Consider the following 60,948-nt stretch of genomic DNA (forward strand, 5'->3'; position numbering starts at 1 on the left):
GTCTGGACGACCGCACAGCCAGCGTGGAGGCCTTGGCTGACGCTGCTGATCGAAATCGGGCTTTCTGGGATGAAGAAGGGGGGGTGAGTAAAAGGCCAAAGTCAAACCCCAGGTACCGAATGTCACAGTCATGAAACGAACAGACAGTTAAAGCCAACGTTTGAGGAATCGCAGCATTTTCGGCATTCTTGTGTGTTTACTGGACTTTCCCCCAGGAAGATTCTCCCATTGTTCTGGAAACACAATCCATGCCTTGGCCAAGCATGTCTGAAGGCCTGCCCCTTCTGTAAGGGAAGTCCTAAAAGCAGCAGTGACCCACGGGCAAGAGCACAGGCTGCAGACCGGGGTGCGGGGGGTGGGGAGGGGGGCGCCTGGTGGCAGGCTCACAGGGCTGTTTTGCTTCCTCCGCCTTAGGCCAGCTGGTAGAGAATTTTGGAGTTGAGGGGGTCCCATGCGAAGAAGCGGTGGACTCCAGGAGCACAGATGCCTTTCCTCTGTCCCATATGCTCTGACAGCATCAAGTGTCCAGTTACATTGCATCAGACTCTGCCTTCCAGTATCACCTGGGAACGGGAGGCCAGCACTGCGGCCCGGGCCACACTCCGGCTTACTCAGGCCCGCGGAGAAGCAGAAGCAGGAGGCCACGAGGCAGCCATGGCAGGGAAGCCTGCAGCAGCAGTCCGTAGAGCTGACAAGGGGCAGTCAGGATGGGTTTGTGCATGGTAAACACTCCCCAGGCTCCGTGTTTTGGGGACCCTTTAGAAGACTGATGTCTTCCAGGAACACAGGGAGGAGGCTCGGGCTGTTTTGGGCCATCAAAGGAACGAATGACCCCCTAGAACTGGAGCCCTGGAGGACACCTGATGACAGTTATGTCAGTCTGAACCTGGTGCTCCCTGGAGCCTGCACGATGGGGGCTTCAGGTGGCCTTGCTGCTGGGTTTGCAGAAGGGCTGAAGGCAGTGGGGGCCACCTTAGCGCATCCCACCTCACCCTCCACTAACCTCCATCTAGTGACTACTGAGACAGCAGTAACCAGAGCTATTAGTTATGAGTGCCTGGCACTGAACCAGCTCAGAACTCTCACCCTAGAGACCCACAGATACTTATGTCAAGTTGTGAACCTGGGATCTCTGCATCTGCAGGCCCCACTCAGGCAAAACTCTTGAGGCCGTGGAAGGTAAACAGGCTTCGTTTACCTTCCTCTTCTGTGTTCTCAGATCACTCCCCTCTCACTCCTGGATAACCCTGAACTCCACCTTGGCTTTGGCCTCCGAAGGCCTGCATTTGCATTCCAATCCTCCTCTCCAAGGCATGCAGTGCTATGGGCATTGTCAGACAAAATTATTTCTGCTAACGGACCAATTAGCTCATATGTTACTTCTTTCAAATAACAATACTAATGCTATTATTATTACTTAATAATGTAATTTGCGTAGGCCAAGGAGAAACGGCGTCTCCAAGAGGTCCAGGCTAGGTTTCCCAGGCACTGCAGCATGCCAGAGGGCAGATGCACTTGGCAAGGGGCCCCCGGCACTTTGCGGCAGCTGTCTGATCGAGGGCTGGTGAAGAGGACGCAGTCAGGTCTATAACCAAGCAGAGCTTCCACTACAGCCAGACTCCCAGGATTATACTGCCCGGGTTTTGAATCGAAGGTTCTTACGGCGAAAATCAGGTCAGTAGCTGGAGAACGAGACTGGCATGCCAGTCATCTCGATTTATTGCTCGGTAATAAATAGATGAGTCCTTTCCTTTGGTCCTCTTGCCTTCCTAACAAGCTACTCCCTATCCCATGAGCAATAACTAATCACAAAGAATGCAAGGATGTTTTTAGCACTCACAAAAGGCTTGGTACAAAGAGCAGAAAAGAGAGGATTGAACATGGCATAATCTTTGGGATAGCAAACCAGTGACCACAGAACTATGACAACTTCTTGGTCCCAACATGGCCGTGTGTCATTGCAAATGTACTATTTCACCCTAATTCAGGATCTGCCTTGACGTCATAGCTTTTGCTCTGATGTCACATGCATATTCAATTATACCAGTGAGAATAACAAAATCACTATATTTAATACTTAAATGGACTCCATAAAGTAAACATCAAAACAATTTACTGATGACAGAAATGGGGAGGCAGGGAAAGTAGAAGAGAAACAGTTATCCATATGCTGGTGGTTAAAACAAACCCAAGTATCCTATACAGACTCTCAGCCATTTCACACACACACACAGCCATACACTTTCTCCCTCTCCCAAGGAAGAACTTCTGCACAGTCCTTTGTGACTGCATTTTTGTGACATCTCTTCCTTTCCAAAGCCCAGTCTGATACTTATGTCGATCCAGGTCCCATGCACTAAAGCACTGACGGGAGGAATGACTCCCTTCACACACACCCTCCACGTCCCTAGAAAGACTGTGACACACTAGAAAAGGGGCCTCTGCTTAGTGTAGGAAGATGGAGCTTCTGATGTGGCCATGCTAGGCACTGACTCTGAGGGTCCTCCCTGCCTTTGAAGTGACACTCCTCCAGTGAGCTCACAGCTTTCCTGTGTGACCAAGGCACAGGGATCAGGCTCAGAACAGGGCCCAAAGAAACACTAATTCCTTTCCCATGTGCCAACTACCCAATCCAGCCACCACAGTGACGGGCAGAGGCCGCCAGAACCTATCTGTGGTTGACTGAATGAACCACAGAACTCAGGTAGGACTGTCAGCTACACTCCCTCCTCTCATCATCTTCTCTTCCAGGTTTCAACACGATCAAAGATTACACCTTCACGTTGGCTAGATGTGCTGAAAGACTTCTACAGATACTGAACAGCCTTGATAAGAAATTAAAATTCACTTTCACTTTGATTCATATCAGAGTGCTTTCAGCCACATACATGCTATTTTCAAAAGATCCAGCAGGTCTCAGTAACACCAAAGAAATGCCAGCTGCTGACCTACTTCTAAGCTGTCCTTGGCTTGTTCAAGGCTGACTGCAGCGTAGAAGGAAGAGGTTGAATGTCTGTCAGACTAACTTCTGCCTGACTCCCAGCTTCGCAGGACAACTGACCTCTGGGAGCCTGTTTCTAGGATTGAGATTATATATGCAAAGCCCCTGGTACAGTGCCTAGCACACAACAGAGTGCAGATAAATGGCGGCTGTATTAATCACTAAGCCTGTTTGAACTGTTATGACCAGTAAGAGAGTTCCACGTGAGAAAGAGAAAATTCCTATTCCCTTTAACAGCAGTTTGGGGATGGGGGGAGAAACTATCTGAACACAATCCTGTAAAAGGAGAATAAAATTAATCCCCATTGATGATGAAAAGGTTTTCAATGTTCAGGCAAGTTTTTTGAGCCAAATATAAAAGACTTTGCATCTGGATACTTCACCTCTTTCTATAGTGCTTGAATTCATTCATGTATTCAGCAAATATTTATTGACTTCATATGATGCCAAGGAACACGTTTTAGGAAGTCATCTCTTGAAAACATATCGCATGTTTGTAATTCCACAGATATGAAGACTAATTCTAGTTCACAATGAATCCACACATGCACGCACACCTTCAGGAAAACTCACTCTTGTAAGACAGTGACGGTCTTTCAAACTTACTCTTGGAACACATGACAAAGGTCTTCCTGATTAGTGGATTTAATTTTAAATTCAGCAACATATATTAGATACCAGGCACCTAAACAGGTGCAAAGGACTGTGCCAGGTACCATATAGAACATGGATGAGTGGAATACTGGCCTTGCTTTCAAAGGCTTATAGACACCACACTCACACAACATGCAAGTATGTGCTAATTGCATTTAAACATTCCCAGTTTTTTAACTCTTTTACACCTTGCTTTAGATTATGTGTCTTTCGTTAATACATGACATGATATGAGAAAAAAGCCTGAAGCGTTAAATCTAAGGATGCTGACTCTTCAATGAACCAATGTAAAAAGTCTGGTTAAGTCTCTTTTCAATATAAATACTAAAAATACATATCCTGCAACTAAGTCATTTTGTTAGTGAACTGGCACAATGATATTAAAGTCATATAAAGAAACAATCTAGCCAGGCCAGTGTGGCTCCATGGCTGAGCATCATCCCATGCACTGGTCACTGGTTCGATTCCCTGATCAGGGCACAAGCCTGGGTTTCGGGCTCAATCCCCAGTAGGGGTGTGCAGGAGGCAGCTGATGGACGTTTTGTTTCTCTCTTTCTTTCCCTCTCACTAAAAAAAATAATTTTAAACACCATAAAAAAAGAGAAACAATCTCGTTACCTACTTAACTCCATCTATACACAAATATAACTTGACTCATTTGCTAATGAAGCCACCTTGTCATGTGGATATAATGTTATATTTACGGGGCACTGAAGAAGAACATATCTATCTCTAACACTTAAAATGACTTATAGCCCTGGCCAGTTTTGCTCAGCGGTTAAAGCATCGGCCTGAGGTCCAGAGACCTGGGTTCGGTTCCCGCTAAGGGCATGTACCTCGGTTGCAGTTTGTCCCCGGCCCTGGTTGGGTCATGCAGGTGGCAGCCACTCGATGCATCCCTTTCAGGTCAATTTTTCTCTCTCTTTCCCTCCCACTCTATCTGAACAAAAAATGGAAAAACGTCCTTGGGTGAGGATAAAAAAAATGACTTATAAAATACAGATCTTTACAAATATAACTCATCATTTATATTTTTATTTTCAGAAAAAAGACTTATAAATAGTTCACTTGATATATTTCTCATTAGTTAAATCACAACTCACTTTATAGTTAATTAATTAACTTACATTCAAAGACAGTACTTTCCTGTATGATTTCATTTTCTTAAAAGCAAAACAAAACACTTTATTTCAGTAGAAAAAAATTTACATGTGAAAGTCAAAAACAATAATTTCAGTAAAAATGGAAATCAACTGCCATATCTTTTCTTGAGTTCTTCAACAGAATCACCCTTCAATCCTGATTTTTCTATGTGATTGAATAATATACGTGCAACTGAAAAAGAAAAAAAGTGGTCATTTTAATCTCCATTTTAAAAAAATTTAGTGAAACAAAGGAATAATCTGATCTGTCGAATAAAACTTTTACCATTTGAAAGTAACAATTATTAAGATTATTTACAAATTCTAATTCAGATATTTAAAAAGCCAACTGGAGAATAGAAAATTATACAGCAATCCAAAGTTTCTTACCAAAATATTTTGTTTTAGCACTAAAAAGTTTCCCCTATATCCTCAATGGCATTAATCTTACAGAGTAAACTTAACTCATTCTAAGCTTCCCAAAATGTTTACTCTATTTAACAAGTGTATATTTACTTAATAATATAATTAACTGTTTTCCAAACTTAAATCATTTTATTTTAGAAGAAAATTTTATATCACTACTCTAAATTGAAAATTAGCAATAACATCAAATCATGTTTGATGGGTTAATTAAACATTTTAATAATATATAACAAAATAAATACTTAACTATTAAGTTAGAAGATCTTCCAATGAACCATGTAAGTAAGATCTTTAACTTCCACACCACTGAGTGAATGGTCTACAATCAACACTCTGAAAAATACTTCTATAGTTCATCTATTTCTCAATATTAAGACTATCTAATAGGCCCTTGCCAATTTGGATCAGCAGTTAGAGTGTAGGCCTGTGGACCAATGAGTCACAGGTTCGATTCCAGTCAAGGGAATGTACCTTAGTTGTGGTTCACCCCTGGCCCTGGTCAGGTCATGCGGGAGGCAATCAGTCGATATGTCTCTTTTACATCGATGTTTCTCTCTCTCTCCCCCCCCCTCCTTCTCACTCTCACTCTCTCTCCCTCCTCCTCTCCCTCCCTCCCTTCCACTCTATCTGAAGATAAATAGAAAAATATCCTCGGGTGAGGATTAAAAAAAAAAACTAGCTAATAGTTGTTAATGATAATGGCAATAATGAAAGATAACAACAGCTAATATTTATTGAAAGTTTACTTACATGCCAGGAACCACTATAAGTGCTTCCCATGTTTAACTTAGTGGACAGTGGTACCCCAACCAAGTTGGAGGACCAGTCTGAAGAGCCAATTCACATTCTTTGAGTACACTTGACTGTATCACATTATAGTGGCAAGAAATTCATTCATTCAACATGCTTCCACTAAGAGGTTATTATGTACTAAGCACTGTTCTATGCCTGAGGCCTAGAAAACAGAGTAGGGACAAAGTTCCTGCTCTCATGGAGCTTTAATTCCATTAGAGAGAGAAATAATAAACACATACATGAAATACCATCAGCTGGTCATGTACTATGAAGAAAAATACAACAGGGTAAGAACGCAGGGCGTGACTAGGGAGGGGAGGCAGGCAGTTATTTTAACTAGGGCTGGTAAGGAAAGGTATCTGAGGCGATGAAACTTAAATGAGTGGAAACTTAAATGAGTGAGGAAGCAGGCAAGGTGAAGATACGTGGGAAAATATGCGAGCAAACAGCCAAATGCAAAGCCTCTGAGGCTAAATTAAGCCAGGCAGTTTGGTATATTAAAAAGTACAAAGCAATGTGGTGGGGCAGAGAGACTGAAAAAAGTGGTAGAAGATGAGGTCAGAATAGTAGTAAGTAAGAATAATACTTCTCGGGGAATTTCAGGGATTATTTCTGATTAACTGAAGATAAAGCAGAAACTTCTTTTGGTTTAAACTCTATTTTAAAATCTCTCTAAATTACATATTCACTTCCCTAAATAAAATATAAAGAGTATTTTTCTTACTGACTGAGACTCATTCGATGTCACTGCTAGATACATAAAGAAGAAATAAAAGGACCCCAAAGTATGTTTAGCCTAGGAGGCCTGAAAATGGTACGAGTTTTCGCTATCTTTAATATTAAAACTAAAACTAAAAAAAACAAAACAAAAAACTGGCACTCTGGTATTCTAATGATTTTTTTTTTCTCTTTTTCCTAAAACTACAGTATAACCCAAAACTCTAGGTAACTGAAGTTTTTGCAGAGTTTGATCTTACTTAAATTAGAGTCTCCCAACCTAACACTTTTTGCCAAAGATTGAAATAAATAAGGAATCTAATTCTTCAGCCTCATCACCTGCCACTCTTTACCCCCTAACTCGACAATGCAGCCACACTGCATTTCTTCTGATTTTCTGAACTAACTGGCTTTTGCTTGCCTCAGTCTCAGAACAATCATTCCCTCAGTCTAAAACTCTTCCTTAGCCACTTCACCTAACTGAATCTTGCCCTTCTTTGAGAATTCAGCTTAAATCAAACAAACTCAAGGAAATTAGCTCTCACAGAATAGGTCAGACTTCGGTGCACCCACACCCAGTTTCCCGGCACCCTGAGGCAGAGAACCTTTACATGTTACACAATGGCAGGAGCTCAACCGTTCTGTTTTTACTGCATTTTCAAGCAGAACAGCCCAGAGTCTAGAGCAGGACTGCTTCAGTTTAAATCCTGGGTCTATGTGACCTTGATTGTGTTCCTTACCACTCTATGCCTCAGTTTCCTCTTTTGTAAAAGCAGAATGATAATCATACCAACACCTCATAATGTTATTGTCAGGATTAAAATTTTTAATTTAATTTAATCACAATTAATTTAAATCTAATTGTATGTATCCTGGACATAGTAAACATTCAACAAATGTTTGCTATCATTTGTTTGAAAAATAAGAAAACAGCCCGGCTGGTGTGGCTCAGTGGTTGAGCATCAACCCACACACCAAGAGGTCACCAGTTTGATTTCTGGTCAGGACACATGCCCAGTCCCCAGTGTCGATGTTCTCTCTCATCAATGTTTCTCTCTCTCCCTTTCCCTTTCTCTCTCTCTCTAAAAATCAATAAAGAAAAAATATTTTTTAATAAATAAAATAAAATTTAAAACATATGTAAGAATAAAGACATATGAAAAAGCTTTCTTCACAGAACTCACTTTTTTTCTCAGGTTCTGACATAAACATCACTGCCATGTCAAACCTTTTCAGTTCAGAAAGTCTTTGTAAAATTTCCAAGATGAGTGATGGCTTTTCTTTCCTGAAATAAACCAAATAAAAAACAAATGATCCATTAAAAGTAGCTCAATTTAATTCTTTATTAACACAGTATTTCTAGTTATATATAAATAAAGTCTTCATGTATCTTTTTCCCTGAATACTATCTTTAAGTGCCCAAATGAAGAAATTTATCAAGTCAATTAAAGAACTTATAATACTCTTAAATGTGAGCCTTAACAGAGACATTATTAATCTGCTACAACACTTGTCACTTCCATACCCTACTTTTCTCTTTAAAAAAGTTAAAGTTAATAATTTCCCTTATTACTGTTTGCACTTACTTACCATCTCTTTACAATTTCTGCAACAGTAAAATTTACAAGAGAGTTAATTTTGCTATATAGAAAACAGTAATAGTATCAAAATGAATGAATTTCCCAAACCACTATAAATAGCATAGCACTACAATATAAAAATATAACAAAAAATTCAACTTACTCAATGTAAAAGTCATGCAGAATTTTAATGATTTGGTTGAATACATCTGGATCCAGATTTTTCTGAAACAACTTAGGATACAAGGATGGTTCAATTTTCTTAGGAAAAAAAATGTAGTTAGAAAATTAAATTATGACGGCATTCACATAAAAATTACTTATATAATAATTGCTTAGGTGAATATAGTACAAAATAACTACTATGCATTAGTACATAATGAATAATAATGGGGGGGGGATGTCACACCAAAATGTAATTGATAGAAGAAAGGTCAGAGCAGTGGTTCTCAACCTGTGGGTTGTGACCCCTTTGGGGGTTGAATGACCCTTTCAGAGGGGTCACCTAAGACATAACAGTAGCAAAATTACAGTTATGAAGTAGCAATGAAAATAATTTTATGGTTGGGGGGTCACCACAACATGAGGAACTGTATTAAAGGGTCCTAGCACTAGGAAGGTTGAGAACCACTGGGTTAGAGGAACTGTAAGATAATCACTCTGTACAAGTCAGAGAAAAACCCCATGAACAGAGAACTGTATGCCACCCCCAAGAGACAGAGAAAACTTGAGAGGTCTCAATGAGCAGTAAAAGTAGTTAAAGAAATAAAATTACATGATAATATATTTAGAAGTAACTGTATTTTGGATAATTATAAGGAATTATTACTATAATTACACTGGAGAAAAACTATGTTAATTCATTATTTGGTAGATTTCATACAATTTGATTCTTTTTCTTGGAGCAAATGAAATCTCATTTTCAGGAGAATGACTACCTAAATATTGCAAGCATTATTTGACACAAAGAAGATATTTAATATATTTTAGCTTCTTTCCTCATCTTGAAGGATGAAGAATTAAGTTGAGGTTATGACATATAAAATCAGACTGAATAATTTTTAGAGAAGAGAATTCAAAACAGAACCTATCTCCAAAGGTTCCCTGGTTGCAAATATTTAAAATGGCCTGGCCTGCCCTGGCCGGTTTGGCTCAGCGGTTAGAGCATCGGCCTGCGGTCCAGAGAGACCCGGGTTCGGTTCCCGCTAAGGGCATGTACCTCCGTTGCAGTTTGTCCCTGGCCCTGGTTGGTCGTGCGGGTGGCAGCAACTCAATGTGTACCTTTCACGTCGATGTTTCTCTCTCTCTCTCTTCCTCTCCCTCCCACTCTATCTGTACAAAAAATGGAAAAGTGTCCTCGGGTGAGGATAAAAAATAAAAAAATAAAAAAATAAAATGGCCTGGCCAGGTTGACACATATGTCAGGCAAGAGATAATAAGAGTGTTTTCTACAATCATTTTATACAAAAAGAAAACATAACACTATTATTATGTAGTGACAAAGACATTCTTTGACCTTTTATTTACAATAGAACTATTAGCTTCCTCTTTCTTACCGTCAAATACTGATATAACATATCTGGAGAACTTTTCAGTTGTCTAAAATCAGATTCAAGCTGGAATGAGTTTGCAGGAACTGGAGGAAGAACAGTTGTGATAAACTGAGCAGGTATTTTGTCCACCTCTATAGAAATCTTCTCACTGAAAGACTGACACTCATCCTGTTTCAAATTAACTTGAGGTCTGAAATATTTCAGAAACATCAGTTAAACAACTGAAAAGAATCAAAAATTAGTCAAAGCTTATATAAAAAAATATCAATAGAGATTTTTTAAATTCCTGGTTTTACTAATATTATATTATCTATTTACATTCTAAAAATTCTGGTTCTTTCAGCTGATAATATATGTGTGTTTTTCACAAGACATTATGCCTCTACAAATTTTCACATGCTACATAATGATTATTCTCATCTACTGGGCTATTAGCCTGGCCACATGTTGAGCCAACCATTTCTATATATTGCATTACATCACATATACTTAAAACTCAGCCTTTCAGAAACCTGAACTATCAGTTTCAAGAAAGATATTCTGAGAAGGAAGAAATGCTTCCTCCTTAAAAAACAAACTACCTCTTTAGTGTTTTCTCACAATCCATACTATTACTTCAAATAGAATTACTACTAAAATTCAAAGTAAAAAAAAAAACTTCTAATAGGATTGTTGAGTGCAATGCAAGAATATATGAATCAAGTTTCAAGACCCCAAAACAAACCTGGTCTATATCTTTTACATTCTCATCATTAAGGAAACACATGACTATTGTTTTTTAATTCCAAACAAAATTTAAACAGCCCACAAATAATCTTAAATATGAATGACTGGAATAATGTTAATGTCAATTCTACATTTTTTAGAAGTTTGCTTTCAAAAAAATTTTTTTTTTGCTGAATTAAGAAATGAAACAATATACTGAAGTTCTAGGGGGAAAGTAAACAAAATCAATTTATTAAAGTCAATTTCTTATCACCTCTAAATTCCCCACTATGGTAAAGGAACAGTGATCATTCCTTACATAAAACATCTCTGGAGAGGAAGAACAAATGAAAAAGAAAAACTAGAACGTGAAGTTAAGCAGTTCAAAAAATTACAGTGATGAGCACAAACCAAAACTCTCATTGGTAATACCAATTTTCTAGTAGAATTATTAAATCCTGGGTCTGGTTTTACCACTCTAGAAATTATCAAATAAGAATATTTGTACTGCCCTGGCTCAGCAGTTAGAGTGTTGGCCAGCGGACTGAAGGGTTGTGGATTCAATTCCAGTCAAGGACACATACCGGGGTTACAGGTTAGATCCTGGCCCCAGTCAGGGTTGTGCGGGAGACAACCAATTGATGTGTCTCTCTTATATCAATATTTCTCCTTCTCTCTCTCCCTATTTAAAAAACAGTGGGAAAATATCCTCAGGTGAGAATTAACAACAACAGCAAAAGAATATTTGTACTTACTGTAGAGCTAAAGTCTCACTGATTTCTTCTATTTTCAATACTTTTGCTTTTGGAATATCACATGTGGGCAAAAGGTCGCTTTGGCTAGAATTCTTCTTACTTGCAGTGCCTGTGGTTGCTATTACATTTGGTAGATTAATAGGATTACTCTCTGGAGCAGCAGTGGTAGAGCTATCTGGCACATCAATAGTCTGTATCAAATTACCAGTTTCTTCAATAATAACCTTCTTGAGTGGTTTCTAAAACAATTAAAATCAATTCCTTAAATCAACACATAAGGCCTTTCTATTTTAGGGTTACAAATTAAAAGGTTGCAATGTTCTTACAGCCAATATTCTAGTTATAAGTAAATTCAATCTGATGGCTAGACACACTCAGGAGTCATACTCTGTCTGAGAACACAAATAAAAAGATGCATAGCACCTACCATAAATAGGTCTAAATGGGAGAAAGAAGATGTATATATAAATAATTACAAGGCAATGGGGTACACACCATAAAAAGGTGAAAGCACAAACCTATAAGAGAACACAGAGAAAGACAGAGAAACACTGGCATTGGTGGAGACTTCACAGAAAAAGTACACAAGAATGGCAATGTGGCAGATTAACTATGGTATGGTCAATGAAAAGGTGGTAAGTCCCTGAAAGGTTCGTTAAAAACAGCTTATAAAAGGACCTGTGTGCCATGTCAAGGACTTGATCCTAGAGGCAATAAAGCCAAGAAAAGGTATGACCAAACCAACAGCAGTCCTGTGGGTTCACTGAAGGCAAGAACAAGGCTCTGCAATAACCAGCATTCTGTACGAAACAGACCAACATTAAAACCTGAATACATTTTCTATGTAAGTAGAAACTGGATAAAACCAGCCCAGGATTAAAGGTTTGCCAAATGATATTTACAAACTCGGTAAGTACTTGGTCATAATAATTTAATAAAATAAATTGCATTCACTATTTCAATCATTACAAGTGTCCAACACTTTCAATTTCTTCTAAAGTTTACATGTAGTACTCTTATTTTAATGAAAAACTTTCTTTAGTATGCTGTAAGTGTTCAATCCAATTATATAATTAAGTGTTAAATCAAAAAGTTATAACTACAAAAACATTTGACATACACACTATATTCAATGTTAAAACCAGACATTCTATTAGCATAGCTAAGACTTAATGACAACCATTGTTACTGGATAAATGAACATAAATAAGAAAGCTATTAGCAAGTTTGTTAAAAGAATCCCATTAGCAGTTCTGTTTTAAAGGATAATCATGTTTAGCTAAGGTCTTTGCTTTGCTAAGAACTATCATTAGCAATAGTTTTCTATCAAGATATTGACCAAGAATGGACATGTCAGTGTTAAAAAAATAAACATAATCTGACAGGCAACAATTATTGAATTATATTAACCCAGTACCATTTAAAACCAAATCCTTTCACGGACAATAGATGTGTAAGGATGACCCTAATGAACACATTTCCAAACAGATGATCTCTGTTAACTGCAGACCAGGAGGTCCTGAGAGCTGCTGAAGGCTACTGATGATGTTTGGGAGAGATGGGGGGGGGTGACAGTACGCTGGTAACAGACGTAGAACTTCAAAGATACCAATATAGATAGATTTATGAAAAGATATGAAAGGTTCATCACTTTTTAAAAATTAAGAGAGAAATAAAAATAAACAGAAAGTGAGAGAAAAGGTTAAAGACCAAAAAGAAAGGTGAAGTCTTGATATAAAAAAACAGATAAATGAAAATAAAACAATATTTTAGCAGAGACTAAGAGATCAGGAAAAACTTTGATTTACTTCCACCTATCAGGGAACACCCCCAGCCTAGCTTAACTGCTCTACATCACTGGTCTCCTACACTCCCTCTAGAGATTTGTCTAAAGTATTCCCAGACTGCCAGCCCTTGATGCACAGGCTATCCTGGCCTAGCCTCTCGCTTGAACAAAGTAACTAACCCTACAACTCTCTACTTCCTAGACTTCCTTCCTTTCCTAACCAATTTCCTCAGTGACCAGGCAGACTCACAAATAAGTGACTGAAAAGGAAATTAACATTTGTTTCACCTGACACTGCCTTAGTATTAATGGACATTATTCCTTTAATCTGTAAATTCATCTCAACTTGAGAAAAAGCAAGGATCACACAGGGATTGAGTAACGTGCTTAAGATTTCAAGTTTATAAAGTGGGGCTCAAATCAACTCTAAAACACATTATGCCAAACTGCACCTTCTATTTTTTTAAATAAGTTCCCACATTTTTATTATGGAGGCCTATTATAAAAATAAACAGCCTTTCCCCCGCTTTCCTACGAGGATAATGATTTTGTTTGTGCTGGACCATTTATAGAATGGTTTACCCCAGGTCTCTCATTTCATACTGGTGTTTTATTTTGAGATTGTGCCACAAGAGACTTAAATTCAGGTTCCGTTTTCACAACTATCAACATAAATTGATTTTTAAAGTGAGGGAGAAGAGAACCCAACAGATTAATAAAAGCTGCTGAGGCTATCTTGGCCATGGGACATTACATACACAACTACTTGATTTTTCATGGCAATGTCTTTATAATTATGGACAGCAAAGTCTGACAAAGGCTTTTTTAAAACCTGTGAATTAGTTTTTGTGAAGAAGTCTTACAAAGATGTAGAAGTTTAAATCACATTTAATTAAACATTTAATCACCTTTATTGAAAAGAATAGCAAATGAATGAAAATGAATATAATGTATGAAAGCAACTTGCTTTATGCCTGGCACATGAAACAAGTATTCTCTCAGAAAATTCAAGAATAAAGTCACAATAAGAACACTGGAAAAGTATTAAATTAAGGATTCCTCTATCTGCTACTAATCTGAAATATGAACTTGACAAAATAATTAAACATTCTTTGCTTCACTTTCTTCATAAAAAACATTAAAATATCTGCTCTGATTTCTTATAAAATTGTTATTTCTCTCAAAGCAACATCCATGCATAACAGCTAATTCTAGGGGGCAGAGAGGGTCATGATCAGTTAGGGGAGTGCAGGGAAATTTGGAGGGGCTGATGCCTTTTAATTTTTTTTATCTGGTTGGTAGTTTCAGGAGTGTTCACTTTATAATTGTTCTTTAAATCTTATCTTGTGTACTTTTCTGTATTTTAAAAACTATGTCAATGTTAGAAACTACCTCAAAGTCAGTCACATTATATATTTGCCTTAAATTAATTCAATTTTAAAAGTTTAGCACAAAACAAACTGCTGAATTCATGCCAGCTACTCTTTTTGTTCCAGTATTGCAGGGAAAAAAACCTGGCTTTGTTAGAATTAATGAAGACCAGTATGGTAATACTGAAAACAACATGCAGTACATTGTAAAATATAACCTTGCCTATACAGAATTTTACCTGAGTGCTGACTTTAGATCTAACCTCATACTAGATATAAGACTATTACAATACAATTCTAATCTCAAGAAGAATAGTAATAGAAAATTCTTAATTATTACAAAATGTAAAACTGCTCCAAATTCCTTAAATATCAGAAAATATGCAGAAATATTTAAATTTATAGTGTTAAACTAAAGGCACTTAATGTTAAACAGCTCAATTTTCCCCAATGTTATTACATCAATAATCCTAAAAAGTATTTTTTAAATATTCTAAAAGTGGCCCTAGGAAGAGATTTCAACATTTCTTTTAAGAGATTATTAACTCAACTGTTTCCAACTCTTATTCATACCACATTGATATTTAAATAGCAAGAAAAAAATGAAAAACAAGTGCTATACTTACAGCTGATCCAAGATGAGGTGGATTATTAATGGGTTTTATCACATTGTGCCTTTGAGTAGAATCATTAAAGACGTGATCCCAGTGTCCTTTCTCAATTAATTCCTTGAAAATAGATTTGTAATTATGACTATAAATATATTCTCAAGTTAATTATGCAACAAATGTGTTTATGTTGCAGAAAATAAAAGCATATTTTGGTGAAAAGAATACATTACCTTTTTAATTTTGGAAAGTTCAGTTACTGCTTGCTTATTTCCAGGTTCCAGAAGTAAAACAGTTTCAAAATCTAAAATAATTTTTTAAGAAATATAATAAATTAGTGAAAATAAAGGTCAAGACATGATATATTTAGTTAGTTCAATAATCCCATATTTATTTTAGGAAGTTTTACTCAGGATGCTAGGAAACAAGTGAACAATAACAAGGACCAACATTTACTGAGTGCTATTCTTTGCATGAATTCTCATGTACCCCTCACTACACCTCCACTTACAGATGGTATGAGTGAGGCCTAGAGGTCATCTAACTTACCAAAGCTCACACTGCTAACAAATGACAAGGTAACTCACTAAATGTTAAGATACAATCTAAGATAATTCCATATACTGGAATATTACTCAGCCTTAAAAAGGAATTGAATTGTGATACATGCTACAACATGTATGAACCCTGAAGACATTATGTTAAGTGAAATAAGCCAGGCACAAAAGGAAAAAATACTGTATGATTCTACTTATATGAAGTACCTAGAATAGTCATATTCAGTACCTAGAAAGTACCTAGAATAGTACCTAGAAAGTGGAATGGTGGTTACCAGGGGCTGGAGAAAAAGGAGGATGGAGAGTTACTGTTCAATGAGTACAGTTTTCAGAATGAACTGATGAAAAAGTTCTGAAGATGGATAATGGTGATGGTTGCACAACAAGGTTATGTATTCAATGCCACTGAACTTAAAAATGGTTAGAACAGTAAATTCTATGTTATATGTATTTTACCATAATGAAAAATGCCAGGTTTAGAGAGAAACTGACAGATTTAAATGCAAGTATCAGGAAAGAAGACTGAAAATCAATTATCTAGGTATCGATGTAAGAATTAGAAAAACAGTAAATTAAACCTAAAGACAGTTGAAGGAATGAAATAAAGAACAGAAATAAATGAAATAGAAAACATACATAATAGAAACAAGTTGGTTCTTCAAAAAGATTAATAAACACTTAAAAGACAGATCATGGAAAAGTAATAAATAAAATAACTAGCAGCAAGAAAAAGTGGGACAGGGGCATCACTACAAACCTCACATTATCCCTTACCCACTAGCTGCTGATTCCCTTCCTTTTCATTCTTGCCTTTTTCTTCTCACCTATAATTCAGATCGTTCACTAATTTTGATAGGCAACTAGCCAGAGTGCACTGTATGCTATCAAAAGATAATCAGGTCTATGGAAGCTGCATTCTTCCAAATCTACAAAACTATTCATGATTTAAATTGTGAAAGAAAATGTACTTCTTTCTCTTAAGTTCTGCATCCTTGAACTGTGGGAAGACTACACAAATTTCTGCTATTATAACTTGGGAGTCTCATCAGGATGAATGAGTGCTGGTTGTTATAAGAATAATCATACCTTGTTTGGCCTCATTTAACTTTCCCAAAAATGTTCTTGCAGTTCCTCTTCTGGCAAAAGCTTTAGAATACGAGCCATCTAATAAAATAGCTTGTGTGCAGTCTTTTTCAGCCTCTTCATATCTATTAAACATAACACAATTAACAACTGAAAAAAATGCAGCCTATAGGAAAACTTCATACAAGCTGAGTTTCTAATATAAAAAGTATGCATATAATTTCAATTACCAACCCCAAAATCTGTGTTTGAGAGAAAAGATGATTGTAAAATTTTATATTCTCACCAAATCTTGGAATCATCTGGTAAGGAGGGAGAAGGTACCAGATTAAAGGAAAGTCAGAGAAGGATGGAATTAGGATGATAAAATATGAATAGAGCAGACAAAAGAATAGTACTGCTGGCAGTCTGCCTCCCCGCAAAGCCTCAATATGTGCACACTACAATAACAATTATAACTGGAATTAATTTTCTAATAAAACTTCATTAATATTTACCCATAGTGCACATCACCTAACGAAAAACAACCCACACAAAACATTACATATGTGGAGTATATCATCTGACACTTCATAAATTCTACTCAGCCATGCAACCAAACAAATCAGTCTGGCTGGGTACTGCTCTATGATAACAAGGAGCTAAGAGCTAAAACACAAAAACTTGAGACCCAAAATGACATTAATAAATTACTCTGAATTTATCTGGCATGATAACGGTATTGTGGTTACATATGAATGATCCTCTAGGATGAAATGTCATAATGTCTCTGCAACAATTTACAATTCAGGAGGAAAAAAAGCTGAAACAAATATGACCAAAGAAAAAAAAAAGGTATGGCTTTTTGAAACTAGATGATTTGGTACATGGAGCTTGTTATACTACTTTCATGAAAGTTTAAAAAGTTTCATAATAAAAATGTATTTTAAAAGAATCTCCTGTGATTACATTCTCCCCAAAGCCTAAGCAAATATCGTCCTACACTCAAAACAAGACCTAATATGAACAAAATCAGATTTTCTAATGAACTTAAACATCTCTGAACTCTTTAATTCTTTTCCAACAAAATGTGTGTGTGTGTGTGTGTGTCTATGCCCCTACCAATATGCTTTCTACCTGACTAATTGTATCATTCTCCAGTGCATGACACTTGCCTAGCTCCCACACTTTACAGGATAAAGTCAAGCTCCTGTGCAGAACACAAAGTCAGGGGCCTGCCTTACTCTCCAGCCTTATCCTTGCCATTATCCCTATCATTACAGCCATCATATAAACCACTAGCCCTTTCCAGAAGTTACCATGAAATTTCCCACTTTTGAGACTTTAAACTCCACTGGGACCTGCTTTTTCACCTCACTAACTCAGAATAACCCTTTAGATGTCAGTTCAGTTCAAATTCCTATTTGCAAAGTTGCCCTTCTTTATATTCCTCATGTAGTCTGTAATGTCTGACAACAGTCACCAGGTGGTGGAGAAAATGTCTGTATTAAGTATGAATCTAAAAGGTATAATAGAAAAAAATACAAATAAAAGTCATATGTAATTTAAAATATATCATTAACTTTCTATAATATACTAATGTGATTATCAACTAAAACAATCAAATTTAATAAATTAGAGCTCTTATAAATGTAGACATAATTTTTCATCTATTAGAAGGGTTTATTCTTGGCATCAGTCAAACCTTAGAATCCAGGTCTTAACAATTTTTTAATTATGTGCAATTCTTGAATAACAAAAATCAAAATTTTCATAAGCAGCCCTGCCAGTGTGGCCAGTGGTTGAGCACTGACCCATGCACCAAGCGGTCACCAGTTCGATTCCCGGTCAGGACACATGCCCAGGTTGTGGGCCCAATCCCCAGTAGGGGGCATGCAGGAGGCGGCCAATGGATGTTATCTCTCATCGATGTTTCTATCTCTCTGTCTCTATCCCTTCCTCTCTCTAAAAAATCAATAAAAAAAATTTTTAAACAAAAATTTTCATAATCTCGCAAGACATGCAATGATCTTGACTCTGACTAATCAAAACAATATCTCTCTATGTCTATTAGTTTCAATGAGGTTAAACATACAACCAAAATTTATTTCTACAATGGGGTTCCTAACTTGAGGCCCTTGAGAAATCTGAGAACTTGTGTGGGAAAAATATTACACCCTTATTTTCGCTAACTTTTAAATAAAATTTCACTTCTTTTTCAATTATAACTGTAGATAACAAATCACAGTAATAAAAGGAGTACCTGTGACTTCGTCACCAATAAAAATTACAGATATTTTCATACCACATTATATTTGTTACAGATATCTCAAAATATTGTTTGAGATATCACCATTTCAGAATTACAGTAGCAACTTAACCTGCTACTTGTTTACATGTGACTGCAGCATCCCTGTTTATAGATATTTCTATGACATAGCTAGCCAACAACCAAGCAATTCTATCCTTAGTAATCACTCAAATGCCAAAGACTGAAGTCATAAGTTATCACATATTAATATAATCATCATGTTGCTTTCTAAGTATTCCTTATCCACACACATTAATCAGTATGTGGAAGATGGTCAAAGTTCACCCCAAATTTCAGAGTCCTTATTCAAACCTTCACATTAATCTCTTTTTTAAAATTTTAACTTGCCTGTATTTAAAATGTAGTTTCTCACCCTGGCTAGTGTTGTTCAATGGTTAGAGCATTGGCCCACACACCAAAGGGTCTCAGGTTTGATTCCAAGTCAAGGGCATATATCTGGGTTGCAGGTTCCATCCCCAGCCCTGGTTGGGGCACGTGTGGGAGACAATCAATCAATGTGTCTCTCTCTCACATCAATGTTTCTCTCTCTCCTGCAACCCATCCCTCCCTCCCTCCCTCTCTCTAAAAATGAATGGAAAAAATATTCTTGGGTGAAGAGTAACCAAAAAAAAAGGTAATTTCTCATTAATTATGTAGTATGTTTAGAAAGTATATATATCACCATATCACAAATTTTAATATTTTTAAAACTATATTTCAATATAATGAGCTTCCTTTATAATCCTAAATGTGTAATTATACATTTAATAATTTTAAGAAAGGTTCACAATGCAGTCAAAGGGGTCCATGGCACCAGAAAGTTTTAAATCCCTATTTATAATATTTATAGCATTTTTTTAAAAATCCTGCAGCAGTGTCTAAAGTATTATTACAAAATATACAAAGAAATGTAAGCCATAGTTTCTGCCATCAGATATTATCCTGCTGACTGCCCAACCTGGAGTGCCCGTGTGTATCCAGAAACAGATGGTGAATATCACCGGACCAAGTTTTAGTTGCATATATAATCAATTAGCAGTTTCAATGACAGCAATGCCCTTTTGTTATATATGTGTATGTACATATATATGCATATAAATATATATACAAAAAATACTTCCAGATAAGACTTTGCCCAAAGAATTCTAAGGTTAAAAATTATTTTCAAATCACTAATTCAGAGTAACATACATAAAGCAATTTAAAAAGTGTTAATCTGTGTAATGCCAGACTATTAAAGTGAAAAAACATTTATAAGAACTAAATTTACCTTATATATACTAGGACACTAGCACACACACACACACACCTCATTTTAACTTTAATGCTTAAGAGTAAATAAATTTTAATTTATTTAGCCAACATGCCAATTTAAGGTAAATTTCATTTTCATTCTGAAAAGCATTAAATGTAGCCAATACTTGCTTCTGAATCTTCAGATAGGCCATTGCTCTGTTAGCTGGAAGAAGGGCATTAGCGCCATCTGCTGCTATCCCTCGAGTATAGCATTCAATTGCTCTTTCATATTTGCCCTCTTTGAAAAATGCATTCCCCTATAATTTTGGGAAGAAGTATGGAGAAGAATGAAAATATATGCAAAACAATTAGTTGAATTCAAATCTTAAGAAATACTTCAAGGATACTACTACTCATCAATTTATTATATAAATAAAGTATATTTTAATTGTTATAAATCTAGTTCATGATACATGTTTTAGAATCTGTTAGTTTGCGTTGTTTTATAGAATGGTGTTCTCTTCAGCACTAACAACAACAAGAAAAATGTATACTACTCTATTAGTCTGCAGCAGTAACCATTATTCTAATAAAGTATTACACAAAGCTTAAATTTAAAAACATTTTAATAAATATGGGCCCAAATATTATACTCTTTAGTTATATTAGAAGCTGTACAAAAGAATTTCATAACTCAAATAACTTCTGTGAAAGAACAGAGTACCAGATCTGTACAACTCACTCTTCAGTAACATTCATATACCTAAATATAGGATAAATTAAGCTGTAATGATATGTGTATACTAGATTTCATTGTAACATTTATTTATAATCGAAGTCAGGTATATCACAATCAATAATCATTCTATAAGTATTTATTAGGAGTATGTGGGTCCATGGATAGCTATAAATATATTAAATTAAATCTCAAATCATGATTTCCCCTGGAATTTTTGTTCAGAAACAGCCTTATGTCAACTAAAGAAAAAAATTATAAATAAGAATGAATTACAATTTATATTTGTTACAATTATAACTACCTGTAAATGTTAAAAAGCTCAAAAGTAATTTGTTCCCTAAAATTGATTTTTTAAAATTATGCATTATCATCAATTACTCAAATTTTGAATTAGTAGGTTCCAGACGTTTTATTATATTTAATTTTCAGATCCTACTGAAAAAACATTTTAATATAATATTAGAAAAGACAAAAACTTAACTGATATATAAGAAATAAAGAGTAAACTCAGCAAAAGACATATATATGGTGGAATTCCTCTGGATTACCCGATCTTTCTCTGAAATGGCCTGCTGCTTATTCTGTTGCTCTTCAATTTGTTTTTTCTCTCCTTCGGTTGACTTAATCATTGTGTCAGCTTCCTTTGGGTATGAGCTTTCACTGGATGTTAAAGCCTAGGAGACATAACAGCTAAAACAAGTAATGCAACATGATACCTAATTTGACTCTAAAATACTAAATTATTCAAATATATTAACATTTCTGCTACATTTCACAAAATATTTTTACTAATTCAAAGTCTTCCTACTTATTAAAATAAAAAGCAAAAGATTATAATAAATTTAATGTGTATCTTATTCTTTTTAAAATAAGTAGTTATCCAGGCAAAGGTAGGTGTTCTTTATTTATTCAACAACTATTTATTGAATTTCTACACAGGCCAGGCAGGTACTGTTCTGGAAACTATTTTCAAAAATAAAATAGGTAATTAAGACCACATCACCAAATTTCTCAAGTTTAATTTTCCTAGTCATCATTTGATTTAGGACAAAATAAAAAAACAGACAATACAGTTCACAATTATAAACAAGTTGATATATTTACCAACAGATTTTTATGTGCAATAAATAATGGTCATATTTAAAAGCAGATTTTCCCCAATCATTGTCACTTTTTTCTCAAAGTTCAACAGATGGCAAAATAATTATAACTGATTCAACAGCAAAGTAAAAGCAATATGTAACTCTTCAGTATCATTTGACAGCAAATTTCGCATTTAAGTAATAACTACTTTCTTACTGTTAAAAAATTAGTATATAAATATGCTAAGATATAAACTACAAAGATGCAACAACTTAAAAATTACAAAATCAAAGAAATATGCTAAAGTTTAGTACAGAAATTAAAGCACAAGCCAAAGTAAAACAAACAAAAATCAGTGGGATAATAAAAAATAATTCTGTCACTTGGGAAAAAGTAAAGCAACAGTAGTTCTAAAGATCTCAGACAAGTTTGTAAGATAATGATTAATTAAGGATCTTTAAATACCATTATATTACCTCTTGTTTGCAAATTTGGTAAAAGTCGACAGTACAAACAAAATTAGAAAAATGTCTATATTAAATAATCTAGCACAAAGTCTGTGCTAAAACTCTTAACTTCATCAAATAAAGGTAATTAGTAATGCATTTAATTTAATTTGTTTACCTGATTAATTTTCCTGAGTTCATTTGTTGCTTCAAAGTTATTTGGTTCCAGTTCTAATACTTTTTCGTAATCTGAGTAAAACAGAAGATAGAGAATATTTGAAAATATATATTTAAAAACAGTAATCATTTGCTGTAACATGTGACAAATAGGCAACTGTCCTACAGCAAAAATTAAGACAAATTAAGAAATATTAACATTAGACTACGGGGCTCTCTCCATTCTCCCCCAAGACAGACAAAATCCTGATAGATCATCACCTTCTTCCACCAGCCCCAGGGAGGATTCTTGCTATCATAAGTCATATATCATAAAACAAAAAAGCAGAAGAATCTTTTAGATATCAGCTTTATTCAGACTATAATTTATATTACTCAAACCAATTTTATAGAATAAAATGCTTACAAATTACAAATAAATAAAAATGTGTTAAGAGCTTTACATGTATTACCTCTAGCCTCACAATAGTCAGTAAGATGTTTTCATCCTTATTCAACAGATAGGAAACTGAAAATCAGAGAAGATACATAACCTTCCCCTAGTCACACAGCTAATACACGGTGGAATGAGAATTTGAAACAAAGTCTAATTGGTGGCAAATAATGCATTCTTTCCCAAAATATCAATATAACTTTTAAATTATAAAAATGAACTTTGTTCAAATATAGAAAGCTCTCTGAAGGTAGCAACTCTGATTATCCAATAGTCTTTGTATAACATTTATTAAATTAAACTATTAAAGAGTTTTGGTGTTTTTTGTTTTTTTTTGGTACGTGCCCCTAGCGGGAACAGAACCAGGGACTCTCTGGTGCGCAGGCGGACGCTCCAACCGCTGAGCCAAACTGGCCAGGGCTTAAAGAGATTTTTAGATAATGATAACCTGGAAAATATTAATACCTTTTTTGGCATCGTCTAATTTTTGCAAAGCAAATCGAGCAGCACCTCGTCTTGCATAAGCTTTTGTATAACTTCTATTCAAGGCAATTGCTAAACTACAATCAGACTCGGCAACAGCAAACCTGAAATTTAAAAAAAATCAAAGTGATGTTAATAAAAATCATTTGTTAAACTAAAACTTCAAAATTTGTTTCAGAAATCCCCAAAACGGGGATTGATTTCCCAACTGAAGGATGTTTCCCACCTCCTTCTACACTTAGTTAAGCCTATTAAAATCATTAATTTTTTATGGTAGAATGTTAAGTAGCAGTACCTTTAAAGCAAAAAACAAAAATGCCCACTATCACTGTTTTTCCTCAGTACTGTACTATAGGTCCTGGTCAAAATAGTTCCATAAGAAAGAAAGACAGCTAAAAAGACTGGAAAGGAAGGAACAAAACTGACATTCTCAGGTAATATGATGGTATACCTAGAAAACTCAAAACAATCTAGAGACATTAGAAGATTGAAGTGGAAATGTTTCACATTCATCAATAAGGCACAAAAACATAACTATAATTCTCTCCAAACTAATCTATAAATACAAAGCAACTATAATAAAAATCACAACAGAATTTTTCAAGGAATTTGACAAAATGATCTAAAATTTATATTGATTAGCAAAAGTCCAAGAATACCCAAGACATTCCTGAAGAATAAGGAAGGATAACACGCCCTATACCAAGTACCAAAACTTATAATAATAATGCTACAGTAATTAAAGATAGTGTGGAATGGGTATAATAATAGGCAACAGATCAATGTAAGGAAGAGAGAAATGAGAAAGAAACCCATGCAAGCTTGACATATGACATGGTGGCATTGAAGATTAATGGGGAAAGCATGGATATTCAATAAATAGGGCTGGAACAATTGGGCTATTCATATGAAAAGATATGAAATTAGAATTCTACCTTTAATTTAGCATATATAAAGATTTAAATGTGAAAAATAAACATAAAAACTTTTAGAATATTGGAAACTATTATGAACTCAGGGAAGGAAACTATTTAACAACTCATATTTTTAAAAGTGCTAACATTTTGCCCTGGCCGGTTTGGCTCCGCGGTTAGAGTGTCGGCCTGCGGTACAGAGAGACCCGGGTTCGGTTCCCGCTAAGGGCACATACCTCGGTTGCAGTTTGTCCCTCGCCCTGGTTGGCCGTGCGGGTGGCAAACACTCGATGTGTCCCTTCACATCGATGTTTCTCTCTCTCTCTCTTCCTCTCTCTCCCTCCCGCTCTGTCTGAACAAAAAATGCAAAAATGTCCTCGGGTGAGGATAAAAAATAAAATAAAATAAAATAAATAAATAAATAAATAAATAAATAAATAAATAAATAAATAAAAGTGCTAACATTTTTTAAACATACATTAAAATTATGAATTTCTATTTATCAAGACTCCATAAAGGAAAAACAATAAGCCACAAATTGGGAGATAATTACTGTAAACAAACACTAGAGGATTAGTATCCAGAATAAAGAACTCTTAAAAATCAATAGCAAAACACCCTAACAGAAAAATAGCCAAAAGACAAAACGAGCATTTCACAGAAAATACAGGTGGTGAATAATCATATAATGAGATGCTCAGCCTCATTAGAAACTGGGGAAACACAAATTAAGACCACAATGAATTGCCTTTTTAATACCCCTTGATTGAAAAAAATTAAGAAGCCCTATTATACCGGTATTGGTAAAAATACAGAACAGGACTTGGGGTGATAAACACACAATGCAATAAACAGATTATGTATTATAAGACTGTACACCTGAAACCTATATAATTTTATTAACCAATGTCACATCAATAAATCCAATTTTTTTTAAAAAAGAGAGATACCAAACAGGCATTCTTATACACTGCTAATGGGAAATGTGACCTTGTACAACTACCTTTGTAACTGATCGTCACCATTTAAAGTTAAACAAGAAAACATGTACAAAAGTGTTGATGATATCACTATTTTTAAATAAGGAAGAAAAAGGAGAGTAAGAGGTAGAGAGTGGGGAGAAGGAAAGGAAGGAGAGGAAGAAAAAAGTAAACCAACAATCTAGCAACAGGAGAATGGATACAAAATGGTATAGTCATAAAAAGAAACTGTATCTAACAGTGAAAATGAGAGATCTACAGCTATATGCAAAACATGACCAATCTGAGAAATTTAAGATTATATTCAGTGTAATATACTTTTATAGTTCAAAAATAAGCAAAGTTACACAATATATTATGTAAAGATACATATACAATAAACTTTAATTAAAAAAATGATAAATATACAACTCAAGATAGTGGTTAACTGAGAGGGAAAAGGTCAGGAAATGGAAAGGTGTATCAAGTTAGCCTCAAAATAATAACATCTGGTTCTTAAATCTGATGGATGTTTCTCTCCCTCTCTTTCTGTTTTAAAATCAGTAAAAACATATACTCAAGTGAGGATTAAAAATAAATAAATAAATGCTATTTAAAATAGTAAAAACTCAGATACCAACACAATACATATCTCCAAATGATAATTAAAACAGTAAAAATGTCTTTCTTGATGGTATTTGTCTTTTTAAAAATTCTTCTGATACGTCAGTCCCCTATATATAAGACCATAACACATTTATGTTCTTCAACACTAAGAATGTATTTAGAGTCAATATGACTTAAAGATAAATGTTGGAACACATTTTAAGTATACCATAATGAAGTTCTCGTGGTTAAATAGTAGATACATAATTTTTCAAAATAATGGAGGAAAATTAATTTCTAAAAATTTTTACACAGCTCACTTCCTTTTTCTTTTTTGAATTAGATAAAGAACATCACTATTTGGTTTTTGGAGAAGGAACATATCAGTAAAGTGAGCTGATGGGGCATGGTTTGAGTGTGTGAATGTTTTAAAATGGCTTAAATAAAATAACTTAATAAGGAGTGAGCTACTGTATAAGAATTTACAGTTGAAAAGAAATGTAGTAATTTTTCAATCTTTCCCATACATTTTAACATGAAACATTTTTTTTTAACAGCAGTCTCCACATACACATAAAATATGCACACAATATGGAAATTCCTTACTTTTTCATTCTAAAGTATGCTGATGCTCTGTTTGTTGGCAACACGGGATTATACGGATCGGCATCCATGCCTTTGGTGTAGCATTCAATTGCTTCATCATATTTTCCTTGTTTGAAGAACTTATTGCCCTGAAAACAAGCATACACCTCAGATATATACTGGCACAGAATGACAGAGCCAATTTTTTTCAGTACTATCTATCTTTTTATAACTCATTAAGACTAACTGGAAAGAAATGAGAATGAAGCAAAATGGTCTTTCTATAAGTGCTAAAATTCATTATATAGTCATAATTTGGTCACAATCCAAGAGTCCTGGCAGAAAAATGAGTAAAATATTTAGCATTATATACTTTTGATTGACAATAATAACCCACAGAAATGTAACCAAAAAAAAAAAGTTATCAAGATGAAGTTTAATCTGAAGAGTGCCACCTTTATGAAAAGCAGTATATCCAGCTTTATAATAATGAAGTACTCCTCATGGAGATGAACATTACAAAAAGCAACCACAGCTGACCTGTGATATGGAGTAGAATATAATATTCATGTCAAATCACACACTGATTTTAAGTTACTTCAGTCTACTACTAAAACCCTGGAACAACTCTGTACGGTCTAAGCACTTTTACATGTAAGAATTCATTTAATATTCACGACAATCCACTGAGGTTTATTAATAATATTAATCTTATTTTACAGCTGAGAAAACTTGGTACAGGCAATTTAAAGAACTTGTCACAGGATTTGAACCCAGGCAATCTGGTTTCAGAACAAACACTCCTAACCACTCAACTATACTGCTTCCCAATAGGGGTAATAGCCAACAACAACTTAAACTGTGAACACCCCTTAAATATGTTGAAAAAAATCTTGGGATCCACATGAGTTTCTATATATCCTTACTAACCTGAAGGAACCTAACACTAACATAAAGAATACCTTTTCTTTTAGAGTAAGGGCCTTTTGTGAATCTACATGAATTCCATCTTCTTCTGACTCTGATTCTTGAGACACAGAATCATGGGTACTCTCTTCCTTGTCAAGTTCATCAAGGATACTTTCCTGAAATCATAATCACATGAACATTTAAAAAAAAAAAAAAAAAAAGACATATCAAAAAAAGTACACTCAACAGAATTTAAGTTGTTATGATCTAAGGAGCTAAAACCTATAAAAGCAAACCAAATAATCTCATTGTTAAGATTACATCCAGAGAAAAAAGGTACCCTTGTTTAGAAAGCCAAGATCCAAACCACTTAAAGAATCTGACTCAACTCATAAGGTAAGCTAAGTCAAGAGTCTACAAACCACTCCTAAATCACAAATCATTAGCAGTGAGGTAATATGGTTTGATGTAAGTGAATTTTGCAAATAACCCCAAACTAACCTAATAGCAACCAATAGCAAAGAAAGGGTTTTTTCTAAAAACCTTTTTCTTTATTTTTAAAACAACAGTAACTGCTTGCAAAGCACCATTGACTCTTGAATCTCACAACCACCTATGAAGTAGGTATGGTAATCCTTGATTTTCAGTTGAAGGAACTGAAACACAGAAGTTAATTAACTCACTTCAGGTCTCTCAGTTATTAAGTGGCTGAGTCCGGATTTGAAACTAGGCAGTCTTACCACTCCAGAGAGCTCTCAATGACTATTTTATACTGTCTTGCAGCATAAGAAAAGAAAAAGGTTATATAAGAAGGGGTAAACTTACAAAAAAAAAAAAGAAAGAAAGAAAGCAGAGAGTAAATCATATATTCAGAAAGTATCATTTTCAACAGCAATAAATTCAAGACTCAAAATCATACTTCTATCATGATAATTCTGAAACAGTTGGCAAACTACTTAAATAGGTGCCAGATGTCTCGAGTCAATTAGCTTTCTGATCTCATTAAGAAAAACAACTAATTTGGAAAACCATTTGGCAGTAACTCCTAAAGCTAAATGTATATATATAAATTATGATCCAGTAAATTCCACTGCAGGTGTTTATATCTATCAAAAGACATGTACAAAAATGTTCATAGCAGGTTTATTCATAATAGCCCCAAACTGGAAACCCAAATGTATACAAAAATTGTGATATATTCACACAGTGAAATAAAAAGGAAAAAACTACTGCTCCTGACAATGCTGGCAAAAGAAGCCAAACACAAAAGAGTGCATATATATGATACACTTACATGAAATTCCAAAACTGGCAAAAACTGATCTATAATATTAGAGATCACAACAGTGGCCACCTTTGGAGGTAATCAACTGAAAAGGGAGGCTGGTGGGATGTTGGAAATATTCTGTATCTTGATCTAGATGATGGTTTCTCAGGTGAATACATGAGTAAAAATTCAGGCAGTTGTACACTTAAGATTTTTGGACTTTATATATGTTATATCTCAATAAAAACATTAAACAGAAAAAGTGCAAAGAAAATAATAAACATAAAAATCAGAATAGTGGCTATGTCTGGAGTTAGAGAGAGAAAAGAAGATGGAACAGGGAAGGAGAAGCACATTAGCAGCTTCACAGGATTGGAAACATTTTCTTTAAATTAGATGGTGGGTTCACATAGTACACTGGATTTTTTTTTTGCTGAGTTAGGCTATTCTCACTCAGACTGATAACTAAGAGCACTTGTTCTTGGTCAGTGTAATGTAGGTGCCTATATTATTGCTCCAGTTTGTACATTCACCAAAAGAACTGGTTTTAGACATGTAGCAGGGGCAGAAAATCAATGTGCAATAATTTTCTAAGCCACCATCAGCTGATTCTTCACTATTAGAAGTCTGACTGCTCTCTCTTCTGCCTTTCAACTTCTTTTCCAGCATCAGGCTTGTTTCTTTACCAGGTGGGTCAAAAACAGGTATACAGTTGTGAGTATACAAAATAGTTTACTCTTGTATTATTATTAATTATATGAACAACTATAAACCTACTTTTGCCCCACCCTGTATTCCAAATCAACCTAACCAAATGAACAATTAGGATGGGCCAGACTCTAGACTAAGGCTGGCCAACAGGTTCCCTTTCACATGTTGCCTGACGACAGTGGCAGCCTGGAGCACTGAGTAGAGGGTTCTGAGGCAGAATACTGCTTCCCCAGTTACACTGTATGTCATGGTGGGAGATGGGAAGCACACACTACACTTTGCTATCCCTGTCTCTCACCTTCCTGGGATCAAGACAAACCTGTTTTTATTGTCATACAGCCCCAGCCTTAAGACTAGACATGAGAGCATTCTCTTTTAGCCAGTATTCAATAGATCCTTCAGTCTATAAAATAGGTATTGGCAGAGTCATTCTTTTCTAGGAGTGTTACTACCATAGAATTTAGGCTGTTTAGGGATTAGAGATGATGGGGAGGAGGAAAGTGGATGCAAGTATAAATGGGTAACAGAAGGGAGATCTTTGTGGTGATGCAATATTTCTGTATCTTCATTGCAATGGTGGTTACTCAAATCTACATGTGATAAAATGGCACAGAACTATACATACATTGTACCAATGTCAATTTACTGGGTGAAAAGTACACTGTACCTCTATGTGCTATTTTCATTCCACATAATATGTTTATAAGAAACAGGTTGTAAGAACTCAACTTTATTTTTCATTTAATCCATGACTCTCAGCTAATGTCAAGAAAATGTTACTCAAATATTAAGAAGCAGATATAACTAGATTAACTTACCACATCAAGTTTTGCCCATGCCTCATAATCATAAGACTTTATCCTGTTTTTTGTGTTTTCATCTTTGTTTTTTTTAGAAGACTCTTTAGTTTTACTTTTTGTTTTTTTCCTAAAATTCCTATTTCGAATTGGAGGTAAATTCTAGGGAGGGGTGGGAAAAAAGAAACAAGTTTTGAGCACCCTTCTATTAATTTTTTGTATTACTAGTGATGTTTAAAAGTCTCACTAAATTATATTTCATGCAAGAAGTATGCTTAAATTTAATTTTCAAATGTTTAAAAATACCAATTTACCACCTTTACTTATAACTTATGCTTGAAAAGTTTAATTCATCTTTTGACAAATGTTAAACATTGTTCAGTCACAAGAAGAGTATCACCCAAGAATTTTAACTACACACTTAATTTGCAATCCTAAATTCAAACTTCAAAAACTACCTGATCTTCAGCCTTAGAACGATGAATTAGCAGTAGTACAACGGCAAACTGAACTGCCTGCACATCATTACATATAGTATGAAAAATGCAGTCTTTAAAAGACATTTGATTGCACCTAGGTACTATCTACATTTTTATGGCAATAGTGTATGTTAATGTCATTAGAAACATAATGATATATGATATACTGATACATATACACATGTACATATTTTATGATGCTATTCATTTACTTTAAGAACTATCATGTTACATGGTCTTTCTTTCAGTAACTATTCACTAAGCCTTAAAATGCCTTACTATAGTTGATATAATTATTACAACGACTTTTAAAAGCAGAATTTTCCAAAATGTTGGCAGGAAGCAAAGCATTTCAATTTCCATATTTTCACAAACCACTTAAAAAAGGTGCTTTATTTTAAAATAAATAGTTCCATTGGATTCTGAAGTAGGAATTTAATTAAGAAATGTACCTCTTCAGGGACACCATTTTGTCTTCTCAGTTCCATATCCTTTTGTTTAATATCTTCTTCCCAGTTTTCTAAATCCCTCATAAAGTCTTGTAATTCTTCTGCATTTTGTTTCACTTGTAGTTGTAATTCAATTGCTTTATTAGTTGAAGTCATTATGGCCTGCAGAGTTTTGACCAACCAACGTCTAGTAAAAATTAAGTTAAGTTATTTACTTGGTTTGTTTTTGAAACCTAACTAATCAATTACTTTTTACCCTGTCATAAACGGCCAAGATACATGGATAGAAGCGAGCCTAAAGAGATACTGAAGAAAGGAAATATCAGTATATTATTTTTAAAATGGGCTAATCATTGTTTGCTGAATAACAAATAACAAATAAAAAAAAAACAAGCCCTGGCCAGTTTGGTTCAGTGGTTAGAGCATCAGATCATGGACCAAAGAGTCGTGGGTTCAATTCCTGGTCAAGGGCATGTACCTGGGTTGCAGGTTCAATCCCCAGCCCAAGTCGGGGGTCATGCAGGAGGCAACCAATCTATGTGTCTCTCTCACACTGATGTCTCTGTCTGTCTGTCTGTATGTATGTATGTCTTTCTCTCCCTTCCTCCCTCCCTCCTACAGTCCCTCCCTTCCACTCTATATAAAAATCAACTGAAAAATATTCTCGGGTGAGGACTAACAAAAAAATAAAATAAAAAACAAGTTTAGGCATTCCCACAATGCAGTATGAATGAAAGGCAATGGGGAAGGAATCACTGAAGTTAGCAAGTAGACTATGGTAGCAGACTGGCTGCTCATTCCTGGAATTAATAAATTTATCCTAATTAACTCTTTTCCTCCTTTTTCTTTCAACATTTATTTTATTTCTGTTATGTGATAGGTCCTGTATCAAGATTTAGGGATGCAAAACCAAGTAAGAAAAAGTCCCTTGTCTAGTGGAGAACAAAACAATCTAATACTGAGTAACATATGATGTTAGGCAGGCTTTCTCAACCTTGGGACAACTGACATTGTGGGTCAAATCATTCTTTATTGGAAGAGGGCTGTCCTGTGCATTGTAGGATGGTTGGCACCATCCCTGACCTCTACAGACTAGGTGCCATATTACCACCTCCCCTCCAGACTGTGACAACCAAAAATATCTCCTGAGATTGTCAAATGTCCCCTGGGAGACATAATAACCCCTGGTTGAGAAGCATTCTACTAGAGATACATACAAATGCTATGAAACTGACCACAAAGGACAGGCATAAATCAGACAGCAGGGTGGTAGCTTCAAGAAAAGTCCCCAGAGGTGCTGCAACTTCAGCAGAGTTTCCAAAGCGGCCAGCCAAGTGATTTATATGAAGGAGTGAGCAGGCAGAGTGAGGGACTATGAAGGACTCTTCGATGGAAGAGAAGGCTAACAAGGTGGAAATGAAACAGATCTTGAAATTGTTAAATAAAAGGGACATGATGACTGATCAGACTGAGAAACTGTAGACCACAGAAGGCTCAGTCAGTGTCTTCAATTTCTTGTTTGGGAGCCTGGTAAGATTAGTGGTGATACTTTGAGTCAGGAATCACAATTTTAAAAGAATAAGAGATTTCAGGATTGGAGAACAAACAAAAAAGACAGATATTTCAGTTTGGGATATGTTTCATTCGAGTGCTGATGGGACATCAGGAGAACATATCTAGTAGTTGGTTACAGAAGGCTAGTTATAAATTTGGGTGTCACAGACATTAAGGTGGAAACTGTGACTATTGCGGGGCGGTGGCTGGAGAACACTAATATTTAAACAGAGGAAGAGATGTCGATAGGGAAATACTAGGCAGTAGCATCTAGGGAGCTGGGAGGAAAACTTGGAGAGCATCATCACAGAAGAATATTTTCAAGAGTTCAAGAACGTGAGGTAGGCCAAATGCCACAGAGGTTGTATGGGGGGAAAATTTTATAGATTAAAATATAATCTTTATATTTAGTCATACAAAGATTATTGAAAGTTTTAATTGGATTTTTAAAAGAATGGAAATAAAATAAACTCAGTAAATGAGATTACTGTAAGGGGATTAACATAATTTTGTCTTTGATAATGTAAGACTGCTCATGTGCCACATAACCACGTTTGAGTCAACAACAGACCACAAATACAACCATGGTCCCATAAGACTATAATAGGACTGAAAAATTTCTATCACCTAGTGACATCACAGCCATTGTAACACATGCACTATTCACATATTTGTGGTGATGCTGGTGTAAACAAACCTACTGCTCTGCCAGTCACAAAAGTAGAGCACATATAATTATACAGTACATAATACTTGATAATAAGACTATGTTACTGGTGTATATATTTACTATACTATACTTTTATCGTTATTGTAGAGTGTACTTTTTCAACGTATTTTTTAGAAGTCTGCCCTGGTTGGTTTGGCTCAGTGGTTAGAGCATCAGCTGGTGGACCAGAGGGTTGCAGGTTCAAGTCCCGTCAAGGGCACGTACCTGGGATGCAGGTTCCATCCCCAGCCCCAGTCAGGGTCATGTGGGAGGCAACCAATGTGTCTCTCTCTCACTGACGTTTCTTGTCTCTCTGTCTCTGTCTCTGTCTCTCTCTCTCTCTCTCTCTCTCCTCCTTCTCTTCCACTCTACCTAAAAATCAATGGAAAAATATCCTCAGGTAAGGACTAACAACAACAAAAAAAAACATTTTGCTGTAAAACAGCAAGCTATGTTACACCAGCAGCCTCATATATCGTGTTTACCAAGTCTCTTCATTCCATCATTTTCTCCTGTGCTTGATTTAATCTAAGTTGTTTTGTACAGTAACCTGCTGTTCAGGCTCAAAGCCTAGGACCAACAAGCTATAGTATATAGCATAGGTGTGTAGTAGACTGCACCGTTTGTGTAAGCGCAAGGTATGATGTCCACACACCTACAAATTGCCGAACCACGCATTTCTCATAACTTTTCCCAGAACCTATCTTCATCGTCAAGCGGTGAATAACTGCTGGAGGGGTCTGGGAAGAAATCCCGTAAAAAAGATAAAAGAAAGAGGATAAGTGATAGTGCAAGGTCATCCAAGGGTGACATGGGATTCAAAGCTTAAAGGACGGGAAAGAGGGAGCAGGATGGGAGAGAGAAGTGATCAGAAAGGGATCCCTTTCGGGGGAGGAAGAGATGGTTGCAAATGCACGTAAGCCTTCTGACCCCCAGCCTAGACTCAGAAACTAGACCAAGTCTAAGCTCCTTTTGGGCAGTGCCCATGTTTGATCACACAGGCCTCTCTCACTGAAAAAACAAAACTAGTACAATGCTTTGCTGGGGACTCAAACATGTGAATAAAAGTGCTGCAAGCCACTGGGATGTTGTAGGGAGTCAAAACCGGTTGCATTTCACCCACCACCTCTGCTACTCCTGCAGGCCCAACTGCTCCCACGGAACCTGCGATGGGATGAGCGAGGTCCAGTCAGGCCACCAGAAACTTCCAGCGCTTGGTGGCGGGGGAGGGGGGAGTGTCACTCACACCCAGTGTCCTGGGCACCGCACACCCACGCCGAAGGGGGGCGGGCCCCGCCGCGGACTGCGGAGGCTGGATCTGCGGGCCTGACCGCAACTCGCCCAAGCCCCGGGCGGCCAGGCTGGAGGGTCCGGCGGCAACGCAGAACGTCCAGGCTCGGGCAGCGCGGGCCGAGCCCCCACAGGAGCGCGGCCCCCCCGCCACGCCGTTCCCCACGACAGCACCAAGCCAACCCAGCGCCCACGGCCGCTCCCCCTTCACCCGCCCGGCGACCCCCAAAGCCTCCTCGGCGATAACGGCAAGGCCGGCTCACCTCACCAGGCCGTTACGGCCGCACCTCCTCCGCGTCCAGCCGCAGCCGCTCGCACCGGACCCCGCCTTCCCGGGCTGTCCCACAAGTCCCCGCGCGCCCTCGCCCCGCCCCCGGAGCGTGCGCAGAAGGTCAGCTGCAAAGCGCTTTCTCCCGGTAGAAACAAACTAGAGGATTGGCAGGTGTGCTCGAGTGAGGTCGGACGCTTTCAGGGCTCCCAATGTGAATCAGCGTCAGAGGAGGTAATCCGAAACCTGCAGGGTCATCCGCACTTGTTCCCCAAATAGTAACTCCTTGACTTTCTCTGGACTGCCCTCAAATAATGTAATCTCTAATATTTGCTTTGCTGGTGTCACGATCTTTGTAAGGATGCTATGAGAGAGTTACTGTTTCTCTACCGTGAGCAGACTATAGAATTTAACTAGGGCGATTTTGCAGCCCCGCCCCCCCCTTTAAGTGCTTATATTTAGTAAACTGGTTTGGGTGCAGTCTAAGTCTCCTGCACCTTTGCAAGTAAACTCTTTCCTTTTCTGTGTCTAAGGCCTGTCTTTCATTGTGCTCTGGCTTACAAAGCAGAAAGAATATGCAGCGTATAACATTTCTTGTTCTGCCTCCTATATGAGTGAGCTTTCTTTTATTTTCATGACAACTCGTGAATGTTAAAATTTACAAATTTTAACAAAATTGTAAAACAAAAATAAATTTTAAATTCCACGAAAAGAAACAGAAACGAGCAAAGCTTTCCGTTTGAAACAGCTCTGTGATCTCAAACATTAACCCAAAAGACCAGTGGCTCTCAAGCTTGCCTGGACTTTGAAATTACCTAGGGAGTATGAAAAAATTTTTAATTTCTAGGTTCCATACCCAGAGATTCTGATTTAATTAGTGCAGCCTGGGCATCATGATTTTGTAAAGCACAGGATACAGGTAGGCAGTTGAGACGGGGAACCACTAATCCAGGTAATGGTGCATGAAAAACCACCCTGGAGCCCTCCCTTAAAAGGTCATATAATTAGCACATCTTTCCCACTATGTAATTATTTTGTATCTTTGTATTTGTATTTTTTTAAATGTACAGAGAGAGAGAGAGAGAGAGAGAGAGAGATGGGAGAGAGAGAAATAGAAACATCTATGTGAGATACATCCATTAGCGGCCTCCTGCACGCCCCCTAATGGGAATAGAGTCTGCTACCTGGGCATGTGCCCTAAATCCAAGTGGGACCTCTCAGTCCATGGGGCGACACTCAATCCACTCACTATGACTTTAAAACATCTTTGTATTTTAAAGTCATAGTAGTCAAATCATTAAGTGTTATTAAAATATTTACTAATGAAATGATTCTTTGGTTTTGTGTTAAAGGGGATAGATAACTAACTTTAAGCCCTGGCCGGTTTGGCTTAGTGGTTAGAGAGTCAGCCCAAGGATTAGAGAGGCCCAGGTTTGGTTCCTGCTAAGGGCATGTACCTCAGTTGCAGTTTGTCCCCAGCCCCAGTTGGGGCATGTGGGTGGCAGCCAGTCAATGTGTCTCTCTCATATCGATGGATGTGTCTCTCTGTCTTTCTTCCTCCCTCTCTCCCTCCTGCTGTATCTAAAGATAAAAGCAAAAATATCCTCGGGTGAGGATTAAAAAAATGAATAAAACTGACTTTAAGAATTTTTTGTTTTAAAATTAATCTAATAAAAAATTTTAAAGCAGATGTTGATTTATAGATGTTCTTAACAAAAGCAACTGTATTTTTTAATTAATGTGGCAGAGTCAATAGAGATGGGAAAGGAGAGAGCCAGCTGGCTGCTCTAGTAAAAGCTCATAGGCCCTTGGGTGAATTATTTTTCTCTTTCAACTCACAATACTCAGACAGTTGCTTAATGAGTACAGAATCAAAGTGAGAGGAGTTAGTCAAATGGTCTTGACGGCCATCATCACCTAATTCTGAGGCTCCCATTGTCCTACAAAACACTTATGCCTGTAGTGGCAGCCTTCTCTCTCCAAGGGAGTTTGAGAGTTTTTAACTCTTGGCAGTCATGTGCTCGTGTAAAAACTAAAAATTCAATAAATAAAGAATTAAAGGTGGAGAGCAAATATTGAAGGGCAACCAGTAACCTCTATCCCAGGCCTTAATAATTATCCTTTGAACGAAGAATGAATGAATGAATCAATAGTACTAGAAATCCAGGTTCACTATAACCTGAGGGAAACGGTTGAATTTTGTAGTCCTGATTCTGCTACTTTTTGAGAATGTAATCTGTAAAATGAGGTATAATTACAATGGTAAAGATAAATATACCTACTGGAGTGAGAAAAATGTATGTAAAAGGCCTATCTGACACAGCTTGGGACATGGTAAGAGCTTTAATAAATGTTATTTCCTGCCCCTCTTTCTGATAATACTGCCTCAGGTTAGGCTCTGGCTAATTAGTTTCCCCTGACAGCAGGCTTTGTTAAGAAGGACAGAGTGCTCTGGAGTATTTCAGAATGGTTTCTTTTCTCCTGCCTGTGTCGGAAACCCCAGCACTGGTTTCTGCTCCAGAATCTCTTCTCCAGTAAGCTCTGTGTTCACCTGTCTTTCCAGACTTGAGGGCAGTGCTTTGTCTGTGTCCTCCCTTCTCTTACACATCCAAGAAGAGTTGTTGGTCTTTCGGTCTGTTCAGATTTTTACTTGTTAGGTTGGAGTGGTGACTTCCAAGCTCCTATATGAGGAAGCAGAAGCTGAAGTACACGCCTTCTGTTCTTCACATTACAAGTCCACCAGGAAGAATTCTCTCCCCATCTTGGCTAGAGCGACTTGGTGAGTCCTCAGGGACTTTACCAAGTTACCATATTCTCCAAGCCATCTTGAAGAAACACTAAAACCAGAAGCATCCCTCCCAACCCCTGCTCCTGGGAAAAGGCAGGGAGACAGAGACTTGAGGAAGGTCAGTTACAGAGAAGAGACACATTTCAAATTTTCTTAAATGACTTTAATTGAAGACTCAAACCCTGTAAACTGTGGTTCAAGCCTGGCTCTGTGGAACAGTGTCTGGCTCTCAGTGAGTTTAGGGGAGAAATGCAAAACTGAGTTTGAAACACAGTCTCCCTCATCTTCCCTTCTAGAGTTTATGCACATTATGGCTGCTGGTTAAGCCTTAAAATAATTGTTCATGACACCAAGCTATAGGCTCCTTTCTTTTTCTGATGCAAAATCCTCCTATGGGGGAACTCTTTCACAAATTATTTGGGATCAAAATACAGCTCTGTAACTGCACTAAATAGCTATAAGCAGGAACATTCTTTCTGCAGTTACTGAGCTGGCTGTAACAGGCCTGGAGAAGTGCATTCCCCCAGCCTACTCACTGTGTCAACCCATTACCCTCTCCATCTAGCGTTGGAATTCTCCCAGAGGCTGTTCTGAGAGGATATAACCCTAGAAAAGACCAAATACCCATGCTTGATTTCCATGGCCTGATTTCTTCGAGGCCCCGACAGAGGGCTGAATTGCAATGTGCAGAGCTGTGTGCAATAACAGCCATTACAGTAATCTTTAATTTCTATCAGCTGTTCTTCCTAAGAACAATTGATAACACTTTCACAGTAATAATTCATCAGGTTTACCCTCTCATCAACCCCAAAATGAGGAAAGGTGCCAAGCCCCTCCCCCTTTACATTGAAAGGAAACTTGAGGCCTGGAGATGTCGAGGACTTGTTCACAGTTGCAGCTCCCGTTAGGGCAAAGAGCTGTGGAGGGCCCCACCTTCTGTGTCTGAATAATGTTTCCAAAATTCTGGAGGACAAAGATTTGACTGTTTCCCTGCATTTTTCTACTTTGTGTCTTTTCTCTCTTTCCTATATGGACAAGTCTAGATTTGGGAATCCTCCCCCATTTTCTTCAGCCCAGAGCAGATAGCATCTCAGTCTTGCAAAAGCTCTCACTGCCCTTATGCCCCTTTCTGGCTCCAAGCTCTACCGGGTAGAAGACACCACGTAGGCTGTGGCTATGTACTTCTTGCCATTTCCATAGGTGGATTTGTCCCAGCTGTAGGTTTGGATGGCCAAGGGATGTCCACCCAGGCTTAACTGGCACCTGTGGAGAAAGATCATCAAATCATGGTTCCCTGCTTCAGTCTGCCTCTGTCCCCAGACAGGAAGGAAGAAGCCCAATCCATGCAGAAGGACTCCACTGTGTCTTAAAAGGCCCTAGGAGCTGCCACAGCTTACGTCAGCCACGGCCTCAGCTCCCCACGTGCATGGAGCCCTTTCAAAATCTATGCCTTATTTTCTGACTTCTTAAAGAACACTGCTTTTCCTCTTTCCCAGAGCAGAATTCTAAAATCTCAGATTAATTAAATGTCCGCTTAGGGTTTCAGAAGTAGCAGGACTCAGAGTCCTCAATGTTAGAGCACATAAGGCCCAGTGGTTTCAACGGGACTCTCTGGGGCTCTAGGGTTCCCCCAATCAGCCTCAGAGTGGGTGGGGGGTGCAATTAGAGAGGCTTGGAGCACCAGGGCAACTCCATGTCTCACTGTTTCATACGGTAAGGTCCCGTGTTAGATTACACTTGGGGCAAAGATGGGCAGCGGTTCTGCTGCTAAGATGAAGTTGGCAGCAACCAATCTGACAGCTTTGTTTCCCAAGTGAGAAAACAGGCCCAGAGCTGTGATTTGTTCATGCCCTCTGAGCCACCATGGGGCACAATCAGGTTTCCTGAGGTCCTGGCTGAGGAGAGCCTGCGGCCCCCGCCCGCCCCCCAGGCCTGGCTGGCCCAGTACTTACGTTTTGCCTGGCCTGGCAATGAAGCACAGGGAGTAGAGCGCAAACTCAAACTCGGGGCTGCTGCCGATGAAAGCTGAGCCCACTTCCTTATAGTAGCCGTCCCAGTTGAACTGCATGGCTAACACGTCGGGGTAAGACTCCCACTGTGGACAGAGAGCAGGTGTGCTGAGTGCCATAGAGTGGAAGCTGACCGAGGGGTGGCAAATGGCAGCAGGCAGCCAGGATTTGTTAAGGGTCCATTAGGTGTCTGTGTGAGCTTTCCGGGGAGGCTGGATTCTTTAAATCAACAGAGTAAACAGTCTCTCCTGCTACAGTGTGTAAGCCCCACTCAGACCTGTGTCCGGAGCTGCAGGGAAGACAGTCAGCATCCATGTGACCAATGCCTGGGAGCAGGAACTATCTGCTCCCTATGGTCTTCACATGTGGAAGAAAAGGACTGTTTATTGCTCTCAAATTATTTTCTGGCACCAGGCAGCAAAGATTTCACTTTTATAAGATATAAGGAGTTTAACTCAGACTAGCCAGACTGAAACTTCCAGCTGATGCCACATTCTAAGAAAATTCAGGTAGGAAGTAATTGCATGTCTGGTTCTGCCCTCTGAGAATCTTCCCTGCCCCCAGCCCTATCCAGAGATGGTGCCCTCTGCTTCCTGCCCCTGCTGTTGAAGCCTTCACTGTTTGGGACGGGAGCTCAGTGTGCTGGCTGGCTAAATCTGCTGCCCAGCAGATGGGGAAGTCATAGTCACAATCCCCATTAGCTGCTGATGAGGGTCAGGGTAAGAGACAAGTCTGACTGTTCAGAATGCAGAATGAAGGCAGGAAGTCTGGGTACTGACAAGGCTTTCCAGCCAGGGGGTCAGCACTCGGTACTCACAGGACCGTCATAGATGTAACTGTAATAGTCAACCAGGCCCTCCTTCTCTTGCATGTAGAAGCGGATCCAGTTATGGAAGCCAGTGACCTTGCCTTTTTTCACTTCACCTATAATAAATGGTCCAAAGTAGGTGATCTGGGCCTCCCCTTTAACCCCTTCTCCCCCCCATGCCAAGGTTGTCTCCCTCTCCAAGTTTCTGACTCCTAGATTGTCTACCTGCTCAGCCCCTTGCCTGGACTTCTCAGAGTCCCTTGCACCCCTAACTTTCACTTCAGGAAGGCCCCTTTCCGCTCAAGCCCTTGGGAAAATCCCTCCTCCTGGCTGACTCTAGTGACCAATCTGAGATACTTCTCTCAGCCCTTTCTCCAAGAGCAAGCAGACTTGCTGGGAGCTTTGTGGCTTAGTGCAGTGGGGAGAAAGACCAAGACCCTCTTGGGAAGCAGCTGACCAAGACCTGGAAGCAGAGGACCATTCAGAGGTATATGGCCCCAAACACATCTCCCTTCCTACGTGGAGCCCTGGCATCTGGTCCTCTTTCTCCCTTAGATACTCCAGAGAAACAGTTTCTCAACAGTGGCTCCTCAGACCCCACCCTCCTGGACTGGTAGTAGACATGTCCCTCCCTGCTAGCTGGCATGGCTGCTCATTCATCAGTGCCCAATGCTGCCCTACTCCTGAGGGAAGCTGTTTCTCCATCTTTCTTTCTAAGCAGAGTGATCCCACCTGAGAAGACGTGTTCAAAGCCACTTGAGTCCCCCTCATCATTGCTTCTTGAATAGAGCCCAAACCACATGTTCTTCAAGTCATTGATGAACTCTTGTTCTGAGCTGTAGCGGTCTGTGGGGGAGCAACATAGAAGATTTAAGACAGGGGAAGGCAGGACCAGATCCTGGGAAGGAAGGAAGGACCACCTACTCCATCATGTCAAGAGACACATGGGTTCAACCAACAAATGTACTCAACCGTGACCTATGGGGCACCTGCTTTGTGCCAGGCCCAGATCCAAAGGTGAAGGATTCAGCAGGGAATCCCAAGGACTAGATCCCTGTCTTTACAGTTTGCATTCCAGTAGAGGAGACAAATAATAAACAAATAAGAATAAGTAAACTGTATGATTTCAGATAAGTGCTATGAAGAAAACAAAGATTACCATGATGACTGAAGGTGGGGATGGAGGTAGGGGCTCTTCTAGAAAGGAAGGTCAGCAAGGCTTGTCTGAAAAGGCAGCGCTAATCAGAGATCAGAAGGATAAGGAGCCAGCCTTGCGAAGTTCTGGGCCAAAGATTCTTCCAGGAAGAGAGCAGCAGGTGTAAAGGCTCCAGTGGAGTTTGATGTTGAAAGAGCTGAAAGAAAGTCAATGTGGCTGCAGCAGCATGAGCAGGCAGTGGCCAGACCATGTAAGCCATGGCAAGAGGGTCAGATTCTCAGTCAAACGGTAATGATAACAAAAAATATTTTAGATTTACTGAGTATGTTCTGTGTGCCTGGCACTGTTTGAAGTGCTTTCAATCCTCACTTTGAATCTTCACATCAAATTGGCACTCATTGTCTCCAATTTAGAGGTGAGGAAACTGAGACAAACAAAGGTTATGTAACCCATGCAAGATCACACAATTAATAAGAGAGAGAGAGAGAGCATTTGAGCCCCCACAATCTAGCTCCAGAGGCCAATCTCTTAATGACGCCATAGCTTCCTGGTGGTGGGAAAGCCACTAAGAGTTTTAAGCAGATATTGTGCTGAGAGCTTTGTTTTTTAAAAAATCCCTCCTGTTGTGTGTGTAAAAAGGCCCGAGGGGCCTAAGAGCAGCAGAGACCAGGTTTGAGGCTAACACTTTGTCCAGGTTACGTGGTAGTGGCTTAGACTTTGGTGACAGCCATGGAGGTGAGAAGCGGGAAGGTCAGGGATAGATTTTGAAGGCGGAAGTGATAGACATTACTGGTGGAAGAAATGGGAATGGAGAGCACTGAGGTAAAGAGAAAAATCAAATGTAATTCCTGGGCTTCTCATCTGAGCAACTGAATGAATTACGGTGTCATTTATGAGATGGGGAAATAGGATGAGACAGGAACCATGAGTTCTCTTTACCTAAGTTCCAAAGAGATGCCATTAGATAGGCAGGTGAGGATGTCAAAAAGGCAGTTGGGACCCCCCCCCCAAAAAAAAGGTCAGAGCTTGGGATTTAAATAAAAAAGCCATCGCTCTGGCTGGTTTAGCTCAGTAGTTAGAGCATCGACCCTCTGACCAAAGAGTCTCGAGTTTGATTCCAGTCGAGGGCACATACCTCAGTTGCGGTTCGGTCCCAAGCCTTGGTTGGAATCATGTGGGAGGCAACCAATTGATATGTCTCTCTTACACTATGTTCCTCTCTCTCTCTCTCTCTCTCTCTCTCTCTCTCGCTCTCCTTTCCTCCCACTCTATCTGAAAATAAATGGAAAAACATCCTCAGGTGAGGACTTAAAAAATTTTTAAATTAATTAATTAATTAAGAAGCCATCAAATATTGACTGTTTACTGTCCAGAATTGGGTGTGGAGGATACAAAAGTGATACCAGACCTATTACCTTCTTTCAAGGACTTAAAACACAATGGAAAACAAGTCTAAATATACCCAGAATAACAGAGAATGGTTTTGCAATCTGAATGTCAGGCTTTGCACTGGGCACTTTACAAACCTAAATCCCCCAAGACCCCATTTCACAGGTTAGGCTCAGACAGGTAGGATAACTTACCCGAGGCCGGACCACTAGTAAGTGGCAGAGTTGAATTCTTATCCAGTCTCCCTGGACCAAGGCTATTTTGGGCCACACCCCAACCCCTTGACCTCTGAAGAGATGATGAAGGCCAGCTGTATAAGCTGCGGCAAGTGCAGCCGTATAACTGCAGTGGGACGGGAGCTAGAACTTTAAGGGCAGGTGGGATTTGGACAGGAAGAGGCATGAAGACCAGATGAGTAATGGGACCGCCTGGCCTCGGTTTCAGAACCCTGGGTTTCAGCCTGGCTCTGCCTACAACTTCCGTTGTGGCCTCAGACAAGTCACCTAGCCTGTCTGGGCCTCCATTTCTCATTTGAAAACTCCACCTCCAAGTTTCTCTCACGTGTTTACTACAAAGAGAACACCAGGGGGCGGTGAAGGATTGTGTCCTCTTCCTAAGGATGGTGTCACTGACTTCACCTAAAAACCAGCCTGTTACTAACTCAACTTGGAAGCCCTTGGATGGAATGTGGTAGCCCTGAGCAGAGGCCCTCCCACAGCTCTGGAGGGAAGACCTGGAGGAGGCACCCAAGGCGAGGCCCAGCCGCCTGGAACTCAGGAAGGGAATCTGGAGGACACGAACAAACACAGTGCATGCCAAGAAGTTCCGCAGCCCCAACCATTTTTGGTCTGATTCAGATGTCTTTGTCTGGAGCCACTCCAACCAGATAATTTCCCGGTAGAACCTTCCCCGCTGAATGTTGTTGATTTTCTGTTTCTGTTTCCCCAACAAAAAAGTGTAGTGGGCTGACCTCCTTCCTGGACTTAGAGCAGGAGGAAGGAGCAGAATCAGGGACTCCCCGAGTCTAGAAAGTGGTGCTGAGCTGGGATGGCTGAGGAGGCTGACAAGTGCCCTGCATGGAGCCGGTGGCTCATGGCCTTGCAGAGAACCGTGAGACTAAAGCAGTGAGTGCGGTGTAAACAAGGCAGCTGAGACTAAATCAAACGATGAGGTGACTTCCAGTCCAACGGAGGATTCTTCAGCCCCCACGTGGGTCCATGATCTCTCTGGGTTCCTCTCTGGCCCTCTCCCAAATGTACACCAGCCTCCATGTAGTCCCCACTGTGGAGGCCCCAGAGATTCCTGCCTTTCCTGCAGACAGACACGAGCCCTCAGCACTGCCTCATGGGTCTGATGAAGGTTCACTCACTCTGGTGATGGAGGAAGCTGTAGAGTTCCTTCATGACAGCCGTCTTCATGACCTCTCTGAGGAAGGTGTCCTGCTCAGCCAGCTGCTGGGCACTGAAGTGCTCCCCGTGGCCTGTCGCCCGCTGGTAGTTGTTGAGGAGGTTGATGAAGGCTGCATAGGTTGGCTTGGAGAACAGCTTCTCATTGACGTATGTGAAGAGGCTGGGGAGGTGGAAGAAGTCTTAGTAAGAGGCCTGAAGGTGGAGCAGAAACCCCTCCAGGAACTGCCAGATGGGCCAGAGCAGGCCTGTGAGGGTTGGGTTCAGGAGCAGAGTGGGGACTTCAGATACTCTTGAAGACCATGCATGAGGTCACTCTTTTCTTAAACTTCAGCTCTTGGCCCTGGCTGGTTTGGCTCAGCGGTTAGAGCGTCGGCCTGCGGTCCAGAGAGACCCAGGTTTGGTTCCTGCTAAGGGCATGTACCTTGGTTGCAGTTTGTCCCTGGCCCTGGTTGGGTCGTGCGGGTGGCAACCACTCGATGTGTCCCTTTCACGTTGATGTTTCTCTCTCTCTCTCTCCCTCCCACTCTATCTGAACAAAAAATAGAAAAAAATTGTCCTCGGGTGAGGATAAAAAAAACAAACTTCAGCTCTTGGAAGGTTAGTTGTGTTCTCAGCCTGGCCAATCCCAGAAACCCTCCCTACTGAATGCCCAGAGTCCCTCAAGATGGCTTTGTTTGCCACTGGAGATCTACTTTTTCTCTCCCTTTGGTACTGCCTGCCTGGAGGAGAAAAGAACTGAGGCATCAGAAGAAGCAAAGTTGAGGGAGACTTTGCAGGAGAACCATGAAGGGAACTCACGGCTCTGGGCAGTGCTCCACTTGGTCTCCGGTCTCTGAGGGCGCGATGGAATTTTGGCTGTTGAGAATGATGTCTTGCTTCTGGGCTTTGTTGGTATCCGCCCTGTAGATCTTCTCAGAGATGGCCTGCAGCTCCTCCTTGGTTATGGCATCACTGCTGCGGGAGAAGCTCTCTGGGAGGAATCGGGGGAGGGGTATCTCAGAGCCGGTAGGAGGCCAGAGGGAGGCAACTGTGTGTGAGCATCTCCTTCTGGGCACCTTCCAGAAGCTGGCAGCAAGGGAGGGGGGCTGCAATCAGGCCACCAGTGGCCAGAGGACAGGGGCCTCAGGCCTGAAGGATTCTTAAAATCAGCACATGGCCTTGCCCACGGAATGTCCAGAGAATGTCCATCCTGCCCCTTTCCCGTAGGAAGGTTCTCAGACGTTGACATGCATCAGAATCACCTGGAGGGATTGTTTAAACAGGTGGGTAGGCCCCACCCTACCCCCCAAAGTTTCTGATTCAGGAGGCCCAGGGTGAAGTATTTCTAATAAATTCCCAGATGATGCTGATGCTGCCGGCCTGGGGACCCCATAAGAGAATTACTGCTCTGGAGAGTCCCTCTGTCCCTGGGGCTGGGCTAAAGGGAGCAGGAGACTGACCGTGGGCACACTGGCTCTGGAAATCCTTGCAGCAGTTCCCGAACTCTGGGCAGCGGGCATTGCAGTGGCACGGGTGGTGCTTGTCGAAGGACTCGTGGCAGCGGCCGCGGCAGGAGTTGGGTGCTGAGTACAGGTCTGAGAGAAAGGGGGAGGGATGTTCCAGGCCGACCACTAGAGGTCGCTCAGTCACGCCTAGTTCCCCACAGAGCGTTGCTCTCCTGACTCTTCCGTCAAAGATCTCCAGGGTAGGAAAACAAACAAGCTTCATCGGTGCACACCCTCACAGTCAGGAAGTCCTTTCTGATGCCCAGCTCTACTCTCTGGCCTGTTGTTTTTATAATCTTCCCACTCTAAAAATAAAATCTCTTCCACTTCCCTCTCCGGCCTCTCCGCAGGCCTCAGGCTCTCTTTCCTGCCGACCCCTCCAGGCTGCGGAGGGCCTCAGGTTTCTTCCTGCCCAGACCCCTCGAGTCCAGCGAGCCCCTCTTACCACCTCCAGGTGCTGGATGTGGGGTCTGTCTGGCTTAGGCCTCGGCCTGTTGCCCCTCCCCTGCCCCATCTCATGTCCCTTCTCCTTTATCCTGAAGGTCCCCTGTGCGGAGGCCGACTCACTGCTTGCCGGGGCCTCCTCCATCTCTTCCTCCAGCTCCAGGAATGGCTCTGGATCGTTGGCATCCTCTTCAGCTGAAGGGCAGAGAAGTAAAGTCACCAACCCTCCCGGAGGGATCCCTCCTCCTTATCAGTGGTTCTCAGTTCCCACAGCCTCAGGGACAAACATGTGCAGTGGAAGAAAATACAAAACAGGGGCCAGGGTATGATAAACACATACCAAGCGAAGAAGGAGGAAAACGGAAAATGGAAGGCAGAAGGGGACCAGTCACTGAAAACTGTTTTTAGAAAAGTGAAAAGAACCTCCTTACCACTCTACCCTTCTGGTACTCTGCGTGGAAAGGAGAGGGGGATCCAGGAGGTGGTCCCTTCTGGATTGAAAACTGATTTGGTTATGACCTTTCTTTAGTGGAAGGTGATAGATGGTTAGGCCTGACATTCTCTAAATGACAAGGCCCTTGCTTAGGGACACACCAGACCTATCCTAACTGCCGGAGGGTAAACTCCTCCCAGGGCCTCCAGGAATAACTGTTTCCTGAGAAACCAGCTTCCCTTCTTTCTTTGCAACACTTGACAATGGCCATAAAGGCCGTGTTTGGGGGTAGGGTGTGTTCAGAAAAGCACATTCCTAGGACTGCTGTACTCCCTCGGCCTGTGAGCTGAGTGACCACAGCCTCTTCTCTGGGCAGCGAGGGTGAGCCGGGGGGAGGGGAGGGGAATGCTCCTGGGGCCCTGGCTCCACTCTCATCCACAGTGGAATAATTTTCCCCCAAAACACAACACTATTACGAAGTGATTCCAAATCTATTTGTGAGTTCGCTGGATGATACTGTTATTAACATTAGAACCACAGGGCAGGTTATTCATTCAGTCAACAAAAATCTTCTGCTGTGTGCCAGGCTGTGTTCTGAGTGCTGATAATTCACAGGGTTCTTAATTCCATTACATTTTATGCTAATAGACTTTATGAGCAGATCCAGCATCTCTCTCTTTTTTTTTTTTTTATCCTCACCTGAGGACATTTTTCCATTTTTTGTTCAGATAGAGTGGGAGGGAGAGAGAGGAAGAGAGAGAGAAAGAGAAAATCGACGTGAAAGGGACACATCAAGTGGCTGCCACCCGCACAACCCAACCAGGGCCAGGGACAAACTGCAACCGAGGTACGTGCCCCTAGTGGGAACCGAACCCAGGTCTCTGGACCGCAAGCCGATGCTCTAACCACTAAGCTGAACTGGCCAGGGCCAGATCTAGCATCTTAATAATCATTTATAACATTCTGAGTTGCAAATCAGGGAGTTAGACATCAAATGGCTCCTACGCTGAGTATTGTCTGCATCTAGAGATGCCAGCCTGGTGGTCTAAGGTGAGCAGGCCTTCCTGTGTCTGCTGAGTGGGGCACAGAGACAGCAGGAAAGGGGTGGGCTCTGATTCTGACAGTGAACTCTGGGCCGGGTTTCTCCTCCCTGCGCCCGATCAGCAGAACTGCTAGTGTCTGTGGTGTTTCTGTGTAAAGAGAATAAAGGTCCTTTCTGGGCGAAAGCATCTCTGTGGGCACAAGGCTGGATCAGCAAACATAAGCTTTGAGAAAATTAGGAGAAGGCACTCCTTTCTTTCGGCAGGCACAGATCTGCCCCAAGGCACATGGCTCAGCAAGAAGGACATGGATCTCGTCTTGGTCCAGTTTGCCTGCCCACCAGACGCCCTGTACAGTACACTCAGTCTGCACAATCACACACAGCGGTCGTGCTGGCCGTGACCTACCACGGCTTCAGGGACCATGTTTTCCAAATTGGGAGTCAGGACACACAGTTTGACAGTGAACTTGGCAAGGCTTTGTGTCACAAAGCAGAAGAGCGTTTATCTGGAAGTCTGAAACATTGGCAGCATGCAAACAAGGTGGTCATTCAAATGATTTTTAAAACGATTCATTTAAAACCGTGCCATCGAAGTAGCAGAAGAACAGCTGGCGTTTGCGGGCAGAGCACGTTCCACTCAATCACGGGACTGGGAACGCTAGGTTGGAGATGTTGCAGCCACTCAGTCTGCTCTCTGCAGGAAGAGTGTGTGAACTGTGACAGTCACCCTGATGCATGCAGACTTCCTGGTGACAAGCAAGCTGGAAAAGTTTGCTGCCATTTTTTATACTTTTGCCATTTAAAATGTCGAGTAACAATTGGAATTGGAATACATAATAAAATAACATTTCTATCATTTTGCTTTTTGGGGGAGTTTCTTAAACTTTCAAGATATTATTAATCCTGATAGTTCAAACAGGTAAACCAGGAAAATGACAACTATTTTATTTTAAGTTGGGGTTTTCCATTGGGTACATCTTAGAATACCTGGGACAGGTGGTGGCCAAATCGGTGACCCCTGCTGTGTCCCTAAGTGTCCTCACCCCAGACCCCCTGAGCAGACATCAGTCCTGAGCCCAGCTCTAGACGGCTGGCCCTCTAAGCCAGCGGCCCCTCGGGCAGGCTTGGCATGGACGTGGCTCGGCCTGCTGTGCCTTCCAGACCCTTCAGCCCACAAGGAGCCCACCAGCACACTGGTACTCATAGTCTTCACAGCAGTCCCAGGGCCAGAGACACAGGTGGTCACACTGGCTGTCGGCATCACGGTTAAATTTCTCATTACAGCGAGATGCACATGACCCCATTTCTCCTTTGGGTGGCATAGATCACAAATTCAGTTCTGTGAGGATCCTATTCTCATCAAGGTACTCCTTGCTGGAGGGTTCACAGACAAGGGCAGGCACCCCACCTGCAGGGACCATCCTTGCTGTCTGCAAAGGAGAAGTACATCTGCAGCCTCCCATGCACGACATAAACCTTCTCCCACTGCCCAGCACCCACCAAATACTGCAGGGCACATAATGCAGACTAGGAGCACAAACTCGCATGCCTTCTGGGGCTAGACCTGTAACATAAACGAGTGAAGAAGCAGGAAGGCAGTAGGAGGAGGTGGGGACTCTGACAAAGGGGGGCGATGTTCCGCCTGAACCTGGCAGCCACTGGCAGCTCAAGCCACCTGCTACCGTGCTGGGATACAGGCTCAGGGTTGCCACCACCTCTAGTTCTTCAAGTGGCCTTCATTTTTATGTGAAATTTTCCAAGTTTTACAAAATTCAGGCAGACCAAAGAAAGAGGTCTATGGGTTGGGCGTGGCCCCAGGCCACTATTCACCTGTCCTGTAGATGAAGGTGACCCCATCTGCCCTCTCTGACCCATCCCCTCCCTCTCATCCTGTCCCTTTTATGTTTTCTGCTGCTTTGGTCTTGCCTCCCCTTCCTCTGCTCTTCTCTGGATCCTGTTCCGCCCATGTCACATCTTCCTGTTTCTGGAATCTTTGGAGAACATTCAGATTAGTTTATCTCGAGATGAGGAATGAGGCTGGTGTGGGTGAGAATGGGCCTTTGGAATAAGATTTGTTATGTAACCACAGACCACATCCCTTACTCCAGCCAAATGGCTTGCAGAAACAGGCTTTTGGTCACAGGGGCAGAAGACAAGAAATTTTAAAAGAAATGGGACAAATCCACTACCACTCCTAAAAAACAAGCCCCACCACAGCAAAGACAGGGGAGGGCAAGCTGGGGTGAAGCTGGCTGTGGGGTCCTTCTTTCCACTCTGGCTTCAAGGGTGATAACAGAGCCTTTCTTTCCATTTGAGGTTCCTGAGGTTTGGATTTAGCAAACTCTGGGGTTAGGGTCAGGCTGTGGGTTACGCGAATGTCAAGATCAGAGTCAGAGTTGCTATCGGTGCCAGAATTTGTGTGAATGAGGAAACTGAAACCTAATTTGGGCCAGGGTTGGGGTTAGTTAGGTTTAGGTTAAGAGCTACAGTTAGGATTTGGGCTTCAGTTAAATTTATTGATAAAGTAACAATTTTGTTTTCATGTTTGGGTAAAGATGGGGATACCATGCAGGTATAACAAATCAATTTAGCTGAGTTTGGGGCAGAGGTGAATATTAAGGACATGGATTTGGATTCTGGGATTAGGGTTTATACCGTGCTGATGAGGGTGACATAGCAGGGAGGTCAGGAACCTGGACTCTGTGCCCTGGCTGGTGTGCTCAGTTGGTTGGGCATCATCCCATGCACCAAAAGGTTGCTGGTTTGATTCCTAGTCAAGGCACACGCCCAGGTTGTGGGTTTGATCCCTGGTGGGAGTATACAGGAGGCAGCAGATCGATGTTCTGCTCTCACATTGATGTTTCTCTTTCTCTCTTCCTCTCCCTTCCTCTCTTTCTAAAAACCAATAAAAATATTAAAAAGAAAAAAATAACCCACACTCTGGTGCCAAACTGCTTGGGGCTGAAATTTTGGTTCTGCTGCTTTGTAGCTATGTGATCTTGGGCAGGTTAGTTGACCCTCTGTGCTTCAGTTTCCTTATCTGTAACAGTGTGATAATAATGGAGCCTATCTCATAGAATATTTGTCAGTTTCCTTATCTGTAACAGTGTGATAATAATGGAGCCTATCTCATAGAATATTTGTAAGAATTAAATGAGTTAATATTTGTAAAGCACTTAGTACAAGGCCTGACAGTAGCAATATTGTATGCCCATCTTCAAGGCGACAAGAATTCAGACTGCCTGGAGCAGTCTTCTGCCCCCACGGACATACTTACCCAGGTGCCTCCCTCCCTGGGTTCAGGTAGGACCCCCTTGGGTGGGAGAGTCAGCACATTCATGTTGCTGACAGCTTCCTAGCCGGCATCACCACTACTGGTCTGTTTTCTTTACATCAAAGAGGTGTCAGGCCAAGGTTAACCCAGGTCCTGAGGCAACATCATCTTGTGTACAGGCCTCCAATGTGGCCAGGAAGAGAATTGTCCCTAAAATAGACCCAGCCCAAGGCCCCTGTTCCTTCAGGCCTAGGGGAACTCCTCTTGAATCTTAAATGATGCTCCCTTAGAACCTGAATGCGAGGACCTTAAGGAGAAATTTTCAGCCCAGGAGGAAGGCTCTGTCAGCTGACTGCCCAGTCAGCCTGGCAGTACACCCAGAATCCAAAGGCAGAGCATTCAGACAAAACAGGGCAATGTTTTTAATGGGCCAGATCAGCAGAGTCCAAGGAAAGAATTCACTTCATTCCAGCAGCTGGCACCAGTTGAGACAGGCCGCGGGTGAATAGGCGGCTCTGTGGTGCTCAGAACCCCCGAGGCCCAAGACCGGTGGACTTCTTCGTCTCTGCTCATGAACTTTGTCCCCAGAAAGAAGCCTGGCCCAGGGACCCTTCACACTTCCCTGTAAACTTGGGGGGCTTCAAGACGACCTTGGGATTTGTGGGTGAGGGGGAGGGCTAGGAGGCTCTTTTCTTCGTAGGGACTTCACTGCTGTTCTGGGGACACTCCGATGACTAGTCGCCCGGACCGCTCACACCGGCGCGCCACCCCGTGCCTACTCATTACTCAAATGCCAGCCAGGCACCTGAATCACTGCTCCAGCCACCATCTGCCCTCAGCCCTCGGCCCCATCTCTGACTCTGCCTGTCTTCATTTTGGCCTTTCTTCTCTTAGACTCAGATTCTCCCTCCATTTCCTGTGAGGAATGAGCTTAGCCACGAGCCCCCTCCCCCAGTGAAATACTAAATTTCTCTGCACCCTCCAAAACATCGGTACGCTAGAATGCTCCCTCCCTACCCGCACTGCCCACCCAAGAGCTTGGTGTCCCCATATGCCAGTGTTGAGCCCTGATGGTTGGGTCAACCTACATCTGCGCCTCTCCAGGGACCCAGATGCTGTTTCCATGGAGACCTAGTTAACCAAGAAATTTCATTTCCAGGACCAGCTTCCTGCCTCTGCCAATGTTTCCTCCATATGATTCATATCCTTGCATCAGAGTTCTGAGATGTTGAAGTAGGAAAGACAAGAGCAGAGCCTCTTCCCTCCCACCTTTGGAAAGAAGGAGGCATCACCCACTCGACTCTAACTTCCCCATCAGTCCCACGAGCAGAGCAGATCACCACCCCCAGGGGCCACGTCTGGAGTTACTGTCCTCTCCTGAGACGGATGTACCACCCAGCGGCTATCCTTTCACACTAAGCTGGAAGGTTTCATGTCCTCACTTTCTACCACTGGCCCAGTCAGCACTGATGCCCAGCTGCTCTACAGTGAGCCCCGGAGTGCAGGGACATGATCTCATCCAGGGCTGGGAGGCCTGGGAACAGCTTCCCCTCCAAAGGCTTTCCACTTAGTAATCCCATCAGGGGTCTCCTCATCCACAACCTACTTGGAAATTATTCCAAGAATAAGATGCTCCCAAGAATACATAGAATCAAAATCAAAGCCCCAGTTCATTGAGATCTTACCCCATGTAGAGTGCTTTCAATACATTCCCTTATTTAGTCCTCACAACAGTCCTATACAGGAATCACCTAGTTGGGTGAGATGGTAGAAAGCTCCGATTCTTTCTCCTCCGGGCAGACCAAGATTCTCCCCACACACCTCAGCACAGCCCCCTCCCTTGGCACTCATTTTTACTCACTCATTAACCACAGTTAAAACACCAGCATAAGCGTTTTGCATAGCTACTAAACAGGAAAGTGTTCCTGTGCCTCTGTGGGTCTCATCCCATCCCCACTGCTAGTTGCTGCGGGCCAGGACCCTTCTCCGTGTGCGAATTCCTCTGATACAGGGACACGACCAATTCCTCTGACCACCTGTATAGCCCAGATAGCACATGGCCTACCTCCCGGTCAGGGGCTCTTCCTTCCAGTTTGCCCCGAGCCTGCCCATCTCCTAAGGCTTTGCCCAGAGGAAGATCCTACCCCAGACCCCCAGGCAGTGGTGAGAGTAACCAAGGGCAGCCAGGCCACTCAAACCCAGCAGGCCCCAGCCCCAGCTTTTAACCGTAAAATGACCACACAAAAAAACAAAACCCTGGAGAGATAAAAAGTCAGGTTGTACTAAATAATGTTTGGGGCTGGTCTTCCAAACTGACAAGAAGTGGCTTCAATGACATTGGCCCATCAGCCCTGCAATCCTCTTCACAAAGTCCTCTCCACTCCAGAGGCAACTCCCACACCACAGACAAGGAGCGGTCTGAGGTGCTCCATGAAGTTAGGACAGGGCTGATCTTCCCTTGTCCCACTACTCTCACCTTCCACCAAGGTCCCCAAATCTCTGCTTCTTTATGCAGGACCCCTTTACCTCCGCCAGATAGCAACTTACCAGCCCAGGCCAGGCCGCAGAGCATGGCCAGTATCAGGGGGACACAGGCCTTCATGGTGCCCAGTTGGAGGCCAAAATAAGATTGGCTGTTGGACTTCGACTAGAGTCAAGATGAATGTCACAGCTCTCAAATGAGCCTTATTTCCCAGGCTGATCCTTTTAAAGACATCAGAACTTGTAGATCTGGTACCTCCAGATCCTTCCAAAAAGAAAAAATGGGGAGGGAGGGATCCCAGATGGATAGGAGGTGGATAGGGGGTGGGGTTCTCCAGCTGTTTGAAGCCAGAGGGAAGGTGACTAAGCAGGCAGGTAATGCCAGATGTTAGAACAGGTAATGCTACCCATTTGTAGCTGGAAAATAGGTCATACAAGCAGGCACAGCAAGATGGGCCTATGTTAGGGGATGTCTAAACTGGGGGCACCGATGGGCTCATCTGTGGGTGATGCCTCCCTACAATCCACCTACATGCGAGCCACAGGCCTAACTTTCTACGAGCAGGGGCTACAGGCTGCTTCATCTTCGAGTTACTAGTACTTAGCAGGAGGATCACAGGAAGACGATCATTACAAGTCTGACTAACAGTAAGTGCACAAGCAAGTGTTGGGGTTAGTGGAAAGAGAGGTATGAGAGGCATGGGCTGGAAACAAGGGCTGTTCTTACCACCACCAAGCCGCATGTAGCCAGATCACCTTAGAAATATTATGCAAATGGGGCTCTCAGGCTTCCTGAGTCAGCATCTCAGCTCTCACACGTTCAGGTTCCCAGGGGCTCCAGGTTTATGAGGCCAGGGAAGGGCAAGAGGCCTCTTACAGCAGCCAAAGGACACACCCTTCCTCTTTTGGGACCCCAGGGCCTCACTCCCTTTATCCCCTATTCACAGCCCTGCCCCCAAAGACCCTCCGCAGAGAGAGCGGAGACCTCTCGGGGCCCCTTTCCTCCCAAGTCCAAGATCAGAGGGGGAGAAACTTGGGGTGCCAGGCTTTCCCCTCCTGCTAAAGGTTCAATCTGCTAAGTAAATGCCCTTTCCAGAAAGAGCACTGCATGGGGGTGCTCAGCCCCCTCAAAAAAGGAAACTCTCCCATAAACAGGCAAAACTTATGAACAATTGAGACCACGCTACAGTTTTTTGTTTGGTTTGGTTTTTGCGGTGGGAATGGCATGTCCTCCTCAGCCAGTGAAGTTTATCAGTAAAACTTCTTCCCTCCCGTCTTTGAGAGAATGGGGTCGGATTTGCCAGTCCCTTCCACATGCTCAGACTTTGTTTTGAAACTTCCTGTCCAGGCCCCAGGTCGAGCAGTTGCCGGTGGGTCAAGGAGACTCCCCAACCCCTTGCTGCGTGGAGAGGACATCAAACACGTCGCAGGCTCAGGAGCGGAGAGGACAGCCTGGGCACGCCACCTTGAAGAGGACCCTGGCTCTGCTCCCAGGAAAGAAGCCAGTGGAAGAAAGTAGGAGCAGAAATGGCTGCTTTGTTTGCCTACATCTCATCTGTGCACCCCGAAAGGGCTGCTGAGCACTGCCAGCCGGGCTCCTCATCTTCCTAGATTACAGCACGTGAACATAGTTCTGATGCCAGTTGGTTTAGGGAATAAAGGCGAGTGTCACTGGTTGGGCCAGGAAGCAATGACACCTCAGGGATTGGATGCTCTGTCCCTTCCAAGGGCCCAGCTGGGCAGATGGACCAGAGCTATCAGAGCGATATCCAACCGAACTGACTGTGGGATGGAGCTTCGAGGGTGGGCACATTGCCCTCTATTAGGTGAACTTTAGGTCAGGAGCAAGGCTGAAAGCTGGGCAGTCCTAGACTGACCCCATGAGGTCAGATGGGTCATCAGAGGACCATGTGTTTCAGACTGAGCCCTCCAACAGGAACTAAAACATCGACTTCACCACCACCACCACTGACGGAGCACTTGCCATGTGTCCCACACAAAGAACTTCCTGTGGATCTCACCTTTGTTTTTCACTGCACCCTTACCAGGTACCCTTGCAACCTCATTTTACAGATGAGGAAACTGAGGCACAGAAAGGTTGGGAGATGTGCCCAGGAGCACACAGTTATTAAGTTATACAGACAAGTCTCTGACCAGAATCCACCCTCCTGAGCACCAGTGACGCCCAAACACCACACCTTCAAAACGCAGCAGCAATTATTTTATTATGTCCCCATTACTATGCAAAGTGGTCTGAAATCAGATTCACTGGAATCTGAGGGCACCTGGTTTCACTTCTTATGTGATGGTGCAATGCCCTACATGATCCTAAGGGTTGTTCTGCGCCCGCTTGAATACTGTGGTGTAGGGGAGCCCACACTCTCAGGGCTGCTCATCCCGCCTTCCCAAATCTTATTCCCAAACCCCAGGACTTTGCAACCCAAGACATGCTGACATGGATGAAAGTAGGTTGAAGGGTAGGGAAAAAATCCACTCAGCCAATATGTGAGCAGATATCCATACGTTTGTGCAAAGATGCCTCATAGATAACTTAGATGCAGTATATATTGGACAGGGCAAAAGTAGGTTTACAATTGTGAGTATGCAAAACACAGTTTTTTCTTCCGGTATTATTTATTAACCTGCATGTCTTTTTCCATACAAACAACCGCACTCCCACTGTTGCCCACACCTGTACATATGGAGAGGCAGCCACATTAAATTGTATCGCAGAGTGTCTCTTCTCGGCCAGTCTGGCCTGGACAGAAAACTCGGCCGCTCACCCAAGCTTTCCCTGTTAGGTCCTCACATCCACTTTCCACCTTGATTGAAGGCTCTTCCACGGAGCCACCGTGGGAGGCAGCCAGCAAGGTAAGAGTCCAGGAGGGGGGTCTCGGACACCTGGGCTGGGGTGGGGGTGGGGAGAGTGCCTGGAGGTGGTGTACTCACGATGAGAATCCTGAGAGAGATTCCTCCTCCACATCGGAAGGTGAGGAGGGGGCAGGGTGGGGGGTGGCAGGGTGGGCAAGAGGGTGAAGCTGCCTGAGCAAGGCTCTAGGAGGAAGGCAGCTGTCAGCGACGCGGGCTGTGGGAATGCCACCAGTGCATGTTTACTGGGTGTGCACTGTATGCCTGGTCTATGCTGTTACTGGACTGCTGGGGTTCAGGCTGGGCTGGAAAAATATTCTTGGAACTGGTTGGCTTCTGGTGGGACAGAGGATAGTGAAGCCCCAGCATTTGGCTGCTGTTTGAAGTAGACCCCACTCATCTCTGGGTACCAGAGTGCTCAGGGGTCTGTCAGGACCAATAGGCTGTGGGAGAGTTGACACGGGGTCAGATGCCCAGGCCAGCCTATCTCACCCCCCTCGTCCACTGTGAAGCCAAGACCGGCTCACTTCAGCACAGGACCGCAGCTGGTGCAGCTCTGGTCACCTCCCAAGGGGACCCTGGCACCTGACGATTCTGGGTTTCCAGCCTCCATCCCACTGTGGCATGTGAGTGCCCCAGGATAGAGTCCCAGGACGGTCACTCACATCTGATCACTCATGAACCACATCAGTCTGTCATGTCTCACTCAGTGAGTCTTAGAAAGGTTCTCTGTATGATTTCCTCCCATGCCGGTTTGATACTGTGTACCACATGTGGGTTTCCAGGCATTTCTTTTTAAGTCTGTGGGCAGCCCTGCCATTCAGCATCACACTCATGGCCTGCCCTGGGCACATGAGTCAGGCATGCTTCCCGGGACACTCATCCCAGTTCCCAGGCTGTGCTTCTGGTTCTGCAGGCCGAGCCCCATGCCAATCTTCTGCCTGGGATGCCTCCCCCGGCCAGCCAGCTATCTGTCTGCTACTCACCCCTCCGCCCCAGGATCAATCCACGCTTCCACAAAGCCGGGCTTCCTCCCTCCAGCCTATGGATTCAGTTCTTGACATCTGTCCCGTGTGTGCCTTTGACACATCATGGCCACCTCTGATAGATGGTGCAGCCAACATGCTGTCAGTTACCTATGCACTGCCATCTAACTTTTCATCCATACAGGTGTTTCTTCAGCTCACCTCTGAAATTCCTTGAGACTGATACCCTGCCTCATGGATCTCTTCTAATGCTCTGTATTTTCATCCAACATGTGTTAGATAACTGTCAATGTGTGCCCGGGACCAGGGATGAATGAATGAATGAATGAATGAATGAATGAATGAATGAACGAACGAACGAACGAACAAACGATGAATGAACGAACTGGGCCTTCCAGCCCCTCTTGTTATAAAGGAAAGTTAATGAGCAAGACAGAGAGACCAGGTGGATCCTTCTATGAGAGCTGGAGGCTCAAGAGTTTGTTCGAGGGAGAAGGGGAGCCTCAAGGGCAGTGGGTGTTGCGGGGTCTAAGGATTCACGTGTAGTTATGTTTTCATAGCAAACACATCATTTTTAGCTATATGTTTATTTGGGACTAATGGAACCTTTGGGGGACCTAACTCGCACCCTCCTCTTGGAAGCCCCACTGCACAGGGCGCCATTGCAGGGATCGGAGAGAACCGGGCTTCCCGCAGGTTCTGAATCCACAGGGTAACAGAGAACTCAACCTGATCTTGCTTTTCAGGCTCCCAGAGTAGCCGCCTGCCTCCATGTCTCACCAGCCACGCTAATGTTTGTTTCACACTGCCTACCAGTGATTAGAAAATAAAATTTCTATCTCGTGTCCCCAAACCCCAGTAGCGTTGGAGAGCATTCGGAGGCACAAAGAGAAGAGGATGAGACAGGCAGCCAGGGACAAGGAGGCTCGGAGACACAGGAAGGGTGTGAGCAAGGCAAGACCAAGACAGAGAGGCTGTCGGAGGCCAATCCAGAGCCAGGCGCTGGCATGAGCCACTAGCCCCAGGTGTGTTGGCACAGCCAGTGGCTCCATCCTCACGAAGATGACGACAGAACTGGCAGGAGCCGCTCCTGACCTGTGGTCTGAGGATCTCCAGCCAGTCTAAATTACCATAATTACTGCGCTCAGGTAGTTGGCATGTGAGCAGTTTCTCCCCTCCTCGCTCACTCCTTCATCCACGGGGCCATGCTAAGCCAAGCAGACTCAAAGGTGAGGCGCGCAGACTCAAAGGTGAGGCACGCAGCCTCTGGAGGGAGGGCGACGAGGGACAGAGTACATGAGCATGTGACCGGAGCAGCAATGCCCAGTGCTGAGGCCACCGGCTCCAAGGCCAGACTGCCTGGGTTTGGATCCGAGCTCTGCCACTCACCAGCTATTCGTCTCACCGCTAGGCACTTTTCCTGGCCTCTATGCCTCAGTTCCCCCGGTAACTTAAAATAGAGCAAGTAAGAGTACTTTACAGGGCTCTTGTGAGGATTGAGTTAATACTTGCAAAGCTCTTAAAACAGGTCTTGGCACAAAACAAGACCAGATAAGTGTATATTAAACAAAAACTAGGGCCTCAGAAAACCAAATTTAGATAGGATGATTAGGGAAGTACTCCCTGAAAAAATGACATTTAAAACAGAGACACAGCCTTGGCCAGTTTGGCTCAGCAGGTAGAGCGTCAGCCTACAGTCCAGAGAGACCCGGGTTCAGTTCCCGCTAAGGGCACGTAGCTCGGTTGCAGTTTGTCCCCAGCCCTGGTTGGTCGTGCGGGTGGCAGCCACTCGATGTGTCCCTTTCACGTCAATGTTTCTCTCTCTGTTCATCTCTCTCCCTCCCACTCTGTCTGAACAAAAAAATGGAAAAATGTCCTCAGGTGAGGATAAAACAACAACAAAACAGACACAAAGTGGCAGCTTTTTTAACCTCTCCATACTGTGATTTTTTTTTAATTCTAAAAATAAATGTACATTTAATTTTTTTTGTCTTAGTCCTGGGGCTGGGTCTTGAATGATTTACACTGTCTAGCTCACCTGGTTTGGTTGCCAAAGGTGACCACCTTTGTTCGGGGGACACGGCCACAGCCTGCGGCACCGAGCCTTGCTCCGTGGGAGGTGAGGAACGTGGACGGGAAACAAACCTACAGCTCTAGGTTCCCGCACCTTGTGCGTTTGGGATGAGATCATCAACAGCTGCAGGGTGCAGAAGCCAAGAACCAAGAGGGGTGAAACAGAGAAGGCTGACCTTCTCCGTGGGCCTCCAGAGCTCAGTCTTCCTCCAGCTCACAGGTTGTTGCCCCTGCAGGTCCCGGCCCAGCAAAGCTGAGTGGGTAGAGCTGGCCACCTACCTCTGCCTCTAGTTCTCTCCCGTGGGGGGCCCTGTGCTACCCAGGGCCACCACAATAGGCCCGAAGGAATGCTCTGGACCTTGCCCCTTGTCCCATGTCATGACAACTCTCCTCATGCCCTTGCCTCAAGGCTCTTCCTTTCCTTTTATCCCCTTTAACGTGACCATTAGAATCCTCCCAAGTCATATATCTACACAACAGGGCCTTCTGCAGACAGGCAGGACTCAGGAGAGCTACAGGAGGCAACCTTTAGGGACAGGAAAGTCTCTGAGAACCCTTCTAATAAACCTGCTTGCAGCTGGTTCTCCCTCTGGATGGCAGCCTGGTCGGAGGCCACCACTGGGAAGACACTTGGAGGGGTTGCAGCCTCATGACCAAGACAGGTCTGTGCCCCTTCTCCCCCTTTGATGCCTTGAGCTGCCTAAGTCATAGACACTAACTGCAGGAACACATCCCCAAACCCTCCTCGTCCAAATCTCTGCTTATAAATTAGGAAACCGAGGCTCCGGGGTGGGGGACGGAGAGACTTGCCCAAGGCCTTGTGGCCACTGAGCCCAAGGCTCCTCCACCCCACATACTGCTCACCGAGGGAGGGCCACCTGACGCACACCTGTGCCACCTCAAGCTCTGGTCTACAGGGCACTTTTTTGGAAGCAGAATAAGCTTAAAAGTCCTGCTGCCACGGCCCTAGGAAAATGTCAGCCTGGCTCCGGCCCTCTGCCTGCCGGGGTCCTCTGAGTGCCGGGAAAGCCTGCACTCGGCAGCCCGGAACCAGGTCCGGGTGCCCCCACAGCCCAGCCAAAGCACCCAGGCCCTGGAGCTTCCCAGGGGACAGCGCGTGACAGACAGAGTCAGGCAAGGCCCTCAGTGTCCATGTACCTGGCCCACAGTCCATGTGGTCAGAGTTTA

The 60,948-nt window shown here is 42.0% G+C and overlaps 2 protein-coding genes across 3 annotated transcripts; both read right to left on the minus strand.

Annotated features, from left to right (window-relative positions):
• Positions 1-4,673: 4,673 nt before the first annotated feature.
• RPAP3 (RNA polymerase II associated protein 3) lies at positions 4,674-35,168 on the minus strand. 2 transcript variants are annotated; one of them, XM_036251721.1, is made up of 17 exons: positions 35,112-35,168; positions 31,299-31,482; positions 30,389-30,529; positions 27,646-27,768; positions 26,705-26,832; positions 23,602-23,723; positions 22,705-22,775; positions 21,546-21,671; positions 20,448-20,575; positions 16,736-16,857; positions 15,326-15,396; positions 15,111-15,212; positions 11,329-11,567; positions 9,872-10,058; positions 8,479-8,576; positions 7,920-8,020; positions 4,674-4,990 (listed from the first exon to the last, which is right to left on the minus strand). In XM_036251721.1, the coding sequence occupies exons 2-17, from the start codon at positions 31,449-31,451 to the stop codon at positions 4,905-4,907; spliced, it is 1,998 nt and encodes a 665-aa protein (XP_036107614.1). In that variant the 5' UTR covers positions 31,452-31,482; positions 35,112-35,168; the 3' UTR covers positions 4,674-4,904. The 2 variants fall into 2 exon arrangements, with proteins under 2 accessions (XP_036107614.1, XP_036107616.1); XM_036251723.1 differs by having other exon boundaries at positions 4,729-4,990; positions 8,479-8,549.
• A 2,904-nt stretch (positions 35,169-38,072) lies between these two features.
• ENDOU (endonuclease, poly(U) specific) lies at positions 38,073-46,828 on the minus strand. The gene is made up of 8 exons (XM_036251818.1): positions 46,727-46,828; positions 46,115-46,249; positions 45,474-45,645; positions 44,636-44,835; positions 41,454-41,567; positions 40,731-40,837; positions 39,857-39,999; positions 38,073-39,167 (listed from the first exon to the last, which is right to left on the minus strand). The coding sequence occupies exons 1-8, from the start codon at positions 46,746-46,748 to the stop codon at positions 39,047-39,049; spliced, it is 1,014 nt and encodes a 337-aa protein (XP_036107711.1). The 5' UTR covers positions 46,749-46,828; the 3' UTR covers positions 38,073-39,046.
• Between the last annotated feature and the right edge of the window lie 14,120 nt (positions 46,829-60,948).

Source organism: Molossus molossus, unplaced genomic scaffold, assembly GCF_014108415.1.
Source record: "Molossus molossus isolate mMolMol1 unplaced genomic scaffold, mMolMol1.p scaffold_m16_p_10, whole genome shotgun sequence".
In the NCBI taxonomy this organism is placed as follows: Eukaryota; Metazoa; Chordata; class Mammalia; order Chiroptera; family Molossidae; genus Molossus; species Molossus molossus.

Coding starts and splice junctions, on each gene's coding strand:
- RPAP3 (XM_036251721.1), bottom strand. CDS start 31,451: ATGACTTCAACTAATAAAGCAATTGAATTACAACTACAAGTGAAACAA. Junction 11,568..15,110: donor CACCTCATCTTGGATCAGCT/GTAAGTATAGCA, acceptor TAATTGTTTTAG/AAACCACTCAAGAAGGTTAT. Junction 8,577..9,871: donor TGTTATATCAGTATTTGACG/GTAAGAAAGAGG, acceptor TTTTTTCCTAAG/AAAATTGAACCATCCTTGTA.
- ENDOU (XM_036251818.1), bottom strand. CDS start 46,748: ATGGAGGAGGCCCCGGCAAGCA. Junction 45,646..46,114: donor CCAGAGCCAGTGTGCCCACG/GTCAGTCTCCTG, acceptor GATTCCTCCCAG/AGAGCTTCTCCCGCAGCAGT. Junction 44,836..45,473: donor GTGGAGCACTGCCCAGAGCC/GTGAGTTCCCTT, acceptor CCACCTCCCCAG/CCTCTTCACATACGTCAATG.